The 72,089-nt window shown below is 40.3% G+C and overlaps 3 protein-coding genes across 3 annotated transcripts; 1 reads left to right on the top strand and 2 right to left on the bottom strand.

The window, feature by feature from the left end:
• Positions 1–33,313: 33,313 nt before the first annotated feature.
• Ezhip (EZH inhibitory protein) lies at positions 33,314–42,689 on the top strand. Its single transcript, XM_050130794.1, has one exon. It carries the CDS (start codon positions 40,860–40,862, stop codon positions 42,120–42,122), a length of 1,263 nt encoding a protein of 420 aa, XP_049986751.1. The 5' UTR covers positions 33,314–40,859; the 3' UTR covers positions 42,123–42,689.
• Positions 42,690–58,230: 15,541 nt separating this feature from the next.
• LOC126493699 (uncharacterized) lies at positions 58,231–58,947 on the bottom strand (the record flags this gene model as incomplete). The annotated part of the gene is made up of 1 exon (XM_050130783.1): positions 58,231–58,947. A coding segment is annotated over one exon (717 nt), but the record flags the coding sequence as incomplete, so codon positions are not given.
• Positions 58,839–63,410, bottom strand: LOC126493701 (transcription factor BTF3-like). Its single transcript, XM_050130786.1, has one exon. It carries the CDS (start codon positions 61,984–61,986, stop codon positions 61,471–61,473), a length of 516 nt encoding a protein of 171 aa, XP_049986743.1. The 5' UTR covers positions 61,987–63,410; the 3' UTR covers positions 58,839–61,470.
• Positions 63,411–72,089: the final 8,679 nt, after the last annotated feature.

Genomic DNA, 72,089 nt, shown 5'->3' with positions numbered 1-72,089 from the left:
AATATCAATACACACACAAATTCAGGTAATGGATGGTAAACTTGTCTTTAACATGGTGATGATAATCTCCAAATACACACACACACACACACACACTTAGTTTTTCTAGACAGGGTTTTTCTGTAACAGTTCTAGCTGTCCTGGAACTCACTCTGTAGACCGGCACCTTGAACTCACAAAGATCTGACTGCCCCCTTTTTCCTGAGTGCTGGGATTAAAGGCATGTGCTACAACTACCCAGCCTGCCCTATATGATATCTTATTACTGAAGGATGAAAGATTCTGAGAAAAAAGATATAACACCTAGGTAGAAAGGAAATGTACTCATTTTTTAATGAAGGATTTCATACATGTTTTCTCAGTCCTCAGAGAAAACTTTAAAGAGTGTTGTCCTCATTTTATGAATGAAAACATTAAGACCTATACACAGCATGGTTTTGTCCCAATCAAATCCACAGCTTTTTTTGTTACCGAGTAACAATACATGTGCACCACCATTTGCTGTTTTCATTACCTTTTTAAGTTAATGTGGATTTCTAATGCTTTTATTCATTTCCTAACATTTTCTAGTCTATTCTTCCCTGACTCCTTAGATCTCTACATACACACTGATGAATCTCTAAAATATAATATACATATACACTAACTTAATCCTATATTGGGGCTTAGGATGCCTCTGCCTGCACTTTGAGTACCTATGTAATGAACTTCAACTTAGTAAGTAAACTATACAAAAAAAAAAAAACAATTTAGGAGTACACTTTTATGACAGACTTGAGTCTCAGCTAATCACAGCAGATGAGCCTCAGTCGGTGAGGAAGCCCACTGATCATACCATGTTCAAAAAGGCAAATGCAGAGTAATAACCATTTGATCTGTAGCTCATGCCCGGTTTTCATTCATGGTGGCTGCGAACATGGTAGAGCATCGTTCCCTGATCTTCGGACTCTGAGGGCTGTCTCCTTAGCAAACCACTATATTCACATTTTTAATTTGTCTCGACATTTTAGGGAAATATCACTCATAATGCTCGTATGCCTTGGAGTCATGAACAGAGAGAAGGAACATTGCTTAGAAAGCGGCAGCTGCAGCTAGAAAGACGAATGGTGAGCTGACAGACAGCTAGAGTATTTTGCCAGATATACGTTGTCGTCTAGTTGTGTAAATGGATTCTACTTTATTCCTTCCCAACAGCTCGCTACTGCACTGGAACCCTGATCCAGTTCAACTAACCCTTCCCATAGCCTTAAAAGCACAGGCTTTCACTCCTGTACGCCATACTTTATCAATTCACCTTTATCTTTGAGTTTTTCCTACTAGTTATTAACATATACATTATATATTCCGTGCTTTTGTTCATTTATTTTCTTCACAGAATGAAAGTCTGCTAATTTCAATAGAGAAGAGGGTGTGCGTTTCTGTTAATTATGATATTCTCATCATCTAGATCATAGAATTATTAATAAATGGTTGTTAAGAAATACCTGTGCTGCATGAAGACTTGTGAACATATAATCCAGACAACACATTTGTTCTGTCTAAACTCAAGAGAACATGGACAAGGGTCAAAACAAGCTTGGCTACAAAGCCCAAAACGTTATGCCAAAAAGATATGTTAAGAGAGGATTCCTTTCTAGGCACTAAGATAAAATGGTCTCTAAAATTCAGGAACAGAGGACTTAGGAAAGAAAAGGAAACAGAGGTAGAACAGCACTCAGATACTAAAATAGATATAGATATGTAACACTGAACATGCGAGATTATGAACATTTTCCAGAAACCCCCAGGCCCTCAGGCTCGAGTTCTGTGATCTGTAGCCTGCAATGGAGAAGGGCAGGGCTACAGTGACAGCTGGTGAGAGGTGCCATTCTGCTGTCTCCCCCGGCATAGTGGCAATGGAGCCCAGGGGAGAGCTGAAGTTCTAGCCACATTTGGTAAAGAGTAAGGCAGAATAAGATGATTTGAGACAGTGCTAGTTGACACTCCATTTCTACTACCTCCCAAATTGTGATGGCAGCAAGCCCCGATGTAAAGCAGAAATTCTTCCTCCTCCTGACAACTATTAGAAGGGGATAATCCTAGTGTACATGCATGCCACCCCCTTTACCCCCCCCCCGTCAGTATTGATCAGTAATAGTGTGTTTTCTCCCTGTACACAGTGGCAACGCAGAAGAGGAAGAAAATGTGAGACATATGTATGAATGTCTGCAGGGCTGAGCAGAAAACAACCTAAACCCAGCAACAAGGGTAAAGCATATGGTTATGCAAAACAATGCTAGTTCATGCTCTGTCCTCTTCCCATCTGTATTATAAGAAGTTTCAAGAGAGTATGAAGCTGAAAAAGCGTCTGAATAAATAATGAATTGAAAAGGTCCAAGTATATCAAAAGTCACAGACATGTGCGATGCAGATTGAGAGAATTAACAGGCTATAAACATCAGGACAAACCATTGACCCCTCCACATTGAAAGGTTTCAGAAAACTAAAGTGATGTGACGATGCTATGCCAGAAACATAGACTAGCATGTTTGTGTCTTTCCATGATGGCAGGATTTAATGATAACAAATTATAACAATGTGTCATATAATCTGCCTATCTCAGTAGTGTGACCAAGGTGAAATGCAGGTTCTTTATTCCAATTTTAATTACCAATGCCCTCATTTTCCCATTTAATTATCCTCATAATATATATCACACAGCAATATACATATATTTTATATATAAACATTATAAATATATGTGCGTCTATATATTCATCCATATGGGTTAAAGAACAGACACACGTTAAAGAGGCTGCAGCAGCATTCAAGAGGTTTCAGAAGTTGGCTGAAGAAGTATCTGTATTGATAAGATAATGAACCAGACTTGGAGGCGCTGGGAGGAGCCGCTGAAATCCAGCTCAAAGAAAACCTGCAGTCTTCAGCTTCTAGGTAAAAGGTCAAACCGGGTCTGAAGCAAGATACTGATCAAGAGAATGAAATGGTAGGGCAGGTTCTAACAGGTGAACTGGTAGGCAGGCAGATAGTCCAGTAGGCAGTGTCAACAGCAGGGGACAAAGCCAAGAAGAAGCTCCAGGAAAAGCCAGGAAGTCCTCAGTCTTTGGTATACACACCAGGTATCAGATGATAGGTTGGTACGTATTCATGTCATTGCAGCATGTATCCATCATGATGAAATTACATATCTGTGCCTTTTCAGCTCTTGGTCCTAAGTTCCCTGATCTAACAACCATGCACCCTATGGTCATAATTCTGCACAACATGCTTTTAGGATGGCTTTTTTTCTACTCCCAGGAACATGTCAGTTTTCAGTTTGTTTTGGATGGATGGTTGCCTGACCAGTGGTAGAGTTTCTGGGTTCACCCAATAGATATAGTCATCCTGTTATAACAAAATGGTGTCAAAAGTTACTTGTAAAATAGTGTCCCCTAGGGCAGGGCACAGCCTGACAAACCACTATGGCGTAACTTAGAGTAGGGCATAGCCTGCCACCAGCACCAAAGACACTGAAAGACCTTACTGTGCATGGCAGTAATGTCCATAACTCTACTATGTGGTAAAAATTTAGGGGCTCTGGCTATAGCTTAGTGGTGAGACCCTTGCTAAGCATGCACAAGGCCTTAGGTTCTATAACCCTACAGAAAATTACTTCAAATATATAGACACAGAAATGCTAACTATTCCAATCTTATAATTACATACATGCATGGATTAAATTATCATACCGAATTCTGCCCTACAAATATGCACAATCAAAACAACAAAACCCCCAAAATGATAAAGTGGAAGAACCAGTCTTACCAAATGATATTACTTTGCCTGCCATGCCATAAATCTATTACACATCGGATGCCTTAAGTAACAGATACTTATATTCTCACATTCTGGAAGATAAAAGTCAAAGTCGAAGCTTCCTTCAGTCAGGCTCTGGAGAGGCCTGTCTTCGTATCTGATAGACAGTCACTTTCATGCTGTGGCCTCTCATGCCACTGTATAGGAATAGAAGATAGACAGTGATCTCTTCTTGTCTTCTCATTAAGACGCTGATACAATCATATTAAGGCCCAACTTTAGATCTCAATTTAACATTCATTACTTTACTAATGATCCTCTCCAAATAATATTATACCGAGTCAACATTTCAACGTATCAGCTTCAGTACATAACACATCATTTCTTGAAATAGAATTGTTACAGATCAATAGAAGAGCCATCAGCACTGATTTTAAAGTGACCACATTATATGCTATTTATGAGAAACACACTTGATATATAATGAATAAGGTAGAGAGAAAATAATAGCTTAAAAACACACATCATGAATGTATTAACCAATAGAAACCAAGTGGCTGGGTTAACACATGGTAATAAATACTCACTGTAAAAATTACTAGAGTTAAAAAGTAACATTCCATTAGTGAGATATAACAGCACTATGCATATATGCACAAAGGACAAAACTTCAAAATAAAAGAAGAAAATAAATGGAAATAACTGAAAGGAGTAACAATTCATAAACATAGTTGGGAAACTTCACTATCATTGTCAACAATTAGAAAAAACAACAGTGTTAGAGAACAAGTTAACATTTTAGACGAATGGCATGTAATTGAAATTTGTGGGATACTTTATCCAGAACATAAGAATGCATATCCCTTTTTAAAAATTCTTCGAATATTCATCAAGATAAATTATATTCTGGGTCATAAAAATTTCTACACTTTAGAAGAATTATAATCCTATTGTGTTTCCCTCCAGAACACCTTACGACAGTATCAATAGAGCTTCAGCAGAAAAGCGATGCATAGGGAAAACAAGATGGCCTGCTGCCGAGTCTGATAGCCTGACTTTTATCCCTAGGACTCACAACCAATTCCCACAGGTTGTAAATTGTTCTCAGACCTCCACTCCCATGCTATGGCATGTGAACACATGTAAACACACATGTGTGTGCATTCGCACTTGCACACACATGTGAATGCACTCACATTGTGAATAAATCCCAATGTAATAAAATTTTGAAGCTTTGAATTACAACTGAGAGGACTGACTACAGGAAACATTTTTTTGGGGAGGTTTAGTGTTGATCATTTATTCTTTTTAAAAATTATATTTATTTAATTTACATCCTGCCCACAGTTTCTCCTCCTCTCCTTCCATTCCCTCCCTACCTCCCGCCATCCTTATCCACTCTTCCTCTGTTTCTGTCAGAAAGGGGCAGGCTTTCTAAGAGTATCAAAAAGTATGCCATATCAAGTTGAGATCGGACTAAGTTTCCCCCACCTAAGGCTGGGCAAGGCAAACCAGTATGAGGTATAGGTTTCCAAGAGCCAGACAAAGCATTAGGGACAGCCCCTGCTCCTACTGTTAGGAGTACGGAACAAATTTTTAAAACATTATCATGAGAAACTAAAGAGGAAGGAACAAGCAATTGTATCAGGGGAAGCCTTTCCACCACTGCCTAGAAAAAAATTACTGAATCTAATGAAGTCTTAGCTAACAACACATAAAATTCACACTAAAAGACTATCACAGCAATGACTATGCAATATACTATATCTGCCTTACAGACAGATGTCCGTACACATACATACAAATAAACACATGTGCACACACAAAACCCACTAAAAGGCAAGAAAAGCCACAATCTGAACAGATTGGGTATTTGAATCATTGGTCCCCAGTTGGTGGCGCTATTTGAGAAGGTTTAGGAGTTGAGCTTTTCCGGAGGAAACGGACCATTGGGGGCGGTATTTGAGATTACATAGCTTCATTCGACTTTTACTTCACTCTCTGCTTCATGCTTGCCATTAAGGTGGTGAATTCTTTGTCCGGTTTACCTTAGAGCACGAGCAAGGAACTCAGGACCGCGAGGGGTGCACCCACACACTGAGACAATGGGGATGTTCTATCCGGAACTCACCAAGGCCAGCTGGTCTGGGTCTGAAAAAGCCTGGGATAAAACCGGACTCTGAACATAGCTGACAGTGAGGACTACTGAGACATCAAGAACAATAGCAATGGGTTTTTGATCCTACTGCACGTACTGGCTTTGTGGGAGCCTAGGCAGTTTGGATGCTCACCTTACTAGACCTGGATGGAGGTGGGTGGTCCTTGGACTTCCCACAGGGCAGAGAACCCTCATTGCTCTTTGGGCTAACGAGGGAGGGGGACTTGATTGGGGGAGGGAGAGGGAAATGGGAGGTGGTGGCGGGGAAGAGTCAGAAATCTTTAATAAATAAATAAAAATTGAAAAAAAAAAGGTTGTGAATTCTCAACTTCCTGCTCTGGCTGCCACTTGCTGTCATGCTTCCCTGCCATGCTGGGCTCTTATCAACCTGGAAGTATAAACCGAAATAAACTCCATCTTATATAGGTTTCCTTAGTCATGGTATTTTTATCTTAGCAACAGAAGAGTATAGTAACTAATACAAGTGATTTGTTTCTCCTTTGTATTGAGGATTTGGCTCCTAAGAGTTGCTATTGAATATTGAACATATCCAAATAAAGCCAGAGGAACGGTTCAAGCTAAAGGATACATGATTCTTGTCAAAAAAGGCAAGAAACATGAAAACAAGGCAAATGTAACTCTCAAAAGACCATACATCAACTACTGACTTTAAAAATACTTAAAGTGGTAACGGCTAGATGATGATCTCATGTGTTCACTGGTAAAAATTTAAATTACCTAAAAATCAGACAAATAAGCAGATAATTTACTCAGAACATAAAGAAAAAAATAGAAACAAAGAGGAAAATGTCAGAAAAGGGTATGAGGAAAAACTGCACCATGGAAGAAAATTCAGGAAGCAAACAGATTTGGAGAAAAACATGGAAATGGTGGAAATGTCTATCTCATTACACTGAACAGTGAGATGCATCACCAAAGTCCATCATGCAAAGGAGAGACTACTGGGGACGAACAACAAGGTCAAGGAAATAGCACGTTCAAATATTAATACAGAACAACCAGACAGGTAAGGGAGCCATCTAATAAAAGATGAACAGCAGCAGTGGGTTCAGAAACTAATCTGAGGTAAGTTTCTGCAAAGAGATTTATAAGAATGAAAGGGCCTTAGTGTTACAAAGATCGTTACAAAGCTCTAAGGAATGATATTATTTTGTGTTTACCTAATAGTACATAGTATGCATATATGTATGTATAGATGTATATATAGCTTCAATGAACTGAGGTCACTTGGGATTATTCCGTTCCCTCCCAAGCTGTTGCCCTTAGCTGCTTCCCAGAAGTTGAGTCTCTATTGCTGAAGATATCACACATTTTGGACAGAAGACTTGGAGGACTAGAGCTGGATCTGATCCAAAAGTCTCCTCCCTGAGGATCAACTCTCATAGTATATACACTGCAAACAGAGCAAAAACATTAAATAGTACTCCTCAGCTATGAAGCCTATGAGCAACAACAATGATCAGCATGGCAAGAATTCCTAAAGGTGAAGCAGTGGCACTTATATCTTGGCATTAAGAAACAGTTGTATGGCCGGACGGTGATAGCGCATGCCTTTAATCTCAGTACTTGGGAGTCAGAAGCAGGCAGATCTCTGTGAGTTCAAGGTCAGCCTGGTCTATAAGAGCTAGTTCCAGGACAGGCTCCAAAGCTACAGAGAAACCCTGTCTTGAAAAACCAAAAAAATGAAAAAAGAAACAGTTGTATGATTGGACTGACAGCCTGCTCAACAAGAAAGAAATAATGCAGCAGGTGGTGGTGGCGGCACACCTTTAATCCCAGCACTCAGGAGGCAGAGGCAGGATCTCTGTGAGTTCAAGACCAGCTTGGTTAACAAAGCGAGTTCCAGGACAGCCAGAGATCCGCAGAGAAATCTTGTCTCAATAAGAAGGGAGGGAGGGAGGGAGGGAGGGAGGGAGGGAGGAAGGAAGGAAGGAAGGAAGGAAGGAAGGAAGGAAGGAAGGAAGGAAGGAAACAAGCTTGGCACTATGCAGAAGGCAAAGCAGCCAATGCTAGTGAGGCCTCAGATCTTAGAGGAGAACCTACAACTGCAACTTTCTTAAACCCATGTAATTCCTACCTGCATTTTAAATACTTAACCTTATGCCCAAATATAAGTGTAGCTAGCTCTCACCTCTCATCAAAATAGCTAATTTTTTGAAGCAGATAGAGATAGCTACGAAAACATTAACTAGTCAAAATGCATGGAACATCAGAACATGGGGTGCCCAGCCTCAATGAATACATCTCCAACTAATGTCTTCCATCTAAGGTTTAGGAAACACCACAGAAGAGGAAGTACATTACTGTATGAGCCAGAGGGCCAGAGAGATTGTGAGATTGTGCCTTCTAACAGAGAAGCTGCACCAATGAAATCTCAGCAAGCTCCTATAAGAAGACCTGAGTAATGACACCCGTTCATGTATCAAAAAGTCTCTAAGAGGGTTTCCAGGCCATAACTGGACATTCATGAGAGAGAGGCTTTCCTTTGAAGCTTGGAGAGGGGTTTCAGTAAGAGTGAGAATGGGAGAAAAAGGAATGCAGGGAGGGAGGGATGTGGCAAAGACAGACAGGCAGGCAGACAGACAGAATGGGAAGGAAGATAGTGCCATGATGGAGGAAATGCCATAGATTAAGATCTTCCAAGTCGCAGCACAGACTCCTGCTTAACTCTTATCTCAAGAGAGATAGAGAGGCATGGCCCAATGAGGGTTTGGCCTAAATGTGTAGGTTAATGTTCTAACAAAATGAGCAGGACCATAATAGCTAACGTCAATACAAAAATCACGGCTCTCATCTTTAGTTTTTAATTAATTTATTTTTGTTTTACATGCACTGGTGTTCTGCCGGCATATATGTCTGTGTGATCTGTCATGCAGGTATTGGGAATCGAACCCGTGTCTTCTGGAAGAGCAGTCAGTGCTGTTATCTGATGAGCCTTCCTTCCAGCTCCCACAGCTCTCATCTTTAAAGGGAATGAGTGCTAGTTTATTTTGGATCCATTTTGAGTGGACCTAACCACGGCCCTGAACAGCGATTTAAATTACCCTAATTTTCATATTATAATGTGGAAGCAGTTTCAGGAAGTTTTATAGTATTGCCAAGCAAAGAAAGTAATTAATCAAGGTAAATTTAAAACACATTGATGGGTACATCAGAGAGGCAATTACAGAGGGATGCAGGAAGCTTGCCTATAGGCCTGAGATGCTATTTGATTAAACTCACAGCTTATGGGCTTGTAGAAATTAGTAGTCTGCTAAGTTAATAGATCCTAAAGTGCTTTTCACTATTAGTCACAAGATGCTCATTCAGGCACAGAGGTGGGCAAAGAATGGCTGCTGTGGAGGGCTAGAATTAGCCCAAGGCAAGGTAATTAGAGTGTGGGCCTGCAACATTCCGATGTCTTCAGAGCACTGAAGTCCTAACCAGTTAGGCAGCCTCTGCAGACACAGCTGCTTTGCAGGAGGTTTTACTCCCAGTTCTCTCAGGTTTCCAACCATCCTATGTTGTGCTTGCAGGGGGCTATGTATTATTTATATAATATTACCTGTCCCTTATATCTAGGAAGCTCATTCTGCAGTCTGGTGTAAATGAGGCTGAGAAATGGACAGAATAACAGTCTTCAGGAGAGAGAAACTGCTGGGAAATGACATGAAGAAAGAACTTCCTGGATAATAGCAAAACTGTTGGCCACCAACTGGATCTCAATTTTTCCTTATATCCTCTGTTTCTGTGTGCTATGCATTCTTATAACTTAAAATTAAGTAATGAAGAGCACATTTTAGCCTACTGGAGTGAAGGGAACAGAAAAAGGAAACATGTATCTCAAAATAACCAGGATTTACACATTTTAAAAAGCTAGATTGACTATGTATTTCACACTGTTTTTACAGGTACTTGTACTGTTAACTATCTTACATGTATTTAAATGCATAGTAATGGAACTTTGGAAGTGATCACTGTAGTATTATTCCCCCTTCTAATTAGTAAAAATATAAATATTGTTTAATAACTTGTAAGTCTAACTAATCATACTATAGGATATTTTAGCTGCTAATCAAGAAACACCCATATTTAAGGCAATAAAACACCATGAATGTTGTTGTTATTAGAGACTGATGTATTTTGTATAATTTGGAGAAAAAGTGTTAGTCTAAACCTTTGGATATTTCTAATTAGAATGAATAGAGTTAAAGTGAAATTTAAAAACTAGATATTTTTGTGTGTTATCCAAAATACACTGAATTGTACACACACACACACACACACACACACACACACACACACACATTCACCCAATGGAAAAAAATGGAATCTTTAAACCCTAGTTTTGAGTACAATAGGGATTTGCCATAAGCAAAAAGTTATGATCAAATGAAAGGGGATGTTATTTTCATTTGTAAGTTCATTCAAACCAAGATAAGTATTATTTTGTCAAGTAGAAATATACAGGTGACATATTAAGTGTCATAAACTATTTTTAAACTCTAATTACAAAACTATTTAAGAACCATGAAAAAGTGAGAGAAATGTTTAGTTACTCTGGGTAACATTGCCAAGGGCACTGAAAATGAGTATCAGCCAACATGTTCAAACGCCATATGAATGTGCTCTCAGATGATGTCATTGAAGATGAATTCATGATGTCATTGAAGATGATGTCATTAAAGATGCATATCAGCCAACACGTTCAAACTCCATATGAATGTGTTCTCAAATGATGTCAGAAAGTTTATCCTCTTGAATTTTGCAGTCTTAGGAGTGAGTTTGAACTACTAAGATACAGTCCTGATGTCTTAATCAAAATAGAGTCTTTGATGTGATGTCATGTTTTGTATTGGTTTTTTAGTTGATAAAATTATCTGATTTTCTTTATCCTCTGAGGAACACACTCTGACTAAATTTGAATTTTAATTATCATAGTTAAGTCTTTTACAATACTATGTATTATATAGTTATATAATAGACTTACCTTTATAAACAGACTTAAGTGTATTTGTCCATGAAAAGTATTCACAATCACTATGTATTTGGACTATTATAAATAGACATAGCTCTCTCAACAGAAATTTTTAAATAGTTTTTTCCCTTGTTTTTTTTTTTTCCCCCAAGGTTTCTCTGAGTAACAACCCTGGCTATCCTGGAACTTACTCTGTAGACCAGGCTGGTCTCAAACTCAGAGATCCACCTCCCTCTGCCTCCTGAGTGCTGGGATTAATGGCCAATTAAATAAAGGCTGTGTGAGTGAAAAAAGGTATTAAATAGAATGTTTTAAATTTCCATTTAATAAAATAATAAACAAAGTTTTGTTTTAAGTTCTTTTTGTGAAACATTCATTACCAAGAAGACAACAATACTTTAGAAAATATTGTTGTGCAGAATCAAGCATTAATTTTTATTTCCAGGTTTAATAAAGTTACTTTTATAACCTTTATATTATTTTTAACCTAGTTACAACCATGTTTAGTTAACAAGTAAAGTTAAGCTATACTTTTACAACATACTACAATCAATATTACTATTATTAGTACAGAATTTAGAAAACCTTTTCAATGCGGTAATTATAAGTGAAAACTCAGAAGGCTGTGCCTAAAACACAGAAAAGACAGTGTCTTAGATATTTCTCAGTTATAGACACAGGTAAAGTATATCAATAGTTTTTGCTTTGTGAGGCAAATTTAAGTCAAACATTTGTTAAATCCCCAAGCCTTTATAACAGATGCCTTGATTTTTGTTAGAATAAAAGCCTTTACTTTTATTAGTGTTTATGAGGTATCAAAAGTAAAATATGGTGTCCAGACCAGAATAAAGTTTGGCATTTATGAATTATGATATAACAAAATAAGATGTCTGTATAAATCTCAAAAGCAGGTTTTAAAGTGATAATTTAAAAAAATATTAGGGTTCTCCCTCCCTCGATGGACAGGACCTTACATGGTAATCCTCACCACCCCCTCAGCTGCCAAGCTCTTGGGACACCCATGCTGGTACCATCTCTCCAGGCTCAAGCGGGAAACTACTCAAGACACTTGGTCTGTCCAGCAAACAGGACCTTCCACCCACTGGTTCTCCAGGATGCCACAATGAAGGGCCTACCTACTCCTCATTCTGGCACACTCATCTTTATTGATAACAATTTTTTTCCCAGACACCTGCCTTCTCATCTCCCCCAAGGAACAGCTGCCTTCCTTTCCCGGGATGACAGTTCATGGGATGCCTTTCCAGCCACACCTCTCACTAAGCGTGGACACCTGGCTCTCCCCTTCCCCACACTGCCCCGTGCCCGCAGGAAGTAGCCATATTTGAGTCTACACCCTTTTTTCCCAAAGAGAGCCTAAATGTTTGTCATAATTACCACTCCAATTTTCTGTCACCCCTATATCCAAAGAGTCTGGAATATCAAGTTGGGAGCATAGGCCCCTGCCCCTCGCATCTATCCCAGCCCCCAGGCCTGGTCTGGACTCCAAATCCCAGCAGGCCAGGTCCTGACCCCTCCCTGGGGGTGAGGCCAGAACCACTCCCCAGGGTATTTAAGTGATCCCCCAAAAGAGGAACCAGTAGTCTCCCTTTCTTCCTCCCGGGGGTCACATTTCCTTGGCTTCCCAGTTCCTCCTTGGGGCCACCCGAGAGCGCAGAACTCCCATTAAACCTGGAAATTTCTTAATTTGGCTTGTTTTGATTTGGCTTGATTGGGAATTTTGCATTGGCAGGGAGCTCGCGTTAGGAAATATTCCTAACACCTAGTAATTATAAATGTATTTCACCGTCACCTTCTAGATATTGTTAGAGAAGTTAGAAAAGTTTTGAGATGCCTGAAATGATGATACATGCTGGTCTCTTATGTTTTTCTCTAGAACCTATTACTTTCTTTGTTTTGTTATTAGTGCATACAACATCCCATTAATATCTCTTTGAGCATACTTAGTGCCTCCTATTATGTTGAACACTTTGTGGATACTTTCTGTTTTAAAACTCGCTATCAATTCTGCCAAATTCTTATTGAATTAAGTTTTTTCTCTGATTTTTCTATTGTTTTCTAGACTGTGTAATTCTTATGTGGACCGTCTCTCACTGATACTGTGTAAGATTAAGCTTCTTAGTGCTCTTTCTCTCTCTCCAAACTGCATATTCTGCATTTCTTCTGCTTTACTTGTTCTTTCTCATTAGAGACCTGGGTAAGTATCAATAATAACCATGCCACAGATTCACCATTTTGCAATCTTCTATCTATCAGAGATATTAATTAAATGATTTAGCCTCATGAAAATCCTTAGGATATGAGCAGAAGGTAGCTAGTTGCCAATATGTCACATGAATGGCCTCTAGCAGAGTTGCTAGTATTATATATATGACATGGTATTAGTTACTTTCCTATTGCTATGATAAAACACTATGACCAAACAACTTAAAGAAGGGTTTATTTCCCTTACAGTTGCAGTGAGATCAGAGTCCATCGTACCAGGGAAACACCGCAACAAGCAGCAAACATGATGGCTGGAGCAGAAACTGAGGGCTCATGTATCAAACTGTATTCAGAGCGCAAACAGCCAACTGGGAATGGCATGTAGGTTTTGAAATTTTAAAGCTCACCCTGAGTAATGTACATCCTCCAGCAAGGCCAAACCTCCTAAGCCTCCCCAAACAGCATCATCAACTGGAGGCCAAGTACTCAAATGCCTGAGCATATGAGACTATGGAAGGGATCTCAAACCACCACAGCCTCAGAAATGTCTTGACCTTGGCCTCCATGGTCCATGCTGCTCTCAGAACTACTGTAGTCCAGGCTCCCACTAGAGGAGCCATTAAGCTGGACTTGCAACATTCAATTGCTTTTCATGTTCAAAGTTTCAAAGTCTCCCATACATATATTTTACCCTGCTGCAGAAGAATGGCCACGTATGTATACGTATGTATAGACATATACATACATTATATATAGGACATGTGTGTGTTCTCAAAACCTAAACCCAATGTCACACTTCTTCCAGCAAGGCTATACCTCCTAGAACTTCCATAAGTTCTCCATACAGTGCCACCAACAGGGACCAAGTATTCAAATATGTGAGTCAATGGAGGTCATTTGTCATTCAAACCACCACAGAGATAAAAGTCTTATAGATGTAAGGAATAACTTAGCAGGAGTGTGTATTTGATCCTTTTGAACATGTCTGAAAAAAACTAATGAATATAACGAGGCTGATTTGATATTTGTAATGATAATTGACAAAGTGGTAGAAAAAATGAGATAAATTCCCAACTGAGATATTGTATGAATGTTCTAAGAATTTTTACATGTGCTCAGAAGGAGACCCTTAGCTTAGTACTTTTGTCAAAAGGCTGAGATTGCTATCAAACACAAAGGCTTCGTCCTGAAACTGAAATGCAATGGAAATTGATGTTCTAGACTTCTGCTAAAGTGGGGGATGTGCTGGTTTCACCTGAATTGAGTGGAGCAGAGAGGTAACATCTTTCACTGGAGCAGAACTATAATACTTTTGCTTGGGAAGCCCTTTTCCTAGTGGAACTGAGCAGAACTGTAACATCTCTGGAAACCCTCCCCTGCCAGGGCAGTGTTGTTACATGGGGGGAATCCCCCCTCCCCCAGCAGGGCTGTAAGCTGTTGTGCTTACTGTGACTTTCTGGTCCTCTCTGGCTCCTGGATGCCAGGATCTCTTTCCATCCAAGCTGCAATGCTTACAGTTGGTTACTTCCACAATGTTTGCACCCCTATTTTACCAGTATATCCAGCAGGCATCTCACCTTTGTAGATTGCAGAATTTGGAGCCGTGACGGTGATTACCCTTCTCCTCTGGTAGTATGCAGAGTACATTTTTGTACCACGGATACTAGTCAGTAGGGGTGAAGTCTCAGTCCTAAGTGACATGTCTTCATCAAACCCCTCCCCTCAGGACTGAGGGAACTATGCAGAAGAGGAGGCAGAAAAGACTGTAAGAGTCAGAGGGGATGGATTGCACCAAAGAAGCAGTGTCTGGCAAACACAAGAAGACGTATGTACATATAACTCAGAAATTGTGGTTTCATGCACAGGTCTAAGCCAGTTGGGTTCCCAGTGCTGAGGGACGAGGTAGACAAAGGTGCCATCCCTAACCCAAAAGGTATCTCCTATTGACAACTGCTCTCAAGGAAAAATTACATGCACCTTTCCCTTGGAACTCACTGCCAGGCTCAGAGTGGTGAGATCCAGTCCAAAGCAAAACCCCAAAGTCCCATTATATAGCAGAGTATGCAGAAGGAGCCTCTAGACCTGCGTGGTATTAGAGCAAACTCATGTTTTGGCTGCTTCGTTTCTGGAGCTGGAGTAAGTGAGTGAGAAACACAGCCACTCTCTCCCTGCTGTCTAGGTTCCTATGATCATGAGCTTAAGATATAGCCCAGTGTATTATCAGTCTTGTTATCTACGGAACTGCTCTTATTATTCATCCCCAAACCTCTGGTAGTATAGCTCTCCTTAGGTTAATGCCTGGATGGAACTCTAGCCTGTCTCAGCACCAGACAGAGTCCTGTACCACAGTGGCACAGTCATGCTTCAACCTGCCACACAACTAGTTGGTATATGAGTCTCACTGTACTCCTGAGACACTTCAGGTCCTTCCACCTATGAGATTCTGAAGTGACTCAGCTTCCCATGAGCCTTATTGGCCAAGGGAGTATCTTAACTAACACTTTCCCAAACTCAGGATGAAAACTGGACGAATAGTTCAGGACGAAAACTGGATAAAGAGTACATTCATAGAGCAGGTCAGCAGATTAAGCAAAGGATTTTGTCTAGTAATCTAGTAATATTCTGGTATAACAACTCTCACTGGCAAGATGATCCCTCAGGAGCAGTGTTCCAGGAAGACATGCCCTCTCTCTTGTCTATCAGACATTTATTTCAATCAACATCACCTGTGGCTGATTGGCTCAGTCTTGGGCCAAGAGGCTACTTCACGCATGCACACCTCAGTTCAGTGTAGGGCCTGATTCCACATAGTGCAGATCTGGTTTCAGCAGGCTAAAGGCGTGATATAAGAGCAGCATTTGAGTCAGAGTCAGGGCAAATCCTTTAGTCCCTGTTCACAGGCCAGTAGCTACAAATGAGGGATGTGGGACTCACCTGGGGATGATATTGCAAACCAACAAAACGCTGGGCTATTTAGGCAACAGACTGGGGTACAGCTGGGTGGTGGAGTTCATGCCTATCATGCAGAAGTCCTGGGTTGAGTTCCTCGTGGAAAAAGAGAGGGAAGAAGAAAGAAATAGAAAACACACTAAAATAACTTTGAGGAACCCACAGCCCTCACTTAATGGTAAAAACAGGATACTGTTATACACCAAGAAGAGAATAACCAGTGTGGATGAACTCTTAGATGGAGTTCTCTGGGGCTCACTGGCTGCCGTGTATAGACCATTCAGTGAATTTTGGGCCAGTGAAAATTGTGTCAGAAAAAACACCGAAAGTTGACTGCTGGTTTCTACGTGCACATGCACTTGTGCACACCAAATAAAAGTAAGAAAAGTATGGAATCTTGTGCATTTATAGTAAGAAAATCAAACAGTGAAGCTACTATGGAAAATAGCAAGGCAGTGAACTAATCGAGGATTTGTTACTATAGCTCTGTGATAGAGTACTTTCCTAGCATATATGTGGTCCTTTGAGCCACAGTACCACAAAAAATTAAAATAGTATTATCATATGAAACTCTATTCTGAAGAAAAATATAAAGTTTTTAAAGCAGTATGAATATCTCCCTTTATGTGGAAACATACATATTATGGTTTCATATACATTAAACACACACACACAGAGTTGAATGCATAGAAACAAGCAGTAGCATTAATACTGTTTAAGAGACAGCGAAGAAAGATGCAAAAGACCCAGTTTAAAAAGTACAATGCTGCAGTTACACAGAATGAGTATGTCTAGAAATTTAGTGTTCAACCTAACCTGGTGACTATGGTTAATAATGTTGCATTGTAAAATGAAAATTTGCTGAGAGTAGATATTTGGTGCTCTTCACACAGGAATAAAAGACAAGAGAGATAACATTAACTGATTAACTGACCCAACCATAGCAAACACACACACACACACACACACACACACACACACACACCATTATTCTAAGCCAGATGCGGTTGTATACACCTATAGTCCTAGCATTTGAGATGCTGAAGACAGAGAGTTGAGAGTTGGAGGAAAGAATGGGTTACATAGTGACAGTTGTCTCAGAAAGAAAAACTAAGAAAAGGAAAGGAAAGAAGGAAGAAAGAGAGGGAGGGAAACCAATCATATTGCATACTTATTAAAAATAAAATCAGGTCTTAGAGAAGTATTTTCATGTTCATAGCAGCATTACAATAGCCACAAAATGGAAGCAATCCAGGTCCTCTTTGATGTAGGAACAGATAAATAAAATGAGTGTATAGATACAATGGAATATTGTTCGGCCTTTACAGGGATAGAAACTTTGATACATTTCACAGCTTGAATGAATCCTGGTGATTAGTCTTCCCAATGAAATGAGCCAATCACAGGGAAACAGATACTATACAATTCCACTTCTATGAGCTTTTGATATTAGTCCAGTTCACAGAAACAGAGAATAGCATAATATTTAGCAGAGGCCGGGAATCAGACGGTATGGGGTGTTAATAGGTATACAAAATTTTCAATTGCAAGACAAAAAACAAACAAAAGCAACAAAAATCCCAACTAACCAACCAAAACAAAAAACAAAAAAACAAAACCTCCTAATGACTGTCTGTACAACTATGGAAATAATTAACTCCCCTAAACACTTAAAAATGTTTAAAATGGAAAGCACATGGATAGAATACTTGTTAAACATATAGCAGGCCCAAAGTCTTTCACTAGGGGAGATGTGTAAGAGGGTCTTTTTTGTTTTTCTTTGTTGTTGTTGTTGTTTTTCGAGACAAGGTTTCTCTGTAGGTTTGGAGCCTATCCTGGAACTCACAGAGATCCACCTGCCTCTGCCTCCCAAGTGCTGGGATCAATGGCACGTGCCACCACTGCCCAACCCTAGTAGCTAGACTTTTAACACATATGATACCAGACTCTGAATGTTTAAGGCTAGATGACCAGGTTATCAGATAGAAATCCAGTTACTATGAAGAAAACTATAATTCTGTATACCATCTAGAGCAATAGAGTTTATTATTTTATGCCTTCTAACAAATAGCAAATGGTAAAAATTATAAATCCGTTCGTTGACAAAATGTGTATCTGGACTATCATAATACCCACTGTTCAAAATATGTATGACTGAAATAGTAGCTATTGAAAGCAGAGAGTCAAACAAGTTGACAAATGTGCCTAGAAACACATGCTCTTTTAGATCCAGTTTATGCTGTAACATAGATGCCAAAGGCTGTGGTGACAGGTGTTGGGGCTGCAGAGATGGCTCTGTGGTTAAAAAACACTGGCTACTTTCCCAGAGCACTCAGGTCTAATTCCCAGCACCAACAGGTTGGCTCACAATCATCTTTAACTCCTGTTCTAAGTGATCAGAACCCTCTTCCAGCCTCCATGTGTACCAGGTATACAAGTAGCAGACGATATACAGACAGACAAAACCACCCATACACATAAAATAAAAATAAAATATGGAATCAGTTCCCATGTCTCAGAGGATGGCATGAGAATGGGCCAGATGATATGCATCATGAATGTTGAGAAACCTTGTGACTGAGGAGTTATTTCAATGCTACCAAAGAGAAGTAGACTTTCTCGATCTGGCACTTATGTTCTGCCGGAAGGATGGAACAAAGTGGCAAGTCTGCCTCCTGGAGTCAGGGAGCTGACTGCCTCAGGCAGGCTCTCTCAAAATGGCCTAGTAGCAGCATCTCAAATAGCAAACTATCTTGCCATTTTCTTGGGGGGAACACATGGCATTCCTACATAGTCTTGGGACAAATTGGTGTAACCTTGCCTATATGGTGCATAGGCAAGTTTGTCAGTGTGCCAGGGCAGAGCAGTTCCTCCATGCATACTACATAGGTTTTCAATCCTTTTAAATTACACATGAACAAGCGCCATCTGTGAAGCAGATGGTTATGCTTCAAGTCCCAAATTAGTATAAGGTAGTTAAAAATACAGCTGAGTCCTCAAGGGTCCACTCCGTTTACCCTACGTCACACTGTCTGTGTACAGGGGGAAAATATACTGGCATTCCAACTGGGCAATATTATTTCAATAGAGCGATCAAAATTTAGCTTTGCCTTACACTGGTAGCTCCTATTTCGGTGTAAATAAAGCAGGAGCTCATTTTAAAAAATGAACTCATTCATAGGAAATTTCATTTTACACTTTACACATTGCCTACTTAATAGGAGTTTAATCAACTTTAATGACAAATTTTCACAAAAACCTCTTTAACACAGAGAGATTTTTTCTCATAATAGCACATATGGGAGAATTACTATACAAATTGGTAATGTTAATGAGATTTCTTGTTTCTAAGAAAAAGAGACAAAGACAAAGAGAGATGAGACTGTTAAAGAGAATAAGATTTTCCACTGTAAACACAGTAACCAAAGTGCAAAAGAAGCAGCTGGAGATTGAATTGCTAGACAGCTAGAATTTGAAAGTCTGTTTTGATAAATGCAAAGGCAGTTGTTTTGAACTAGTCTGCAAAGGGTGGAAAAGGACTTGTGCCCTCCAAACTCAAGTATTCACTTAATCCTAGTAGGGCCTTTCAGAGGTGGTCAGCATTATAAAGTCATCACAATAGAGCTCCCATGATTGAATCCTCTGGCTCTGTACAGAAAGGTGAGATGACATTCCTATTCTCTCTCTCAACCTACCCCCCACCCCCGGCTCCACAATATCATACCCTATGTTTCCTCAAGACTCTAACAGCCAAAGAAAGGTCAACACGAGACCCAGTTCAATTTCCATGTCCGAAGTTCAGTCAAAAGCAACCTTTTTCCTTAATAATTTACTCAGTCTGCAGAGTCCTGTTATTAGTATCAGAAACCAAACAAACATACTCTCAAAATCTGTAATTTCTTGTAAGCGGAGACTGCTCATTCATTTCCTGGCTGTCCAGACACAGAAACTATATTAATAACAACACCATTTGGTCAATAGCTTAGGCATATTCCTAGCTAGCCCTGACATCTTAAATTAACCCATTTTTATTAATCTGTGTATGACCATGAGGCTGTGGCCACCAATAATGTTCCAGCATCTTTCTCCTTTGGCAGCTACCATGGCGTCTGCATGACTCCACCTTCTTTCCTCCTCTATAGCTGCTTGGAATTCCCACCTGGCTTTACTTTTCTAAGCCATTGGCCAAAGCAGCTTCTTTATTAACCAATGGTAATAAAACATATTCATAGCATATGGGGGGCATCCCACATCAATTTTTCATTTCTACAAAATGTGAAAAATAATGGTATTTAATTTGGGCATTCAATCTTAGATGTCTGTGTGTATGTGTGGGAAAACTTAGTGATTGGTATATAAAAAATGCTCAGAAAAGTGAATTACTCCCAGACCGCATGTTACTATGTCTTAAAAACTGTTGTGGAATATTAAGATGAGTTATACTTGTTTATGCTGTGGAATATTTGTTCAATGATGCAAAGGTGTGCTACATTTGTTCGATTAAATAAAATTAACTTTGGGTCAGGAGGTTGAGTCAGCAATCAGCTGATGGGGAGTGGTAGAGAGGAACCTACCATTGATGGGAATGTGGGACTGAGAGGAAGGACTCCCCTGTTTTCAGGGAGATGTGAGCTAGGGGAGAAGGTTAGCTATTTGCTATTCTGCCACTTTGAGAAAGCAGAATTTTATCTCAACCTTTGAATCCTGAGTTCAATTGAAGGAAATAGATCTAGATAAAGTTCCCTTTGCTGCAGTGGTAGAGCCAGTGCCTGAGGGAACAGAATGCTGCTTGGCTACGGCCAGTGCAGCTGAACCACTACTGAGAGCTGCGGAGTTGCAGTTGCCAATGAGGACAACAGTTGCTTAAGAGGCAGTTAATTGAATTGAGTGGAAAACGAGTACTGTCTTTATAGAAATCACCCAAAGTTGTATTAGCAGCAGCAGAACTGTTGATACATGCCTCCCCGATGCCCAGACCCTCATCTCGTCTTATCTGAGAGTTAATGTTATCCTTACTTGGGGGAAACAGAACATTTAAAAAAAACTGTTTACATTGGTTAATGGTTGAATTAATCTAATCTGAGTAATGATCTCAGAAGAAGAGGAGAGTCTGAAACGTCAAGCGCTACCAACGGTGTACATTGCTTAGGAAAGTTGAGAATACAGAAGACTACCTGAACAGTCCACAGGAGAATTCAATCCAGCTAACTCCTCAATCATGGAATTTCAGATTCAAAAAAATCTATGAGCAAATAAATCTCTGTTGTAATTGTCATCTGTTTGGAATATTTTATTATGATAGACTAGCCTACATACTATATTTTCATCTTTCTAAGATGACATCAGAATTCTAGAATATTCATCAAACTTCAGTATATACCATCTAGTACATAGTAGATATGTAATTAATATGTATTCACTATATGATATCAGTGAAATAGAGTTGTGGAAGGGACTACCCTTTATGATGTCTGCATATGGCAGAAGACTAGAGGATGGGGAAGAGGCTAAGAGAAGTGGGATGTGGATTCATGTGACATGAATTTGATTTCTACACCAGATTCATCCCTAAGGGTCCTAGCCTCTTCCTGGGAGGTAGCTGACTCACTGAGAAGTCTGGAATCAGGCTGCCTGATTCATATCAGTTCATTACTAACTTCCCGTGTGACCATGGAAACGTCCTTTCATCCATTTCTGTGACTCATCCTCTTTACCTGCAGGCAACATAATGACGATTGTCACACCACAGAGCACGCAACAATTAAGTGAAACAACATGAGCAAAGCTAATATGAACTCTAGAGACAGAAGCAGCATGCCTGGGGCCTGCAGGAGTTTGCCCACAGTTTTTTTTTTTTTTCACTTTCATCATGGCTTCTTCAATAGAGTGAAAATGAGTCTAACACCCACTCCAGGGCAGGCCCCATGACCAACATACAAGGGACTCCACACTGACCCTTACACAATACTTTTCCATAAGCCACTTATGATTATATTATGCTTATCTTCCAAAATACACTTATTGGTCTCAGGCAGACTAAGATCAGGCTTCCCTCTATTTCATCTATCTACAAACAAAATATAACCCATGGGGACTGATGCAAAATGTAGAAAGGGGAAGATTACTCCGTGTGTTAAGAGAGCTGGCCCATCTGGGTTGCCTCTGAGGCCAGAGGGCCATTCCTAACCTGGCATTCAAAATCCTGCCCATAGGCAGACTACAAGGGAACAAAATCTCAGAAAGACTCACCCTTATGATTGGGAAGTTGTACCACCCCCTTTCTAGGTATTCCCTTTACTTTTGTATGCTCTTACTCATTAAGTCTAAGCTTGGATCTACTATCTTCTAGGAAACCTTTCCCTTGTCATACTCCTAATCTGTACTTCTTAAATTTTAAAAGCATTTCAGAATTATGATATCTCAGCAGATTTACATAATCTTATATTATCTATTTATATCTTACAAGGTTTATTTAACTGACACCAAATGGTCAGTTTAATTTCCTCTGTGGTGCCATAATAGCCCAAATATCAATTCAGCTTGTAAATCTTAGTTGAGATACTCAGAGTCTATTTCTTTTGTGGGTTTCTCTGTGCAGCCCTGGCTGTCCTGGAACTCACTCTGTGGAACAGGCTGGCCCAGAGCTCGCAGAGATCTTCCTGCCTCTGCCTTCTTAGTGTTGGGATTGAAGCCTTGCACCACCACTGCCTGGCTTCTCAGAGTCTATTTTAGTTTATGATTTAGACACACACACACACACACACACACACACACACACACACACGGCCTTGTAAATGAACTAAAACCTCTGTGTTAAAAGATTGGTCCTCAGTCAGTGGCAAGAAATGGCTATTGGATCATAAGGGTGCTAACTCTATCAATGGATTAATGCATTAATGAGTTCAAAGCCAAAGAGATTACTAGGAGTTAGTCCTGGTTGAAGGAAGTAGCTTACTGGAGGTATATGCCTTTGAAATGCTGTCCACCAGATACTCAGCCTGTCTGCTCCTACTTCCTGGACCCCAATTTGGTAAGCATCTCTGCCCCACTATGCCCTCTCCACCCTGATGCTGTATATGCCTCACCACAGGCATGAACCTAAGTGACTATAGTCAAAAAGCAAACACCCTGAAAATTTGAGCCAAAATAAATCTTATCTTCTTTTTGAAACCACTTTCTTCAGACCACTTATCAGTTATTGAAAACTGACTAATAGACCCACATACACATTTGGAAATCAGAGGGCAGTCAATGATGTGACAAATATTTTACGAAGAATTTAGCCACATCCTCTTTGGATGTCACTTTACACTTATTTGAGACAGCCAACATACTCCCACTCTTCAAGCCATCAAGGGCACTGACATTTCACTAGAGCTTTTAAGCACTGTCTTATAACTAAAGACTCAAACTAACTAAAAACCATTATAAATTTCAAGTTCATTCTTTTTTTTTTTTTTTTGGTTTTTCAAGACAGGGTTTCTCTGTAGCTTTGGAGGCTGTCCTGGAACTAACTCTTGTAGACTAGGCTAGCCTCAAACTCACAGAGATCCACCTGGCTCTGCCTCCTGAGTGCTAGAATTAATGGCATGCACCACCACCATCTGGATCAAGTTTATTATTCTTAAAAATATCATTCTTCACCTCAGAAAACCAGTGAAAAACCAAAGCAAGGCTACTTTTGAATTTTAGCTTGCTGAACCAAAGAGTTTTATTAGACTTACTTATGGGGGTAGAAATGACTCAAAGATAGCTGCATCCCAACATGGGTGACAGATCACAAAAGCTAGATAACTTGCAGTAAGCGCAACAGACTGGAGAATATCATGTCTAGGCAGTTCTGCAGCTCTGAATGTACTTCTCAGCAGTACTTACTGCTCATCAGTGCTTGAGAAGGGAGAGGCATAATGACTCTGGTCAGTTTTAAGGACCTTCCTGAAGCCCTTGAATTGTTTACCTCCAGGGTCTAATGAGTTTCCCTGCAAGATGGAATGTTTTGCAGCCCTGTGGAATATACTAAATCTTAGGAGATTGCATTGCAGGATAGGTTGTTTCACTTCCCTTTGAAACATCCTATGTCTAATGACCTGCCATCCGAGGTGTAAGGTTTTATATTGGAGAAAACTGCTATACAATGGCTTTCTTTGCAGTGACTGTACTGTCGGCTGTCACACAGGTATGTGCTTGCATGTGTGTGTGTGTGTCCCACTGATCATTTTTTTTTTTTAGAAATCAGGGGCTTGGAGAGGTGGTTCAGCAATTAAGAACATTGGCTGCTGTTCCAGAGGACCCAGGTTTGATTCTGAGCACCCAAATGGTGGCATCCATTTGTAACTCCAGTCCTAGGGGACCCAAGACCCTCTTTTGGTCTCCTCAGGCACCGTTCACACATGTAGTATACAAATATACACCCAGGGGAAATGAATTTTAAAAATAATTTCAAAAATCGTCCATACCAGAGCTGAAATTATTTCATCTGCTTTTTAATTTCCCAGACCTAACAATAAAACAATATAATACTAAAATATGCATGATAATTTATAGAAACAATTATAGAGTTTCTACTACAATACCAAAGAAAATTTAAATAGCTATTTCAAAGCAAACTTCGGAACAGGAAAATAAGAGACCAAGGATGCCAGCTCAGACTACTATACCCAGCAAAGCTTTCAAATCACCATAGACAGAGAAAACATGATATTTCATGACAAAAGCAGATTTTAAAAATACCTATCCACAAATAAAGCCCTACAGAAAGTACTAGAAAAATTCCAATCCAAGGAAGTTAACTGCACACATGAAAACATAGGCAATAGATAACCTCACACCAGCAAATCCCAAACAAGGGAAACACACACACACACACACACACACACACACACAACCACCACCACCACCAAAAACAAAAATAACAGGAATTAACAATCACTGGTGATTAATAACTCTTAATATCAATAGGGACTGGCTAACAGACTGGGTACAAAAACAATACCCATCCTTCTGCTGCATACAAGAAACATAACTCAACCTCAAAGACACACATTATCTCAGAATAAGGGGTTAGAAAAAAGATTTCCTAATCAAGTGGACCTAAGAAACAAGCTCGTGTAGCAATCCTAATATCTAACACAATAGACTTCAAACTAAAATTAATCAAAAAAGGAGGACATTTAATATTCATCACAAGAAAAATCCACCAAAATAAAGTGTCAGTTCTAAACAACTATGCTCCAAATAGGAGCATTTACAAAAGAAACATTGCTAGAGCTTAAATCTCACATCAAACCCCACATACTAATAGTGGGAGATAAAACACTTCACTCTCACCACTAGATAAGTCTGTCAGATAGAAACAAAGACAAAGGGAATTAACCGATGTTATGACTCACGCTGACTTAACAGACATCTATAGGACATTTCACCCAAATACAAAAGCATATATCTTCCTCTCAGCACCTCTTGGAACCTTTTCTAAAACTGATCACATAGTCGGTAACAAAACAAAACTCAACAGACACACACACACACACACACACACACACAAAATGGAATAACCCCCTGGATTTCATCAGATCACCATGGCTTAAAGTTAGAATTCAACAGCAACACAAATTGCAGAAAGTCTACAAACTCCTGGAAACTGAACAATGCTTAACTGAGTCATCACTGGGTCAAAGAAGAAGTAAAGGAAGAAATCAGACACTTCCTAGAGTTCAAGAAAAATGAAGGCACAATGTACCCAAAGTTATGGAACACTATAAAAGCAGTGCAAAGAGGGAATCTTATATCACTAAGTGCCCACGTAAAGAATGTGAAGAAATCTCAAACTAGTGACTTAACAGCACACATGAAAGCTCTAGAACAACAAGAAGCAGACTCACCCAGGAGGAGTAGACGACAGGAAATAGGAGTAGATGGCAGGAAATAACCAAACTGGTGGCTGAAATCAACAAAATAGAAACAAATAGAACAACACAAAGAATCAATGAAACCAAGACTTTTTTTTTTTTGAGAAAAATCAAGAAGATAGACAAACCTTTATCCAAACTATTCAAAAGACAGAGAGAATATCTAAATTAACAAAAATCAGAAATGAAAAGGGGGACAAAACAGCAGACACAGAGGAAATCCAGAGAATAACTAGGTCAAACTTCAGAAACCTGTACTCCAAAAAAATTGGAAATGTAAAAGAAATGGACAACTTTCTGGATAGGTACCACATACCAAAATTAAATCAAGACCAGATAAACACTCTAAATAGACCTATGATCCCTAAGGAAATAGAAGCAGTCATCAAAAATCTAATAACACAAAAAAGGGGAAAAAAGGAAAAGCCAGGGCCATATTATTTAAGCACAGAATTCTTCCAGAATTTCAAAGAAAAGCTAATACCAATACTTCTCAAAATTGTTCCACACAATAGAAACAGAAGGAACAATGAGAAACTCTTTTTATGAGGCTACAATTACCCTGATACTCAAATTACACAAAGACACAAATAAGAAAGAGAATTACAGACCAATCTCCCTCTTGAACATTGATGCAAAAATACTCAATAAAATATTAGTAAACCGAACCAAGAGTACATCAAAAAACCATTCACCATGTGATCATGGCTTCATCCCAGAGCTGCAGGGATGGTTCAACATACGAAAATCTGTCAATGTAACCCACCATATAAACAAACTGAAAGAAAAGAAAACACATCTCATTAGATGCTGAAAAAGCCTTTGACGGAATCATAAAGAGAAAGTGAGCCGAGCACAGCACTCCTCTGGCTCTGCTTCCTGACTGCTGGTACAATGACATCAGCTGCCTGAAACTCCTGTTGCCCTTGTGCTCCAGTCATTAAGGACCTGATCCTGGATCTACGAGCCCAAATAACCTTTCCTTGAAGTTGCTTTTGTAAAGGTATTTTCCAAAAGCAATGAGATAAGTAACAAATACAAGGTTTGCAAAGCAGACTAAAACCCAAATTGCATAATACATACTTTTGTATGTATACCACAGGACTCAAGGCCGCTCATAGCAACTTCTCTTAAACCATTCCCCCATTAATTTTGCAATTTGCAACAGTGTATGTTGTCACTTTCTTTTCTACCATATACTCTTATTTGGAAGCTCTGAGCCATTGTTCAAACATTCGGTTTTTGTCTGGACTACCACCACAATCCTTTCCCATACATACCTTCTACTTATCCAATAACAGAAAGTTGAGGAAGCAACTCAGAAAGCCGCCTTTCTGAGAACACTCATCACACTATAATGGACTTTTCTTAAGGTGTTTGTCTCTCTCACCATACTGTGTGGTTTTAGAGGGCAAGAGCTTTATTTCTGACTGTTTCCTCTAATCATTGTGTAGTAGGTGTTTAATAATGTCTGCCCTATGTACAGTGTCAGTAAGATATGACTGGAGGGTGACAGTGAGTACAAGTGGGGAAAGGGGATAGCAAATTAAACATAAAGAAATTCTTTCTTATTATAATACATACCGAAACGAAATATAGTATGATAAAATACAAACTATCACATTGAAGTTGGATAGGACAAACAAATAGAAGGAAAAGTGCCCACAAGAAGGCACAGGAATCAGAGAACCACTCATTTACACAGTCAGGATTCCCATAAAAAAATAAACTGCAAGCAATGATATATACACAAAGGGTCTGGTGTAGAACCGTGTTGGCCCTATGCATGCTGCTTTTGTCTCTGTGAGTTTATATGAGCATTGATCATGTTGATTCAGAGGGCCTTGTTTTCTTGGTGTCTTCCATCCCCTCTGGCTCCTACACTTTTAAATTAAGGCGACTTTCAATCCACACATTCTTTGAGTCTGTACTGCCAACTTCATTGCTTTGTGACCTGGACAAAAACGTTCATGAGCCACACCATGTAGCAAATCGTCTCACAGTACACACTTAGTGTCAACAGCCTGGTTCATATGAACTTCCTAATATTCAGGGTACCCATAGGAAATATCTAACCCCTTTGTGTGCTTCAGCATCCTCATCTAGAAGATAAGTTTAGTAGTAAGTCTTCCCTCACAGAAATTTTGACAGGATTTAATGGGATGAAATTTGATAACAGCCTTAAAAAAGAACTAGAAATAGAAAGATCTAAACCTTAACATAATAAAGGCTATATACGATAACCCTAAAGCAATATTCTATAATCAGGGGAAATCTGAAAGTAATTCTTCTAAAGTAAGGAATAAGTTAATGGGTGCTCTCTTTCCAATCCCATCCAAGTAATTACTCAGAAAATAGAACAGATTGAAAGGCTGCAATTAGAAAGAAAGTCCAATTATCCTTATGTTCCGGGGGTACTGGGAAGTAGAAACATAACAACAACAACACAATACAAGGAAATGATGACGCAAGGGATTTGTTTTCTGTATTTAAAAGCCTCGAAAAATCATCCCTGCAGTGAGTTGGCTCTGATAAAGACTTTAGCAAAGCAGAAAGATACAAACGGAACACAGAATACTTGGTAACTTTGCTAAACACTAATAATGAACTTGCTGACAAAGAGATTAAAAAAAGAATCCCATTCACAACTGTAGTGATAATTCATTTGAATTTTAATAAAGAAAGCTTGCCTGAAGATCAGAACGCAAAATAGTCACACTTGTCAGCCATACAGGCCACACCTTTAATCTCAGCAGCCACACTAGTTAGTCATAGAGGCGGGGCGGTCGTGCTGCGTGCCTTTAATTTCAGTGGGATGAGACAGGAACTCGCTCTCTTTCAGTTTGAAGATTTCATAGAGATAAGAGCTCTCTAGTGACTTGGCTGCTTTGCTTTTCTGATCTTCAGGGTAAACCCCAGTATCTTTCTCTGGGTTTTTATTATTTGTGCTACATAGAATAGCTTCAAAAGTATCCATTCTAGGTGTGCAGGCCTCAGAATTTGCTTAGTTCTTAACTATGGAACTGGCTTTAGACATACGTGTCGTGCTCTGCCCCAATCCCCTATCCTCAAACACTAAAAACAATCCTGCGATCCCTGCATTGATCATGACTGTCAGTGATATAGAGCATTGGGAATAGAGGAAGACAACTGTCCCATTGTCCCCTGCATCTTGATTGTATGATGGTCTGAACCCTGGGACCATGAATAAGGAAGATCTTTAAAGACCTTTTAGCACCTGAATCTGGGGGCTGGTTTAGAGATTATTTTGTTGTTGTTTAAAAAGATGAATTAGAGCCAAGATTTCGGGCAAACAGTATACAAGAAAATTCTCTTACTTTTGAAAGTTTACTACAAATCCATTAAACAGTATGGAAAGAGAAAAAGATCAAGAGAAAAATGGTTGAATAGCAAAACTAAGGTTCAGCTTTCTGTCTCAAATTTTTGAAATCTTCAAGTGAAGAAAAAAGATGAGTCTATCCCACTGTGGACTTTAGAACTTCCTACTAGGTGTAACTACAACTTCAGGCCTGTGTGGCCTGTGATTTCCCACCCACCATGCAAGCCTACTGTTTGTCGCTCTCCTACAAGATGAGTATTGTGCAGTTTAAAGAATATGGAAGAAAAGGACTATACCCTGTAAAGATTTTCTTAGTACATTTGCTTATGGAAGGAAGGATAGAAATCAATAACTATTAATATCAGAAATAATTAAAAGGTCTTCAAGTATATAAGAGGGACTTTTAGCCAACTTATGTTTTAAGAAATGGGTTGTCTTTCAAAGAAAATAAAAACTTTTGTAGTCTGTCCTCGATGTGTGGTGTTTAAATGCTTTTTAAGTCTACATATAGTCTGTAGGAGGAGAAGAAAAGAAGCCATTCTATCTAGGTTGTAGGGTACCTTTAAAAAAATGTAGAATCTTGCTGTGTGACAGTCAGGCTTTCTGACACTTAGGAAGATTTACAGACAAATACCATTAAAAAATCAAACCAAAACCCTCCTATTACAAATTCAAGTTAACCTGGTAGTACATACTTGCAATCTAAATACTTGGGAGGTAGAGGATCAATTGTTCAAGGTCAGTCTGAACTATATAGCAAGTTTAAGGAAGCCCAGGGAATACAGGATCCTGTTATAAAAACAACATAAACAAGCAAAAACTCAGGTTACTCAAATTATTTTTGTTTGCCATGGTGTTCAGGCCAATATTATCCCACATTTTCTTTTTTCCTATTTCTTTTTTTTCTTACTTTATTAATATTAGGAATCTAAATTTCCACTTCCTCCATGCCTCCTAATCCCCTCCAACTCCCTTCCCCCTCCCCCTCCAGTCCTAAGAGAGGGCAGGGTACCCTGGCCTGTGGGAAGTCCAAGGCCCTCCCCCCTCCATCCAGGCTTAGGAAGGTATGCATCCAAAGAGACTAGGATCCTAAAAAGCCAGTAGTCCATGCAGTAGAGACAAATCCCAGTGTCATTATCATTGGCTTCTCAGTCTGCCCCAATTGTCAGCCATATTCAGGATTCAGTTTGATCCCATGTTCGTTCAGTCCCAGGCCAGCTGGCTTTGGTGAGCTCCCATTAGATCAGGCACACTGTCTCAGTGGGTGGACCAACCCCTCGTGGTCCTGACTTCCTTGGTCATATTCTCTCTCCTTCTGCTCTTCAACTGGACCTTGGGAGCTCAGTTCAGTACTCCCATGTGGGTCTCTGTCTCTATCTCCATCTGTCGCCAGAAGAATGTTCTATGGTGATATTCAAGATAGTCATCAGTTTGACTAAGGGACAAGGCCAGTTCAGGCACCCTCTCCTCCACTGCCCAGGATCCTAGCTGGGGACATCCCTGTGGACATCTGGGACCCCCTCTAGAGTCCAGCCTCTTTCCAACCCCACAATGCCTCCCTTAATTAAGGTATCTTCTTCCCTGCTCCCATATCTGTCCTTCCTCCATCTCAACCATCCCACTCCCCAAGCTCTCCCCAACCTTCTTCCTTCTTTTTCCCCCTTTTCTCTTCCCCCCACTCCACCCAACCCCCATACTCCCAACCTTTGTCTGGCGATCTTGTCTGCTTCCAATTTCCAGGAAGATCTATATATGTTTTTGTTTGGGTTCACCTTATTACTTAGGTTCCCTAGGATCACAAACTATAGGCTCAGTGTCCTTTGTTCATGGCTAGAATCCACTAATGAGTGAGTACATACCATATTTATATTTTTGGGTCTGTGTTATCTCGCTCAGGATAGTGCTTTGTACTTCCATCCATTTGCATGCAAAATTCAAGATGTCATTGTTTTTATCCCACATTTTTATCCAATAGATGATCAAACTTAAAAGAAAAAAAAAACAAAGAAGGGTGGAAAAAGTTATTAGAAAACTTGAAAAGTCTACCCATGTATGCTATAGCATTATTTATAAGTCAAGTTATGGAACTAGTCTAGGTTGTCATCAATTGATGAATGGACAAAATATGACATATAATACATTATTATTCCGCCATATAGGTAAATAAAATCATGGCTCTGCAGAAAAATGGATGGAAGCAGAGGTAATCATATTCAGGGGCATAAGCCAAATTCATAAATGTTTTCTCTCAAGTACAGAACCTACATTATAAAGAAAAGACATGCCAGTAGAATGAGGGTTATTTGGAAAGAAGGCAACCAATGTGAGAAGGGATGAATATGTTTAAAATCTGAGATGTCACAATGAAACTCATATGTTGTATAATTAATACATTTTAAGAAAAATATCTGGAAGTAAAAAATACAGATGTCATTAAACGTTGAAATGACAGAATTAAGAATGTAAATTAAGGTGGTGGACGCCTTTAATCCCAGCCCTCTGGGAGGCAGAAGCAGGCAGATGTCCATGAGTTCGAGGCCAGTCTGGTCTATAAGAGCTAGTTTCAGGACAGGCACCAAAGCTACAGAGAAACCCTGTATTGAAAAACCACCCCCCCCCCAAAGAATGTAAACGCCAAAATCAGAACTCTTGGCTACAAATGAGCCTCCACACTAACAAAGTTCCCTCCGATTTTCTATTTTTGGTTTTTAGTGTTTTGAGTTTTTTGTTTCCTTTTTGTTTTTTCATTCATCCATACTGTCCCAGCCTGCAGCTTCTTTGGAGTGAGTGGGGTGCATCTACTTTGCATTGACATTAGACTAATTAAATTCAAGTTCTTCACCTTAACTGTGAGGAAAGACTTGAGGAAAAGGCTCCAGTTACGTTATCTGTTCTCCATTTGGCATGCAGAACATTTCCTAAATTTTAGCATATAAGAAAAATAAAAATAAGCCCAATAAAAACTTTTCACATCAAACCTTTGTGAAATTTGTTCAGAAATAACACATGAAATAACTCCAGTTCCTTTTTGTATTAAATATTTCAAATATGTTCCTGTACTTATTCCTTGCTATACTGAGATATAATGTATTTTTCCTTATACATTTATATACTTATACAATTACTGAGAACTAGAAGAGTTCGTACACCATTTCCACGGGCACTGGGAAGGATTTACCTGATAGAAAATGGAAAATCTAGGTATTTGATGCCAACACAAAAGCTTATCCGGACCTCTGAGCTACAGGTCTATGAAAATTTAGAAAAAGGGGGCTGGCTGCAGATACACTGCACCAACACGTTGCACCAGCCCGTGTCATTTTAAGAGCAAGGAAAGCACCTTGGCCTCCCTTTCAACAAGTGACTCATCTTTGCAGTTCAAAGGAGCCAAGAAGTGCTCTAGTAAGTTTTTAAAAATTGAACTTCCCCTTCCCTCTCCCCTCAAATCCCTTCAGGGTCAAGACTGTAAGTTTTGCTTTAATGACTGAGGAAGCCAGGGGTGGCTATGAAGGTAGGGTGGGGCAGAATAAGGAAGACAACCACTGCCAAACTGCACAGCCAAGGGAGAATCCCTGCTCTCTCCCCGCCCCCATCTCCAGCTACCTGGTCTCTGACCCCTAGAGAATGAAGCAGCCTGGGTTCCCGGCTGAGGTCAGGAGCCTTTTGGAAGCTGAGGGGTCTTTTGTAAAGCCCCCCGCCCCCACCCTCACCACCCACCATACTCCCACCCTCTATCCCCCACCCCCAGGGAATGGGAAGCTGCACTAAAGAGGTCAGGCGCGCGGATGCACAGCTACTTGCGCCGCCCGTGCCCAAGCAGCTACTTGCGCAGCCTGCAGCCAGCCTGCAGCAGGAGGTGTTCTCGCCAATGAGCTAGCCCCTGGCACGCAGCGCAAGCGCTGGGAGGCGGTCTGGCAGCGCCAGGCCTCATCCCCTAGGGCTCTTCCGCCAAGTTCCGCGGAACGTCTCATTGGGGACCGTAGTGCAGCGCTGCGGCCAAGGCGCGGTTCAAGGTGGGGGGCTGTGTCCCTGCAGCCTCGCCAGCGCAAGATTACAGCTGCGGAGGACCACAGCTGCGGATTCTGCAGGAAGAGGCAGCGCCTGTGCCCCCACTTCGCAACCTCCACCCTCCTGCGGAGCATCACCTCACACCAACCGGCTTGGGCAGCAGGTGTGATGGCTCTGCTTCCCTTTACTGCTCCGCGCTGCCTGGATCACAGGACCTTTTCCTAAAGGTAAAGTCCACGGATAAGTGGACTCACTCTCCTGCTCATCCACGTTCAGCCTCCAGCGATTTCGCACATTTAACGTTTAAATGTTGAGTGTTATATCTTTTGAAGTGGTTTTCCCTGCAATCTCAGTTCTTTGATGCGTTTTTTTTAAAAAATCGTTCGTCACGTTTGCCCAGAGTTGTCTTCTAGGAAGGCAGCGCTTTTGTGCTTGCGCGCGCGTGCGTGGATTTTCAACTTCTTTACTTGAGGGAGCTGAAACCAGAAGTAGCCATTTTTACAGTAGGATACAGTCAGTGATAAGTCTGTGGTTTGAAAATGCCTGATAAACAACAGCTGAGAAATGGGGGGGGGGGATTAAAGGAGTTGCAGAGATTGTGGGAAGGCTGTAGATTTAGAATCAAATGATTTTATTTATTTAAAGGTTATTGTTACTGTTTAGTTTTTAAAATCATGCAAACAATTTTGAGAAAATGAAGGATACGTGCTTCAATTTCTCTAGAAATAATCTGCCAAAGTTTTACCTAGAAAAATATGTACAAATACTAGCATCATGGGCATGCTATGTCAGAAACAGATAGGAAAGCTGGCCTTTCAACAATGTCAAAATTCGATGGATAACAATTAAACAGAAAACTGTGTCAAGTTAATTGACTTTAGTTTACTAAGTACTAGTGATTGGCATCTATAGTTGTGGGCATATTCTCAGATCACACATTGTAATTCACACAATGAAATTGTGCGCATATATATAAGTATATATATATATATACATACATACATGGATATGTATTGTTACAGACTCACTAAAAAAGGTTAAAGAGCTTGCAGGGTTCAAAGAGGCAGTATTGAAGACAGGCAGAGAGCTTTATTAATAAAGGGTAAGGAAAAGTGTCTTGAGGTGCCAGGTAAAAAGTTTAGGAACGAATTGCATGACAGTGTGTTGTTCTGGGCACAGAACTTTCAGATTCCAGTGGCAGGCCAGTTTGAATGTGAAATAGAAATGGGCTGTATGTCAAAGGCAGGAGAAACTGCATTTGAGCTGGAGACTGGGAAGGAAGTTCTTTGTTGTGGCAGCTTTCCTGGTTAGACCCATGGCTAGTGACCAACTGATAGGTCTGTGTAAGTGCCATGACCTCGCTGCACTTGGATGCTCCTTCCTTTAGAGTCAAGGCAAATGGACTCTATTATCTGTTGGCCTTGTGTGTTCAATAAGCTCTGGGGGCTGATTTTGCTGATATTATTTTGCTATGTTTGTCTGTCCATATGTTCTTGACTTGATTTAATGGGTTCACAGGTGGTTATAGCTTATTTGTACAATTAAGTTATGTATCGGACTGTACCTTATAATTTGTGCTCAATAGATGAATATTGGTCACTTGCATACAGGAGAAGAAGAGTCATTCTGCTTTGACATTTGAACTTAAAGTTGAGCAAACTATTGTTTTATAAAATAAAATTCCCCAGGGCAAGGCACAGTCTGAAAGTTACCTTTCAATATAATCTGGGAGTGATTTAGCTCAGGGCACCACCTTACTTATGATCTCCACAAGTAAGGGTGTTTGTAGAATAGATTTAAATAAACATTCCAACATATATACAGTTAACATCTCTTATTTGTGGATTTTGACCAATATTTATAAAACAGAATCTATGTTTTACTCTAATCCCATCAGAGTGCATATTAATTGACTTCATGTGGAAATTGCATTTTGTTAAATTTGGAGAACACAGTGCAAAGGATTGAACTGTATTTTTACTCTGCACAAGAAGAAACTAGGACCGAAAAGATACAGTTAACTTGCTGAAAGTCATAAATTAAGTAAATTCTAGAATTAAGAGAGTCTATGAAGTCCATCTGATTGAGCTCTATATTATGCACACTCACCTGACTCCCTCTGCACAGTTTTAGGTAGCCACACCTTAATAGAAAATGGTGTTACTATTTCACTAGGATTAGTTATCTAAGTTACTGATGAAAATTCAGGGAGAGTTGTGTAACATGTGGGCCAGGCTTGTTGGAGTTTCTATCCTGCCTGGTTCCTGCACCCATTTAGTCCCAAAGAAAATCACACAGAGGACTCCATAAGATTATAATCTGATTGGCCCAATAGCTCAGGCTTCTTATTAGCTCTTGTAATTTATATTAACCCATTATTCTTATCTATGTTAGCCACATGGCTCGGTACCTTTCTTAGCAGGGCAGGTCACATATTGCTTCTTTGGTGGTCTGGGCAGGAGTCAGGAGGAATGGACTTCCTCCTTCCTAGAATTCTCCTGTTCTCATTGCCCTACCTCTACTTCCTGTCTGGTTTCCTGCCTATACTTCCTGCCTGGCCAATCAGCATTTATTTAAAACATGATTGACAGAATACAGACAATTCTCCCACACCAGAGTTGAGTATAATTATCTATGTCTTTTAATAGAATCATTTATACATTCCTAAACCAGTAAAAGAATAATTTAGAAACTAGAAGTGTATTTAAATTTCCAAATTTATATAGTAATGAGAGTCTAAACCATCATTTTAGATAGTACACACACACACACACATATATATATATACAGAGAGAGACAGACACACACAGAGAAAGAGGTACATGGATTAATCTGATTTATTAACATTATTTTTCTCTTTTGTCAAACTTTGAGTAAAATTCAACAGTCGATATAACTCTTTCATATTCTAGTCTCTTTCTAGCCATGTAAATAGAGAACAATATTAGGAGATGATTTATTCATTGTAGCAATAATTTGAAGGGGAGTCAAGATCAGTCTTTGATGGAATTAACCAACTAGATAAACTTTCTGTAGTCATGGTTCTCACCTTCTTGGTCTGTCTTCTATAACTGTAATTCACAATTTTGCATCTGAAACTCTCAGGAGCAAATGTTTCAAAATTTTCATACCATATATTAATTATGTAAGATTCATAGGAAAGCCTGAAGTGATATCCCTAATCTAACAAAACAGCAACCCTGCAATTTAGCATAAATATCCTTTTCAGTATAAAGAGATTACAAATTCATTAAATATCATATTTTGTGAAGTATCTGTTGGAATTATTGTGCTAATATTTAGTACAATGTTCGATATTTTTGTTTGTGTATGCTTGGTCAATGCTTTCCTTAATCATTAATTATTTTGTGTCTTGAGGAATGTATGTTGTGTATGGATCGGGTTAGAGGCCTCAGTTATGTTTTCTCTATGGCTCGATAACCAATTCGTCCTGCTTAATTACATTCTTGTCTCCTGCCCCTCCTGGGCATGATACTGCTAGGTTTTCTGTGGGCTGATGGTTTAGATGTGTCCCATTATTGAAACTCTTTTTCCCCCTTTGTTGTTTGGTTTATTTCTGTGTTTTTATCTGAATAAAGATAAACCTATATTCCTGTAAAACTCAACTATTTGTATACAGAAATTACAGTAGAAGTCCTTCATATTTCTTATCCTGGATGACTTTGGTTGATTTGGAGTTTTTGATAAACTTGTCTTCTTTAGAATCAGTTTCCCAATTTCTGCTGACAAACAATCTCTTGAGGTTTTTATTGTGTGTGATTCCATTGAACTTGTTTATAATTCTGATGAGAATTTTTCTTTAAAATTTGTAATATCACCTTTCTCAGTGTGAGTGACAGCCCTATATTGTTTTATTACTGAATTTGGGGGGTTTGGAAAAATTTAACCGCATAGAGCAGTACACATAAAGCAAAGTTAATTCAATATCAAACACGGAATGAGCCTGAGGTTTATGGCAGGGGTCACCTGTGTATCATTATACAACTTCATTTTAGACTTGGTTCCTGAATGTAGCAGGCATGCACTTTGCATCACACAGTGCTGTCCTTGGTACTTTGGAAGACCTCAAGTCAAAGACAGTTCTTTGTTACGAATTACAGTGCTTTTGCAATACCTACACAGATTTCTACTCTTATAGAAACATTATTCTTTAATACTTTTAAAAGTTAAACATTTACTATTTGTAATTTGTTATTCTCTGTTATCTCATGCTATCTTATCTTTGGATTGCTTAGAGTTACAATGTTTGATTTTATAAATTTCCTTTTGAGTTGCTTTTCATAAAGTGTACAAAGAGTATTTGCTTGGAGTTGTGACAGAATTTCTAATAACTTCTGAAATGGCTCTAAACATGCTTCTAATATTTTGTAATATTACATATTTATGCTGCATTTTATATAAAGCAACAGTCTAAGCATTGGCAATTATAAAATATTGATAAACCCTGAACATTTACGAAGATGCTCTATATCCTAAAATATCCAATATTCAGTCAATATTTAATTCTTTGTGCAAGAATAAATAGGGCCATCTGTCCCATTAGTATGAAAGTTTACAATCATCTTTAGTAACTGACCAAATTATATGTACACCAGAGAACTATTTAAAACATATTTCTTTATGATTTATTCTTAGCACTTATTTTATTAGTCTGCCTATTTTATATACCGTCATATCTGGGACTCATGGGGGGGGGAGGCTGAGCAAGGACCATAAACAGAAACAGTTTGAATACTGTTTCAACCCACAGTGAAGCATGCTGTGTCTCGGATTAATGGAGGCTTTCTTAAACTTCTTTCACAATTAATATGGTGATTTCTGAGCAAGCATCTGTGAGTTGTTATTGTTTGGTCACAAGCACTTGATACTTGCTCATGTTACATGAAATGGCATTTCAAATTTTTCTTTTCATAATTCTTGATCTTAGTATAAATATAATTTGATTTTGTAATACTGATTATATAGCTAGTGACTATATTAAAATAATTTATTAATTCTAATATCTGATGTGTGCATTCTTTACATATTTGACAAATACTTTATTGTATTTCTTTTAAAGTTGGGAAATATTGTGCCAAATACCTGAAAAAATGTATCTCTTAGTCAGTGTTCTATTGCTGTGAAGGGATACCATGACCATAACAATTCTTTTAAAGGAAGCATTTAAGTAGGGTTTACTTACAGTTTTAGAGATCCATTATCAGAATGGTGGGAAGCATGGAGGCATGCAGACAGGCATGATGCTGGAGGAACTGAGAGTTCTACATCCAGATCCCAGGCAGCAGGAAGAGAGAACAACTGGACCTGCCTTGGGCTTCTGAAACTCCGAGCCCACACCCAGCGACACACTTTCTCCGACAAGGCCACCTCCTATTCCCTGTCTAGTAGTGCCACTTCCTAATGACCAAACACACACACACACAATTACACGTATACGGAATATCTTTGTCTTCTATTTTAAAATCTGTACTAAATGATTCCAAGACTTTGCACATTTGGTCCTATTCTATATTCATTCCTAGTTTGATTTTTCACTATTTTAATATTTTACTTGTCACTACATTTTTTTCATGTGCTATATTTTTCTTTCACATATTAGGTACTTTCTGTCTCATTCTGGTTTTGTCCATTCTATTCTACTCAATCTGTGACCTATTTAGTTGTCCATATCATACTATTCAAGCGTGTATCTCATTCCCTAGTTCATTCTAATTTGCACTTAGTCTCCATTTCATTGCATGCTACTTTCTATTTCAGACGCATTTGCCATTCCACCTTATTTAACACACCAAATACCATTCTGTTCTATTTCTGTGGTCCAGTCCAGTTGCTCATCCATTCTGTTTAGTGTCCCATTTGCTTCTGCTAAAATTATAAATGCGCATAGGCTTATATCAAGAATTTCTTCCTCTGAGAAGTGATCCACAATAAAGGCGCATTTGAGTATGTGGGCAATCTTTAATAAGCACACTAATGTGTATCTCACACTGATGTGAAAAAAAACAGAAAGAGTATAAATATTGATTAGTACAAGAATGCTTGAAAGCATCTTTCCTCCCCAATAGAACTATGTTTTAGTTCCAAGACGGTATTGTGGGAACTTTGTTGTTGTTTTGAGACCGGTCTCAGCTGTAGCCCGGGGGACCTTCAGGCTGAAATCCTGCTGACACCTTCCCAGTGCTACAATCACAGGTGTGAAATAGCACACGTGGCTCCTTGTCAGCATTCATTGACACGGGAAATGTTCTTTCTGGATACCATCAGAAAACTCACAAGATAATACTTCTGTATGAATAATTATTCTGTTTTCCTAAAACTAGGAAACATGTATGGATGCCCTTCTCTGAAGATATAATTTAGCTTGCCTAGTATTTGATTGTAGGCATGAGAAAATTTAGTTGCTGTTTTTGTTGTTGTTGTTGTTGTTGTTTGGTTTTTATTTGTTGTTGTGTTTCAAAACAGGGTTTCTTTGTGTAGCCCTGGCCGCTCTGGCTGTAGCTCTGTAGATCAGGCTGGCCTCAACCTCACAGAGATCACCTGCCTCTGCCTCCCAGTGCCTCCTAGTTGCCGGTTTTGATACATTTGCTTTTCTGTTTGGGAATACCCAAACCAAAGCCCTTTTGTAATAATTTAAAATGTGTGTAAATATTAAACTTAAAAGGTCTGTGCAGATGGTAAGTAGGAAAAAAAACCGAGAAGAGGAGCCCAAGTCCACTTATCAGCTGAATCTTAGGCAGCGTGGTCTGTGCCTCAAGGCAAGCCAGGGAGAAATGCCGTACTGCAGAACTGTAAAGCCCGATCTGGTGTTTGGGACCTGACATTCCTTGCTCAACATTTCAAAGGTAAGGCAATGTGGGCCTTATCATGCCCTTTGAAATCCTTAGACCCCCTTCAGCAAACTTAAAACCCTAGCAGGGTCACCTGGCTGCTTAAAGGACAGCGGTAGGGTCTTACATGGCTTGGGCGATAGAGCTTATAGGTCAGCGTATAGGAAATGGTTAACTAAGACAGATACACGAAGTGATGAGCAAACTCTTTTGGGGGGTTGCATATGATTCCTGGGAATGTTCCCACCCCAAACATTCTCAGGACAGGATGGAGGGCTTGTGAAATTTAGACCTTTGTCCCCAGAAAGCATGGTTGGGGTAGGGGGTGGAAGAGCATACCAGAAAACACTAGAAGCTTCCCTGGCCTTTAGCACAGCAGGAGATGACGACAGGTGAAGGGAGGTTCAGCAGAAAATCTCCCGGAAGTTGAATTTGGTAGCACTGTATTACTTACAGCTGTCGAATCAGGGGCTAGAATTGGGCCAGCTCCACCTACTCTCCTACTTCCTCAGTTTTATCTCTACCGCATCTTCGCTGGCTCGCCAGAAGTCCTCTCTCATTGAGTGAGGAAGCCTGCCTCCCCAGGAGCTGTCGCACTGAGCAAGGAAGAAGGCAAGAAGCCGCTCTCTTACCTGCAAAAAACTGGTAAGCCGATATGGCCAGCCATTCAACCTTAAAGAAGGGGCAGAAGCACCCCCAGGGCAACGTTTCGGGGTATATGGACACACCTAGAAAGACCTCTAGGCCCCACAGAATGAAACCTGCCGCCTCAGTGCCGACCCGCCTTGGTGCCTCTGCGACAGACAAAGTTCTCCAGGGCATCACAGCCAAACCTGCAACATCTGACTCCATCTCTGTGGCTGGTGAAAATCAGGAGAGTCAGCATGCCGACTTCCAGGGTAGCGGTGGCCGGGACAGCCCAAACACAAAACTTGGACGTGTTGGGCCCCGGACAAAGAGCCACGGAGAGAGGGACCAACCCTCGAAAGGAGCCACCTCGGCCAGCGGGAACCCGGCTGAGACAGAAAGAAGGAGGAAGCAGCCCAGCCGAGACCTAGCTACAAGATGTCCAGGTGAGCTTCAGCTTCCGGAAGCTACAGAAGAGGCTTCTACGTCTCAGCCATCATATTCTCTGAGATCTCACCGCTCTGAACCTTCCATGCAGAGCCAGACATTCTCAGAATCTGCCTTTGGAAGCCTTGCCACCATGTCACACCAGGTGTCTACTCCGGCTTCTAAGACCCGCCGCAAAGCTGTTCTGCCTGGCTCTGGTGGTCACAAGAATGCACCTGAGTTCAGCTTTGACGAAGGGCACGCCACTGCTGCTGGCCAGAATCTCCGTCAACAGGCCACTCTGCAGGTTCCTGATCTTGGTCTTGGTCACGGTGAATCTGAGGTCAGCCCTGGTTCCAAAGGCGGCGTGATTGTTGGAAGCAGGGTACTCCGCTCACGTACCACTGCATCTGGTCATCATGGCAGTGCCTCGGAGGTCAGCCCTGACGTCCACCTCACAGGCCAGCGTGATCCTGTTGTTGGCAGCACTACTGTGGAGCGTCGTCCTGATACTACGGGCAGTATCACAACACCACGTAAAGGCCCCCGTGTGTCCAGGCCTAGCTCTGACCGCCGAGACCGTGGAGAAACCGTGGAGCCCGCCCCTGGCCCTAGCAGCCAGACCCAAGGAAGCCCGTCCACCTCGCCGACTGCAGTCCCGGAGAGCACCGAAATGGAAGACGGCAGCTCTCCTCCAAGGCGCCCAGTCCGTATGCGGGCCTCTTCCCCTTCACCTGGTAGGCGCTATTTTTTGATTAGGCAGTTAATAAGTGGGGACTTATCCTCTTTCGCCGAATTTGCTGAAACTCTGGGTCTTGAAAGTTCCGGCTCTTCCTCAAGCAGCTCACCTGACCAAAGTCCCTGATCTGCTCCTTGAGCTCTATCTGTGCTCTTAGATCAGATAGCCTTCGGCGTGCCTTGACGGGTGACACGAATAACCTGGATTCTTACATTTCTGAAGAGTCAGAGGAAGAAGAAGAGGATTTTACCCCCCACACTCCTCTACTCCACCGGTACTGTGACTTTTTATGAGTGTCCCCCGAGACTGATAAAAGGAATCATCAGCACCTATCCCCTGTTTTCTGTGTATGAGGTTTCGAGGACTTCTCCCTGTTCACCATTATCCAGAGCACGTTTGAAACTCCCTGTCCCGAGCTATCCAGCACTTATAAGACCTGTGATTCCATTCTGTGCTTTTTAAAAACAACTTGGGTTTTGTTGCTATTGGGCTTTTCTTTTGACTCTAGAGTTTTGCTTTCCAAGTTGCTTTTAATGTAGTTAAGCATTTTAATAAAAGTGTTAAGCTTTATTCAAAGAATTGAGTCTCTTTACTGGGGTACAGTTACTTTTAGGAGTTCATATCTGGAGGATTAAGGAGAGTCGTTATCATGCGGCTGACTCTTTGGAAGAAATGAGCCACAAAATACTGACCTAGAACAGTCTGAGTTAGAACAGGTGATTTGAAACTTGGAAAAGGGGAAAAAGCCCATGAAGAGCCAGGAAAAGGCAGGGTGGCATGATCTCAAGTGGGGAGGGAAAAACGGAAAGAGGGAGTGGGAAGAAGACTGATAAGGAGGAAAAAATTGCTGGGGTCCAGTGCCTGAAGATGGGGGCTCCGTTTTTATAGCAGAATAGTGTTTATGGGTTGGAAGTGGGGGGGGGAAGAAGAGGGGGTGGACTTTCTGAGGTCTGGGGTGAGGCTTGGTCAGAGGAGGGCAAAGTAAGGTTAATGACTAAAGGCACAGGTGGCGTGGTTTTCATCAAATATTTGAATGCGTGTTGATGAATAAGTCCATTGTGAAAAATGTTTGTACGTATGAAAGGAAGATATTTGGAGAGAATTGCATGAATAGTTTGTTTCCTACATATTCCGGATGAATGGTCTTCAGCGTTTTAATTTTTTTACTTTAACTGCATAATTAATTACTATGAAATTAGCAGTTCAGAAACTTGAGTTGGAAGCATGGTAAGAGAGGAGTTAAAAATGCAAATGAGGCCAGGAAAGCGCCCCTCTCATTCTCCTCATTTCTGGTATACAGCTAATGGAAGCATAGACCCTGACTTAGTCCTGACTCTTCATATTTTAAAAAATAACTTTTTTTTTTGTTTCTCTGTGTAACTTTGACTGCCCTAGAACTTGTTCTGTAGACCAGTCTGGCCTGCCTTTACCTCCAGAGAGCTGGGATTAAAGGCATGAGCCACTGCCACCTGACTGAAAGTAATGCTTAAGAAACCCTGGCAAAGCTTCTTAAGATCTAACATTTTGACGGGGTAACCCACAGAGACAGCTGACCTGAGTCTTAGGAGCTCACTGACTAGGGAGCTTGCCTGAGACCAACCTAGGCCCTTTGTATGTGTGTGAAGGTTGTGTGGCTTGGTCTGTTTGTGGGGCCGCCTAGCAGTGGGATCAGGACCTGTCCCTGGCACTTGAGTTGGCTTTGGGGAACCTGTTCCCCATGCTGGGTTGCTTGCCCAGCCTGGATGCAAGGGGAGGAGCTTGGCCCTGCTTCAACTCCATGTTGCTCATGGGAGGCCTGCCCTTTTCTGTTCATGGAAACAGAGAAGTGGATGGGGGCGGGTAGATGGGGGGGTGGATCGGGAGGAGAGAAGGGAGAGGGAAACTGTGGTCAGTATGTAAAATAAATGAAAAAGAAATTTAAAAAGATCTGACATTTCACAGAAACAAGTGTTCTTGTTCTAATGTCCTAATACTCTGTCACTTTTGAAGAAAAAGTTTCAGATCCCCTCATTCCCTAAGGCTGCTTCCAGGGCTTGCAAAGTTCTAGTCTCAAGGTCCTTCCTAAGGTACTCTAAACATACAGAGACACGCGCACACACTGTAAGGCCTCCGGTAGTCATAAAGACAGCTGTGGCAGCAGAGGGTAGAAAAGCCTTTAATATACAAGCTGAGGCTTTCTCAGGGTTGGCAGTATTGAGACATCTCATGGAAAGTGCAAACACTGATTAGAAGACTTGCTTGTACTTTTGTTCTATAGACTAAACGGATTAGTGAATTACCTGTGTGTATAAAACTTTTGTAGCTTCAAACCAAGAGATTCAGAGACAATCATATGTGTGTGCATATGTATGTATGTATATCATTGGTCTTAACCACCAGCAATACCACACACACACACACACACACACACACACACACACAACATATCAGTGGCCTTGCCCATGTAATATCTCCCCATGCCTTGGATTTAGTAAAAAACAATACTTGTGTTATAGATGAGGTTTCTTCCCCCAGTAATCTATCATTATGGGGTCAGACATGTCAGCCACCTCACTAGATACTTGTACTTCAGCTCCTGAGTTTTCGATCTGCATGGCCTTAGGCAGTGTCTCTAGCTCAAACATCATAACCAAATCTGTTTAAACTCTTGACTGCAAACTCTTCTCCTAAGCTTTGGCCCTTAGCACATTCCCTCTTTGTTAAAGTACCAAATGCTCACACAAAGCAGATCTCCCCAAAAGAGAGAGCAAGTGAGCATACGAGATTTATATTAAAACTGTATATCCTACATACTTTAAATATTCTCTAAGTTATTTAAAATACTAAATTCAATGATAAGTAAGAAGGTGTTACTATTTTTTGTGAATAATGATAAGAAAAATGCACACTTTTTGGGTAGATACATTTTTTACATTTTTTATTAAATTTTTTTAAATTAAAAATTTCTGCCTCCTCCCCACCTCCCTTTTCCCTCCCCCCGCCCCTCCCCCCCAGTCTTCCTCCCCCCCCCCCCCCTCTCCAGTCCAAAGAGCAGTCAGGGTTTCCTGCCCTGTGGGAAGTCCAAGGTCCTCCCCCCTCCATCCAGGTCTAGGAAGGTGAGCATCCAAACTGGCTAGGCTCCCACAAAGCCGGTACAAGCAGTAGGGTCAAAACTCAGTGCCATTGTCCTTGGCTTCTCTACATTTTTACTCCTGAGTGTGATATGCACTTGGTTGGATCTGTGAATGCAGAACCCCCAGGCAGGGGATACTGACAATTTATCCTTCCCTCCAACACAGATACTGATACCATATGCATAATGTGATAGGTGTTGTTTTTTAATATCTACCTGAATTTTTAGGTATTGGATGGTACCTTATAACCTACATTCATGGAAAATATCTGTGTCCTTATTAGTTTTTTTTGGTCAGTTTGACACATGCTAGAGTCATCTGAGAAGAGGTGAAACAATTGAGAAAATGCCTCCATAAGATTGGTCTTTGGCAAAACTGTAGGGCATCTTCATGATTAATGACTCATGGGAGAGGGCCCACCTCCCAAGTGAGCAGTGGGGATGGGGTGCAGGTGTACCCCCCTCAGAAGGTGGTCCTGGGTTGGATAAGAAAGGCGGCTGAGTGAGGAATAAGGAGCAAGCCAGTAAATAGTTTTGCTTCATGGGCTCTGCTCAGCTCCTGCCCTCATTTCCTTTCATGCTGGCTTTGTGATATGGAGATATGAACTAAATAAATGCCCTCCCCGAGAGATGCTTTTGGTCATGGCATTTTATCACAGAAATAGAAACCCTAACTAAGATAACATACATGATATTTTTGTCCTGGATAGTTGTTTCGTTTTCATGTGAGTTTGGGACGAGAGGAAAAAAGACATAGAACCACCACTGTCACCAATCTCTCATAATCTCTACTGCCCAGTGTCCTGAACCCTTGAACAACGTACCTGATGAAAACAACGGTGCGTATTGTCGGGCTGTTTATATTTATAGAAAGAATACAATGGAATTCATTATCTCCACTAATGGAATAAAGTAGAAGAAAAATTTAAATTTATTGAAGAGAAAGAAGGAGGAGTGGATGAAGGGAAGAAGGTTGAGAGAGGGACTAGAAAGAGAGGAGGGGGGAATGTGTTTGGGCTGGAAAAAAATTAATAAAAATATTTCAATTTCAACATGAGACTAAAATTCCACTAGATGTATGTGCCACACAATTTTTGAAAATTGGAACAAATACTGAGGGCAAAATTTTTTTCAGATAAAATGTTTTATAGCCCAGGTTGGCTTCCAGCTTGGTGTGTAGCCCAAACCACCTTCCAGCTGAGCCTCCTGCCTAGATCTAGCAAGACAAGAGGCAAGCAACAGCACACCCTGGTTTATGCGGTGCTTAGGATTGAACACAGGGCTTCTTGCAAACGAGGCAAGCACTCTACCAACTGAGCTGCTTCATTAACCTCCAAACAGATATTCATTGTTTTGCTTCGCTTTCTTGAGTGGCTGTCCAGTTGTCAGTGGTTCAGACTAGAAGCAGACTATCTGCTCATTTCTTTATTCACTTATTTGTATGATTGGCAGAGACCAAACCTAGAGCTTCAGAAAATGCTAAGCAAGCACTGTCACTGGGCCACACTCCAAGCCCTAGAAATAGACACTTTTTAAAGTGGTAAATCGTCAGCTTATAATTAACGGAGAACCAACATTTATTTACATTTTCCAGGTGTGTCTTCTGTTCTGCCATGTGTGTGCCACTTTGCTCCTCTGTCTTCCCCACCTCTCCATCACACTGGACTGGCATTGGGAGCTGCTGTGTATCATGCAGGATACGCTTTAGCCAAAGAACTTTCTTAATTTGCAAATGTTCATCGCAATGAGTTTTTGTTCTGGTTCAAGGCCTCTGACTTCTGCTACACTATCCATACTGGACCCTCACTGAAACTTCACTCAGTTGTCCTGCTGTTGCCCAGGGTCAGCTATGGTTCTACAGGCCTAGTCCCTTCACCTGGTTTAGGAGATCATAGATAGTATAGACTTTGGAGTGAGCCAACTCAAAGCCCCAAATATGGGCTTGGTCGTAGCTAAATGGCTCAGTCTGGGCCTCCACCATGAGCAATCCCTCAGGCAAGCCTCAGGGCCAGCTCCTGCATGCACGTAATTGGTGAGAGATGAGGTCAGCACTACTGCCTGTGGGCTTAGCTCTCCTGTTTCTGCTGCCAGTGAAAGGGGACATAGTTCTTCCAGGACGGTTAAAGATCCAGGCCTGCTCTCTTGCACCTTTGGTACTGGGGCCAGTACGGGGGAGGGGGCAGTTTTCCTGATGAGGCAGCAGGCAAGGGGTGGGACCAGCTCTCTGGTGCCCAGACCACCAGGGCCAGCGCTCTCATGGCTCATGATGGTAACATGGGCCATGGACATCAACACAAACCCAACCATGGTCCTCAGCCACAGCCTGAGCCCGGATGTCCCCATGATCCTGAGTGGCTGCACAGGCAACATCATGGCCCTCAGATACCAATATGGCCTCAGATGGCAGCCCAGACCTGGGGCATCTGCATGGGCCACAGACATCATCATATACTCCAGTTATGGTAGGGCCATAGAATCTATGGCCTTCTGCTGCAGCTGGGGCCTGGATGTCACCATGGCCTTGGGTGACAGCACAGGCCACTTGGTTCAGTACGGCCGTGACAGCAGTGTGGCCCTCGAAGTCCATCCACCTTAATTCAAAATCACATGTGAAAATAATTGTAGCAGATTATAATTTATGGTAGAGGGAATATTGAAATATCTACGCATGAGCAGGCTTAGAAAATGGGAACAATTGGACCTGCAAGACTACTTAGCAGGTAAGGTGCTTGTTCCCAGTCATGAAGACCTGAACTTGATCCAGGGCATACACATTGTAAGTGAAGAGAACGAACTTCAACTGATTGCCCCATTCACAGCTAGGCCCAGCTTTCATCTCAGGGTTCTTCTGTGGGGAAGAACCAGGAATATCTGAAAGACCTTTGTAGTCTTTCTCTGGAAGTTGCTCACCAGCCAATCATCTATAATGTATAGGGCTGGACCCTCACCAAGACTCCTCAGATATCCTGCTGTTGCCCCTAGTCATGGAGATCCCGCTGTTAGGGTTCCTTCAGTGGTCTTATGGCATGCCACCGCCCAAACCACCCTGCTGTTTTCATCTCTCCTGAGCCAGCACCCTTCCAGTGTACCAAATCCTTTTTAAGAATCAGTGTGTTGGAACTGGGGATGTAGCTCAGTTGGTAGAGTCCTTGCTCAGCAAATGTGAACTTCAGGGTTCTAGCTCCAGAACTGCATAAACCTTGTATGGGGGCACATTCCTGAAAGTGGAGACAGGAGGATCAGAAGCTGAGTTATCCTTGACTATGTGGTGAATTCAAATGTAGAAGGAGACTGCTCATTCGTTCCTGAATAATCACACAAAACCTATATTAATTGCAACACTGTTGAGCCAATGACTCTAGCATATTCCTAGCTAGCTCTTACATCTTAAATTAACACATTTCTATCAATTTGTGTATAGACATGAGGCTGTGGCCTACTGGTAAGGTTCCTAAGGTTCCAGCATGTCCTTTTCCTTTGGCAGCTACATGACATTTCCCTAACTCTGTCTCTTCTGTCTCTGTCTCTGTCTCTCTCTCTCTGTGTCTCTCTGTCTCTCTCTCTCTGTTCTAATTTCATGCCTTGCTTTACTCTATTAATCCATTGGTCAAATCAGCTTCTTTATTAACCAATGGTAATAAAACATATTCACATCATACAGAGGGGAATCCCACATCATTCATGACCGGCCTTGCCATTACAATCAGGCCGTGTACTCTGCTCAAGCATCCACATTATAAAACAGTGGTTCTTTTCAGGATGTACATTGTCTCAGGAGACTCCATTTTAGAAGCAGCTGTTTACTTTATTTTGAGGGAGAAGGATGACTGCAGGCCCTGGGTAAACCCAGATCCTGCACCATCTGTCAGGTAGCACCCATTCAGGATAGACTGATCACTGACTTTTGAGAGGAGAAAGGAAGCCACCCTCAAAGTCTCTTGGGCTGAACTGAGGCCGTAGAGGCACATGGAAATATGAAAATCCTATCAGGAAAGCTAGGCCCAGGAATCCATTGGACATGGAAGACCAAGCAAAGTATGTAATTCTCTTATACGAACCTCATAAAGACACCTAACACTGCCTTGCTAAGGCTCCACAGCAACTTACCTACCATCTGATACCGTGTGTGTGCCTCAAAGACACAGGACTTCCTGAATGTTCCTGCTTCTCTTTGGCCTGGTTTGCTGCTAGTGACACTGCTTACCTGATTGCCTGTGTGTCCACTTATTTGCCCTTCTAGACCTGGGCCTGGCCTCCCATTTCCTTATCCAGACCACTTCCAACTATTACCTAGCAGCTGAACTCTGCAGCTTCTCAAACTGACTTTCGGCCGCTCCCTCCGGGCACTGGTCTGGTTCCTTATCTTATCAACGGGGACTTTTTGCTCAGTTCACTGCTGAAGCTTCTTGAACTACTCTGAGACTTGTGGTATAAAAGATAATGTTAGTAATTGAGAGTTGAATAAAAGAAACTGAGTGGCCAGGATTCCAAGGTAGTCATATTAAATTGCAAATTTCTGTCATTGAAACTGCTAAGTTTCCTGAATGTGTTGTGGTTCAGTATATTCCGACATTGTGGAAAGACAAAAATGTTCATGTTCCTCTGTGTTTCTACCAGAGTATGCTCATAGCACTGGGCTACATGAAACCCTGTTTTTTCAAAACAGCAGCAGCAGCAACAACAACAACACAAAACAACAGTGTGCTCATTATATCTTCATTTCATAATACATTTGGTACTTTTGGGACTTTGGTACCCCTTACTCTTTTAGCCTCAGATATGGCCTTAAACATGATGTAGATATCTAAACACACTATCATTGATACTTTGTTGGGTGAATAAAAGCCAGCTAATTATATCACTTTATTACTGTTGTTTTTTTTTTTTCATGATACAGTTTCTTTGTGTAGCCTTGGCTTACCTGAAACTCACTCTGTAGACCAGGCTGGCCTCGAACTCACAGAGATCTGCCTGCCTCTGCCTTCCAAGTGCTGGGATTAAAGATATGCACTATTATGCTCAGCATATATCATTTTATTTAATAGGAAAGAGGTTTAAAATAATTGTCTGGCTTTTAATAATACTGAAAGGAGTGTGTGTGTGTGTGTGTGTGTGTGTGTAGATCAGAGATCAATTTGGGGTATCATTCCAGAACTTTCTACCTTATTTTCTGATACAGGGACAAACACGGGGACCTACAGCTCTCTAATTATACTAGGTTAACATCCTAGAGCAAGCATTTAACAGACTGAGTTATATCATCCCAGACACAAAACATCCATTCTTTAAAAAAATAATTAATTTTTAAATTCAATATATTTTGATCATATTATTTTCGCTTCCCACTCCCTGCTCACCCAACATCATGTTTGTACTGGTTGTTTCTCAAAAAAAAAAAAAAAAAAAAAACCAAACAAACAAAATAAGAGAATGAAAGAAAAAGATAAGACAAAAAAATACCAAAACACAGCACGTGTGCACACACACACACACACAATGGAATTCATGCTGTGTTGGCCAACTACACCTGGGCATGAGACCTGCCCTGGAGTGTAGCTGACATATCCAATGACACTCTGTTGAAGAAAACTCAGTTTCTCTTTGCCAGTGGGTAACAATTGCAAATAGTTTCCTGGTTAGTGATGGCATTCCAAGTTCGCTTCTTCCTGTTAGTGCTGAGACTCCCTGACTCCTCTGCAAGTCTTGGGCATGCTGTCACAATCTCTGATTTCAGATGTGTATCAGTCCTGCTGTGCCTGGAAGACACTGTTTCCTCTGGCTCTTAAATCTTTCACCCCCTCTTCTCAATAGATCCCCGAATCTTGAGGCTCCAGAGAGATTTGCTTAAGATACTGAGTTTTCCAAAGTCTCTCACTGTCTGTGGGTCTTTGTGTTAATTCATAATTTGATGCTTATCTAAATAGATGTTGATGATCATTTTATTAATTATCATATTTTGTCTCTAAAAAATGTTTTTAAGGAGCTAGAGATATGAATAAAATAATACCTAGTAATGAAACAAATGGTTCCTATGGTTAATATTGATTTGATGTTTTGCTTTTATAAGGATAGAATCCACGGCCTTCCCTGTGTTAGGAAGTGTTCTAACACTGTGCATAGCCCCGACTCAATGTTTACTTAGTTCGAAAAGAAGTTATTTTCTAAACTGCATGTAGTTCACTCTCAGACCCAGACATGGTTCTTGGCACAAGCCCGGTTTCTGGATGTCACCACAACTCCAGGTGGTAAGCAGGCCTCCCACACCAACCTACTCCTCACTTCCTGCATTTCTTTCATCCTGCTTCTTTTCACAGCACATCAACCATTCCGCTTCGCTTTCTCTCCCTTGTCTCCACTGCACATTTGCTCATCATGATGGGACCCATCTGCCCAACACCACAAAGTGCCTGGAGGGCCTGTACACTTCTCACCAGCCCGGGCCTTGAAGTCCTAGGCTGGCCTGTGGGTGGCTAGAACCTGTTAGTGTCTTTGGAGAGCAGAAAGTATTAATTTTTCTGTATTCTAATTTACCTATTTCTTCTTTTATGGATCATGCTTTTGGTATCATATTTAAGAAGCTTTTCTCTTACTCAGTGTCACAGTGTTATATGACAAAACTTTTCCTAGGAACCTACCATACACACATCTACTCACCCCGCATATGGAGGCCACACAGACAAAGACAGTATGGATAGCACCAGAGTTCATGGAGGTGAACCCACGAGTTTTATTGGTATTACTTACAGGAATATAGGTGAGGAGTTACTCACAGGAGTTGGAATAACTCAAAGACAGCTGCATCACCGTAGTCAACTCCAGCACAGGTAACAGCGTTTAAAAGCTTGGAGCCTGCAGCCAGCTCAACAGGTTGAGGTCTGTCTTTTCCAGGCGTCTCAGTTGGTTCGAACCTCTACCAGGCAGCGTGGTTGGTTTCTGTTTCTTTCAGGCAGCTAGTTTGGTCTCAGAGTCTTTTTTGCAGCTCGGCTTCATTCATCTGAGGGGTCTCTCAGCTTCTATTGCTTACACTGGGCAGGAAGGAGCCTAGTTAACCTAGTCAGTGTCTGGGGCTTCCTGAACCTATTTTCAGCTGTTTACCTCCCTGTTTAAAGAGCTTCCCTGAAGGGTAGAACATTTCGATTTTGGAGGAAACTGGTGTGCATAGGTGTGTGTGTGTGTGTGTGTGTGTGTGTGTGTGTATGTGAGTATGTTTGTGTCCTTCATGTGTGTATGGGAGTATGTGCGGGGTGCCTGTAGAGGCCAGAAGAGAGTGGCAGATGCCCCAAGGATGGAGTTAACAGGCAGTTATAAGCTCCCTAACATGGCTGCTTCCAACTAAATTGGGTCCTCTGGAAGATAAGCAAGTACTGTTAAGCGCGAAGTATCTCTAGCTCTCCTTGGTATCATTTTAAAATCTATGGAATGTTTCCTCTGTCATCCGGCTAGATGTTTATTATTTTTTCTTTGACAGTTTTAGTTTCACTGATTGTTTTCGTGTTTAACTACAAAATAATTTTCACTGTAAGCTTGCTTATTTATACAAATTTATTGCATTTTATTTCATTGATTTTTTTTTCTAATCTGCATTTTAATCTGCTTGGTTTGGAGTGCATTTTCTCTTTTGTAATTGTATATCATAAGGGAGAAACCAAGACTGTCAGTTCTTTCCTAATGTTAGCTTTCATTGCTATAAATTTTTTTCTAAGTATGGATTTAGTGGCTCCCACAAATTTTAACATGTTTTGTGTTCATTGGGCTCAAAATGTTCCAAATTTTTTTTGGAAGTTTTTAAAAACAAGGTATTACTATATAGCCCCTTTGGGCCTGAAGCTCACAATGTAGGCCAGGGTGTCCTTGAACACCTACCTGATCCTCTTGGTGTAGCTTCCAAAGTACCAGGATCTGTATCACTATATTTGTTCTCATTTGATTACAGTCTAAACTCAACGATTGCTTAGAATTGCTATGTTCAAGGCAAATACATGAATCATATATGATATACATATTATCTAAACTCAATATTTTAATAATTTTCATTTAATCTTTGAAAATTTCATGCAAGAATACAGTATATCTTTTTGAAGAGGAAAGTCTTACAAGTGTCAGGTCATACTCTATCACAGAGGGAAGTCAGAAAAGGAAAGGAGAGGCAGAAACTGGAGCAGAAGCTGTGGAGGAGTGCTGCTTACTGGTTTGCCCTTCCTGGCTTGCTCAATTTGTTCTCTTATAGAACCCAGGATCACCTATCCATACATGTCAATGCCCACAGTGGTCTGGGCCCTCACACATCAATCATCAATCAAGAAAATGCTCTACAGACTAGCCTACAGGCCAATCCTGTGGAGGCATTTTCTTGATCAAAATTTCCTCTTCCCAGGTGACTCCACCTTGTGGCAAGTTGACATAAAACTAGCTGGCACACTTTCCCAAGCATAGGTCAGAGGCTATTTACCAGGGCGAGGATAACTAATTATTGGCTATGCCACCGAAGAAAATAATATTTCCCATCCTTTCTAGCATTATTTGCCAAGTGTTCCCCAAGGAGAGTGTGTCTTTATGGGCTTCTTCCTGTTCAAATAAAAGGCCTCATCACGTGTAGGTTATGTGCAGACAATAACAGCTGCACCGAGTTCACGAGTGCAACAGCTATGTCAAGGGTCATGGAACTCCTTAAATGAAGTAAAGTCTCTATGTGTTCCTATGCTGCTGTGCAGTCATTTGTAACCGCTTTCATCAGCAACACGCCATCAGTGGGGCTCATTCCCAATTTAAATAATTAGCTATTTTTTTAAAAAAAAAGTCCCCTAATCATTCACATCATATCTTGTTGCTTCTTTATGTACACTGACGCAATATAACCGAATTTGCCAAGGAGAGCATCAGAGGAAGGTCAAGCTCAAAAGATGTTCCAAAGAGAGCTCCAAACAGTCCTGTCATATAGTTGTAACTTGACCCATTTTCTGTGCTAAACACTTGGTTAACATCTCTCTTTGTTCCTTAGAAATTCCAGGACAGATAAGTTTGGCACTCTTCCATTACATAAAGAACTTGAATCAAATGATTCCAAGCAGAAGGAAGAATTGGCCTTGAGTCTAGGGAGGACCCCCAGACTATCTTAATCTTCATTATGTTCATTAATTTCAGAAGAAATTGACTGTTGTAAACTGAGGCCTGGAAAGTGGTCGCGATTGTGAAACTAGCAGACTAGCAGACACTATCCTTCTAGGTAATTCGAAACCTAGCTTTGAAGTGTGCCACCTGGCTTTATTTTAACTGACTGTAAGATTGTTCTGAAGATCCACAACCCCCTCTTTTATTGAAAGTAGAATCTTTTCCCATACAGAATATTCTGATTAGAGTTTCCCCTTTCTGTACTCCTTCCGGTTCCCCCCCCCCGTGAGAACACAGTCCAAGAAATACCATAATTTGAATGAATTAATATTTATTAATATATGCATATTTAAATTTATTGAGATCTTTCATGGTTCATGGTATGATCTATTTTGGTATATTGCCTATATATACTTGAACAGAAGATACATTCTTCTATTTTTGGAATGACTATGCGAGAAATGGTCTGTTTTTGTACATTTTGTTTTCTTACTGTTTTGTGTTTTCTTAACATCTGAGTTAGGGTTCCTATTGTAATAAATTTTCATGACTAAAAGCAACTTGGGGAGGAAAGGATTATTTCGGTTTGCAATTATCAGGTCACATTCAATCACCAAGAGAAGTCAGTGCAGGAACCCAAGACAGGATCTTGGAGACAGAAACAGAAACAGAGGCCAATGGGGGCAGGGTTTACTGCTTTGCTGGCTTGCTAATAATCATGGCATGCCCAGCCTGTTTGTTTATACAAACCCAGAACCATCAGCTCAGGGATGGCACCACTCACAATAGGCTGGGACTTTCCGCATTAATCACTGTCTTATATTTGAAGTGGATTCATTGTGAGTCATACATAATTGTCTTTTTCCGTCATGTGACACTCTCTACCTATTAGCCAGTCTGTGTCTCTCTGTCTCTGCCTCTGTCTTTGGTGTCTCAATCTGCTTCTCTGTCTCTCTCTCTCTCTCTGTATGCCTGTGTATCTGTCTGTTTCTCTCTCTCTCTCTCTCTCTCTCTCTCTCTCTCTCTCTCTCTCTCTCTCTCTGTGTGTGTGTGTGTATGCTAGCAACTGAACCTACGGCCATGTGTTCTACTACTAAGCTCCATACCCAGAAATTTGTTTTAAAAGAAAAAGAAAAGCTTTTTTTTTTGAATTGAAAGAGTGGTTCATTGTTGTTAATTTCATGTAGTTCTGCCTTGTTTTTCTTTGTCTTGTATAATGGGAGACCACAGCACAAAGAGAAGTGTACAAAACATTTATTTAATAAGAAGCAAGTGCAAATCTTTCTGTTCTGGAAGCTATCCTGTGTGCAGAACAGTTAGTAGCATCTAATGAGAGCAGCCTGATTACCTTTAAGATTGGGACTGTTGGCATTTGGTCATAGACAGGGTGGGGTGAGTCAGTAGGTCTTTGAAGTTCAAAGCACTCTTTCCTCACCGAGTAACAGCTCTCTATGGAATCCACACCAGGCTGCAGGTGGTCTAGGGAGAGGCTAGAGTATATAGTGTGGAAAGTTAATCAGAGGGGAGACTCCATATGCAGTTATGGAGAAGTCATTTTTTCATGCTGGTTTGGGAAATTTTGGCAATGTGGCTGTTAAGGTACATCGACACTCTTGTAAGAAGGCCGCCACTAGGGCTCACATAAAGAAGCCCTCACTTGTAAGGAAGCCCACTAAGTTCATTAATTTACCATGATGATTTTGGATGAATTTTTACCTTCCTTTATATGTATGCCTGAGGTAAACTCCTTTTGCATATACATGAAATATACAATATTTGGCATTTTGTATATAGATTCTTGGAATTAGCATATTAGTATGGCCTATACATGTTAAAGCACATAACAGTAGTTTTTAGTACTTTCCATTAGGGTTTCTTCTTTTCACAGGTAAATACCGTTTTACTGGATATGAATAGATGGCATTTTTTTTTCACATAATCATCCATAGCCCTATTTTTGTTTTTCTCTTTGCACCTTCTCTTACTTGTGATCAATTGCATCCAAAACTATTATGTTGAAAATTGTAGAAATAAATAATTCAGAAGTTTTATGTTACTTTTATTACAATGCAGTATTTTAATATATTAGTAGTTATTGACATTACTCTTTTACTGTGACTTACTTATAAATTATATTTATTGCAGATAAGCAGGTGTAGGAAAACAATATAGAATACATATGTTTAGTACTATCTACAGTTTCAATCACTATGGGCTTTGGAAAATCTTCCCTGTGATTAAACAGAGTATCACATGTATGTGTGTATATACACACACACACATATAATGTTGTTATTTGATTATTGCTTTAATTATTAAACCTGAACTATTATGCAAAAAAGGATTAAAAAGAAGAGTAAGATATGGTCAAAAGCAACAGGGAAATCCAATGTATAATATACTCATGCACAGTCAGGACTTGAGGATTGCAGATTATTCTGGTAGGCCTGGCTTTAATGGGATTAGGCAGGGAATCCATATAGTAGCAGAGATGCAGGAAATAGGTCTTTGTGCTTAGACATTGCCCTGGTGAAGAAAGTTATGTAAATCTAACAAGGAAAATCAGAAGCCCTACGCCTTCTGTGTACGTATATGTGTGTGTGTGTGTGTGTGTGTGTGTGTGTGTGTGTGTGTGTGTTACAGCCATGTAGATTGGTCTTCTTGTGGGACTCCTAACAATGGCAATAGGGGCTATCTCTGATGCTGTTGCCTACTTTGGGGACCCTTTCTGCCTACCAGATTACCTCATCCAGCCTAAATAAAACAGGAGATGCCTAGTCACTGCAACTTGATATTCCGTGATTGACTGAAATCCATGGGAGGCCCACCCTTTTCTGAAGAGAAACGGAGGAGGAAGAGTGGATGGAGTACAAGGCATGATGGAGAGGGATGGGTTACCTCCTAGATTGCTGGGAGTTTCCATTTTCCTAGGTTTATAGCTCATCCCAGAGATGTCCCAGAAGCCAGTTGTCTCTCTCATTACTCTCTCTCCATTTTCCCCTCACCTGATCCTTCTTGTTCCCATTCCTTGCCCCCATCTAGACCCCTCTCCCACCCATCAGTGATGTCTATTCTATTACCCTTTCACAGTGAGATGCTCAAGCCCCATTGTGACCCCTTGTTAATTAGCTTCTCCCTGTGCCTGTGATTGTAGCATGGTTATCTTACAGCTAATATTCACTTATACGTGAGTACATACAATAATTGTCTTTCTGGGTCTGGGTTACCTCACTCAGGATGACCTTTTCTAGTTCTACCCATTTCCAAGCAAATTCTTTTTTACTTTATAAAATGGCCTACATTCTATGGATGCCAAGCATGCTATATCCTTATGTGAAGTGGGGTATATTTGAAGTTAGTGAGATTGCACAGTGGCTATGTAAGCTTGCCGCCAAGCTTAATGTGGGTTTGAACCCAGTGTTTCTGAAGGTAAAAACAAGAAAAACAACTCGGACAAGCAGCCCTCTGATCTTTACACCATATTTTCTGTGAGAGCACACTGGGAATGCTCGGCAATTTGTGAAACTCAAAAACAGAAAGATATGCATGACTGTCCAGTCTACAGCATAGTCTTCCTACTACATGACAAGGGAACACACTATCTGCAGAGCTAACACTAGGAAGTCCAGCTCTGCCTTCAGGAGACCTGAGTTTCAGAGTGTCTCCAGACAGAATTGTGTTTACTTTTCTGTTTATGTGTCAGCTTCCTTACAAACCTTCTTTCACTTGATATGTATCCTGTGATAAATATCTTTGCAACATGCATTTCACCATTACTTTTCCCTGCTACTGCCTGTCGGAAATATCTGAATGCATGATCGTGACCTTCAGAGATTAGGATACGAAAATACCCAAAGAAAGAAACAGGTTAGACAGAGGAGGAAGTCATTTAGACAGACCAAGAAAATAAAGTTGATGCTTTATTGAATGAGTTGAGAACTACAAGAGTTTTTATATGAATAAGAACTTTCTTCTAGGAACCTTCTGACAGATGTTGCAAATGTAGTTCTCACTTCATATCTCTTCAATGGCCACTATGGAAGCACACTTGGTCTTCACCTGATTCTTTAGTTTCAAAGAGTTTATCTCAAAGAGAAAGAAGGTAACACCAAAGAGTGACATGGTGGCAATCAGTACCCCTACTGGGAACACAACAGTATAGTGTTTGCTTATTAAGGCTTCTTTTTTAACTGGAAAGTCAGGTGGAAAGTCAAGAGTGGTTTGGCCATAATGTTCTACAAAGTGGTTCCAGCTCACAGAAACAAGTGTGAAGATGCTGCTAACACACAAAACTAAGGCAGCACCCTTGTAGCAATATAACTGCATCTCAATAAATGGGTCTTTCATGCAGTCAATATAAATGGCGATTGCACTGATAATCAGAACTACAGGCATCATCGAAACAGCCCACATTATAAGGGTCTGTGCGCACTGAAATTCAGGTGAAATGGTCCACGTGGAATTGATAGGGGTGTGCACCAGAATCTTGGTTACAGTGCCTGAAACATTAAATTCTTGAGGGTAGTAAGCTTCCCAAAGTCCAAAAGACACGAATTGCACACGCTTGTCATTGAATTCCCAGAGGCGCCAGAATTGGCTGCTTACTATGACTGTCTCAAACAGCAAGGCTGATAGGCAGCAAAGAAGGCCACCAAACTTGAAGAAGCACTCCTTCGCATTGGCAAGTCTGAAAATGAAATTGAACAAGTATATAGTCAAGTCAGGAACACAAGGGACAGTGGAAAACAAAATGAGTCATGGTTTACAGAGCAATAAGTTCTCATACCTTGTCCTTGCTGTCACATAAAGTTGTATTTAATTAATATACTTATGGCCAAAGTTCCCTCTATAAGAGGTTTTGATTAGCGATTTCACTATTTATCTATCAAATGCTGAAATGTGCAGATTTGTTAACTAAACATGTTAATGCTTGGAATTAATACTCAATAATTTACAACACATGTTAAATGGCGTTTAATTAAGCAGTGTTTACAATACACAAATAAGATAAATAGTTTAAATGGGAGGTATAAGCAGAAGAATGCACAAATATCTATAAATTATGGTAGTGAACTTACACAAATTTAATTCACCTATATTGTCTTCTATATTTCTACATGCGTATGCTAGTGTATGTGTTATCGGAAAACATATTGGAAAACCCGAATTATTATTATGTGACCAAAATTAAAATCTGTATGTGAAACATGAGCCCTCATGGATATTTCAATCATTTCCCATGACTTACTCAAACATACACATTAGAAAATTACCTTCATTTCATTGCTGAATATGAAGTGTCCCAACTGTCTTGTGTGAGAAACTATCTTCTCCAGCACCAAATTAATACTATATGTTTACTGTATGCACCAATTTATTTAGACCACTTATTGGTTCATAAGTAGGGTTAATGGATGTAGGGTTAATGTTCATGAATACCTATGCCCTGAAGGATGTCACTGTGTTCTTGAGCATAAATAAAGTTCAGGCATGTACATGATAACATTGCCACCTCCAATGCAGAAGGTTTGAGTGCACTACAAACTGTACCTCCTTGCCACAAAAATTTCCCTACCAGCTTCCCACTATTCCACATTCTCTGTGGAATGTACTTCCTAACAGGGTGAATGCAGTAGCTCTACTAAACTGGGAAGTCATAGCAGCAAGGTGTCTTTAAAATCTAGTATGAATTGAGTAACACCCTACCCATGCCCTCTTCCTTGTTAAGGCAGATCTGAGCCTTTTGATGTCAGAATCAGTGAGTTTTGAAGCACAACCAGAATCAGGGTGGGAAATTCTGTTGTGCAAGACAAATGAGCTAGCATGGCAAGATTTAGTTTTGCCCATGTCTGAAACCTATGGAGGAGGTGCTTATGCTTCATAAAGATCCGATTTGAAACCCCCCATGAAGCTCATCTTAAGCTTTTACCTTTGTTTGTCAAGGAGGAAGAGATCCATTTGAGAAATGTCGAGATCATAAATATCTTCCAAATAGCAGGAAATGATGAACAGACAGGGAGTCACACAAGAGTTGAATCACCTTCAGTAAAAGAAGTTCTGTTAGGCAGATATTTCAGCTCAGAATGGTGTCTCACCATCAACCCCTGGTTCACACAAACCAACCCCTTCCTCTGCTTTGCTTAGTTGAAGCCTCATTTATATTCTTCAGGGATATTAGCCCATCTGATAGTCCTGACCCTCCAATGAGATTCACACAATCATTACCCCATTATATAAACAGAAAAAAACACAGAAAGTCTAATTCACATCCTCAGTTTCAGGAAACTACAAATGTATAAAGGTCAACACAGGCTACAGCGCCTTCACAGCTCCACAGGGATTCCCAGTACTTATATTCGGTAGGATTTACTGACACAGACACGACATCAACAAAGAGTTGAATCTTAGGTCATTGACTTCTTTGACCTTCTATGTCTCCTGAAATTGAAAGCTTTTAACAGAAACCATGTAGAAAACATAAAATACTTGCCTCTCTCCCCTTCTATGAAGGCCAATGCTAGTGACTGCCCAGTATGAGAGTGACTTTAAAAATTCTTGTTTCCGTAGCTACCGGAGATGAATGTCACATTATGAGCAAAGAACCAGAGTCAAGACATATAGTCTTAAAGGGCCAGGGTGGCTAATGTCCCTCTCATATGTACAAACCTTTAGAGATATAATTAATCTATTAAAGGTATAAATTAATCTAGGATTAATTTGAAAAAATTCTCATAAAATAAATTTATCATGATTTCTCCCTTCAACAACGTTTTCTACTCCCTTTGTTTCCCACATCTCTACCTGCCCACTTGTTCAATCTTTGCTTTCTCTATCTCTCTGAAAAAAATCTTAATACTAGAAAGACGAAAATACAAAATGAACACATGGCATAAGGTTTGCATTGGCCAGCTACTGCTTGTTATGAAGCCTACACTGGAATGTATTGAGTATTCCCAGTTATATTCCATTGAAGAAAACTGATTTTCTTTTTATTTTTTTCTAGGCAAAGAATTTTATTAACCCTTTTCCAAACTTTATTCCCAGGCTTCTTCAGCTTAATTCGCTGCAAAGAATGAATTGTGTTTAAGTAAAAACTGAAAAGAGCTGCAGTGTCCAAGGGGCTTGGGCTTAAAAATATTAGCGATCTAGGTTTGATCAAATCCATAAACAAAAGACCTTTAAAAAGCAGCCATGATATAAAATAGCAGCTCCTGTAACTTCTGCAAGTGTCAGTTCTTCAGAAGTCGCCTCCGTTCAGTTTGCCTCATTCTTAGAAGCCTCATCAAAATTCTCCACCAGATCTGGGACTTCATCATCATCGTCCTCTCCAGTAGCAAGGGCTGCTTTTCCATCCACAGATTGTTTGGGCAGAGCTTCAGCCAGTCTCCTTAAACTAGTCAGACTGTCTGCCCCAAGCTGGTTTAGAATGCTGGGAAGCATTTCTGTCAGTTGCTTTGTCTCGGCGTGGCCTGTAACGGTGAAGGTGTTTGCTGCCAGAGACGCCTGAACTTTAGGGTTGTTAAAATGGAACACTGTTCCTTGGTTTGTGAACATGTTCACCTCTTCAATACTAGAGATACTGTTCACTCCTAACTTCTTTAAGGGGAACTGCAGTTGTTTTTTTTTTTTTTTTTCTTTTTTTTTTTTTTTTTCATCTGCTGTGGCTGTTCTATGAACCACCTTCTTTCTGCGAGCAGTTCCTTTCTCACCAATGCGCACTTGTACCTGCAGCTTGGCCAGTTTTTCCTGGTTCACGATCGTTTCTTTCATCTTGTCAGAGTGGAAATGGGGCCGCGAGGGGGACTAGGGTTTGCACTCAGGGGGTCTCGGGCGGACCGGCTGAGATAAGGTGATAAGGTGCACACACGCGGGGACACAAGATGGCGGCTAGAGGCTTATTCATTTATTATGTATACCACATTCCTTCCATGTGAGCTTGCAGGCCAGACAAGAGCAACAGATCTCATTATAGATGGCTGTGCGCCACCATGTGGTTGCTGGGAATTGAACTCAGGAACTCTGGAAGAGCAGTCAGTGCTCTTAACCTCTGAGCCATCTCTCCAGCCCTGCTTTTGTTTTCTTGAAACAGGGTTTTTCTGTGTATCTCTGACTGTCCTGGAACTCACTCTGTAGACCAGGCTGGCCTTAAACTTACAGAGATCCACCTACCTCTGCCTCCAGAGTGCTGGAATTAAAGGCACATACTACCACCGCCCAGAGCAGCATCTTATAGAGTCCTGGATGGCCTTGTACTGATGACTTGATTACTTTGAAAATTTAGACTATTTTTTATTTTCTACATATTTATTATATATTTCCCACATTTTATGATGTTAATTTAATTCTATTAGGAAATAATATTTTCAGCAACTTTAGGTTTATTAATACATGCTTATAAACTAGCATATTTTCTATTTTGGAATAGTCTTAATAGGCTTGAGGAATGTCTGCTTGTTGTTACTGATTATAGTGCCCATTAGATGCTTGTTACTCTAGTTGTTGTATAGTTCTCCATTGTTCTTAATAATGACTTTAGGTATGAACTTATCAAAGTCCTTCCCAAATAATTGTAATCTTTTCAGAAAGAATATCTATGGTTTGAAGAGTGTACCTAAGCCAGAGTGGATAAGTGTAACAAGCCACTTCGTGCATAGTAACACCTTATCTACCAGTGATGCTAAGAGAACATGGCTTCCTACGCCATTTCAACTTTTCCAACATTTATGTAGAAGTTTTGCCCTATCGATTCTCTGAAGCAGAGCTCCCACCCTATGTTTGGTAGGTAGTCCTCTAGTCTACACTTGATTGGAATAGCACTTATATGAGATTGGAATATGGGAGATGAGAGGTACTGGTGGACTTTGCAGGGTATGAAACCACAGACTAGATGTGGGATTTTGAGCCTCCCTGTTGCAAAGGTCTAGAGTATAGCTTACTATATAAAACTGGTTAGATAGAATAAATTAAGAGTTATGGTATTTGACATTTGGTAGATTTTATGTTTGTGTTGGCCTGCAACTCACCATCCTGCTACTTCACCTTCTTAAGCACTGGTATCTTAGGGTTTCTATTGCTGTGAAGAGACACCATGCCCACGGCAATTCTTATAAAGGAAAACATTTAACTTGGGCTGACTTACAGTTCAGAGGTTTAATCTAGTATTGTCATGGTAGGAAGCATGGCAGCATGCAGGCAGACATGGTGCTAGAGAAGGAGCTGAGAGTTCTACATCTTGATTCACAAGCAACAGGAATAAAGAGATACTAGGCCTGGCTTGGGCTTTTGAAACCTCAGAGGCCACCCTCAGTAAAACACTTCCTCAAACAAGGTCACACCTATGCCAACAGAGTTACCTCCTATTCCTTCTCAAATAGTGCCACTCCCCAATAACTAAGAATTCAAATATATGAGCCTGTGTGGGCCATTTGTATTCAAACCACCACAACAAGGATAACAGATAGGCATCACCACACATAGATGTAATTTAGTATATTTTCTTAAACAAATGACATACTTTTCCTTTTGTTTTTATGACAACTTCTATGTGTTTATGTAATTGTCACTGAACTGTAGTATTTCTCTGGGAAGTGTGTTCATTAAGAGCCTCTGGGATCCCTTCTAAGTGTTCATTCTTGACTCTCTCTCCATGAGTAATGACCACATGCATATCCATATATTTTCCTACAGACCATCACATAATTTTAAAATGTACATCTTCAGATCATTCTTCTTTCCTAATCTTCATATCAGTGTACTCTGTACTTTTGCATATCTCTTATTTAATTCCAACTCAGTACTAGAAACACCTAAAACGAATCTCATATTCCTGTATAACTAATATTCTTCTAATAGATTTCACCGAAGGGAGTAGCATCATCAATTTCATTACTCTAGTAAGTTAGCTTCAATTATATTTGTTATATTAATTTCTTTCTTTCTTCCATATTTAATTAGTCTGCTCAAAGTCCTCCTAAATTCTTGTTTAGGACACTATAATTTATGACCTGGAAAATTAATGTTAGCATCTTCTTATCCCTTTAAAATAATATTCACTCTTCAAATTGAGGTATTAGCTCTCTGCAAGTCCTTGAATAATTCAGATATGAATTTATGTTATCTATCCTTTCCCCCATCCAAATATTCACTTTTTAAAATTTTAAAAGAATTTTATACTTGAGTATACAGTATTTGCATCACTTCTGCCCTCGCCCTCTTTTTTTTTTTTTTTTAAGGTTTACTTATTTATTACGTATACAGTGTTCTGCCTCCATGTATGCCTGCAGGCCAGAAGAGGGCACCAGATCTCATTATAGATGGTTGTGAGCCACCATGTAGTTGCTGGGATTGAACTGAGGACCTCTGGAATGGCAGACAGTGGTCTTACCTCTGAGCCATATCTCCAACCCCCTCTCTCTTCCTCTCAATTCCTCCCATATCCCCTCAAAGCCCCTCTCAATTTAATGACCTCTTCTTCTATATTATTACCACATATACATATATCTTTTTCTCTCTTACCCTGTCTAACACACACACACACACACACACACACACACACACACACACACACACCTTGAGTCAATTTAGTTTGGACTAAATGTTGTTGTTTATATTTATTTAGGACTGACCATTTGGTATTGCAGAACCTATCATGAGGCTTGCCCTTGCACAAAGCAGATTCTCTCTCCTCAGCAACCATTGACTTCCTCTAGCTTTTCATTTCACAGAAGGGACTCGTGAAAATTTCCCCATTTATGCTGGCGTGTTGTGGTGATTTGAATGAAAATGGCTCCCATAGGCTCATAGGGAGTGGCACTCTTTGGATGTGTGGCCTTGTTGGAGGAAGTGCATCACTGGGTGTGGACTTTGAAGTTTCAGAAGCTCAATCAAGGTCCAGCATCACCTTCTCCCTGCTGCTTGTGGATAAAAACAAAGAACTCTCAGCTCCTTCTCTAGTACCATGTCTGTCTGCATGCCATCATGACTATGATGGACTCTACCTCTGTAAGAAAACCCCAATTAAGTTCTTTCCTTTATAAGAGTTGCCATGTTCATGGTGCCTCTTCACAGCAATAGAAATCCTAAGACACTTGTCAACTGTTATATGCAGGTCTATGCAAGCAATCACATTCTTGAACGTTCTTGGATATTGCTATATCCTTGGATGTTTAGAAGACACTATTTTGCAGAAGTAGTCCTGCTCCTCTGGCTCTTACAATTGTTCTGCTCCCTCTTCTGTGATGTCCCCTGAGTCTTAGGTGTAGGGGTTGTTCTGTAGATAACCTATAGGGTATGGGTACCCCAAACCACATATTCTTTGCCTTTTTAGCAGTTGTAGATCTCTGTGGTCATTTCTACCTGCTAAAGAAAGAAACTTATTTGATGAGGGATAAGAACTTCACCTAACTCTGGGTATAAATATTTAGAATACAGTTGGAGGCTATATTAATTTAGGAAAATGCCAGTAGTTGGTCCTCTTCTAGCAACTATGGCCTCTCCTCCCATGGATTTTTGCCAAGTTTTACAATATGAAGAATGAGCTCCCACCTATTGAGCAGGTCTTAAGTCCAATCAGACAACTGTTACTTGCTCTTATAATATTAGTACCACTATTATATCTCTCTTGCTATCCAGCCATTTTTCTTCCTTTGAGGCCCCTTATTCAGCTCCTAGGCTCAATTTTCAAATGGGCCATTTTTATTGTTTGTTTTAAGTTCTTTGTCTATTTTGGATTTTAATATTCTGTCAGATGTATAGATGGCAAAGATTCTCTCCCATTTTGTGGGTGTCATCCTCAGCCAGTTGACTATTTCTTTAGCTGTACAAAAGCTTTTCAGTTTCATGAAGTCCAACTTGTCAACTTTTGTCCCTAATTCTTGGGCAAATGGAGTCCTATTCAGGAAGTCCTTTCCCACACACCTATATCATGTAGGACATACCCATGTTTTCTTCACACAGTTTCAAAGTTTCAGCTTTCATATTTAGGTCTTTGATACCTTTGGAGATTGTGTTTGTGCAAAGTGATAGACATGGATCTAATTTCATTCCTCTACATGTGGACATCCAGTTTTCCCAGGACCATTCTCACTGAATATGTTATTTTTTCCCCCAGTGTGCATTTTTGACACTGTTGTCAAATACCAGATGGCTTTAGTTATGTGCACTCCTGTCCGAGTCTTCTATTTTGTTAGATTGATCTACATGTCTTGTTCTAGGTCAGTACCATGCTGTTTTTGGAATATATGGCATTCTGATATACCTGAAGAGCTGGTGGTGTAATCTCTCCAGCTCTGTTTTTGTTCCCTCAGGATTTCGTGGGATATCCAGGATCTTTTGCACTCCTATGAAAAATTAAGATATTTATGTCTATTTCTGTGAATAATGTGATGGGAATTTTTATTGGGATTGCATTGAATCTATAAAAAGGTTTTAGTAGGAAGGTCCTTTATACAATATTAACTCTGCCAATCCATAAGCATGTGAGGTCTTTCTGCCTTTTAGTGTCTTCTTCAATTTCTTCAGAGCTTTATAGTTTTCACTATAGATATCTTTCACCTTCTTGGTTAGCTTTATTTCTGGATATGTTGTTTTATTTGAGGCTATTGTGGATAGGAGTGTTTCTATAGTCTCCATTTCACTTATGTTGGTTTTGGTACATAAAGGGACTACTGGTTTTTTTCTAAGTTGATTTTGTATCTTGTAACTTTGTAAAGAGTTAGTCATTTCTAGAAGTTTTCTTGTGGAATTGGGCTATCCTGTTGTGCTGGCTAGTTTGATGTCAAGTTGACACAAGTCATGGTCATAGTGTTTCATCATAGCAACAATAACCCTAACTAAGACACCTATACATAATATATAATCTACTTATAGGTATAGGTTAACTTCTTTTTCTGTTTGTATCACTTTCATTTCTTTCTCTTGTCTTATTACTCTGTATAGGGCTTCCAGCATTATACTGAAAAGGATTGGAAGTATTGGCAGCCCTGTCTCATTCATGAATTCAATGGGATTAAGTTTTCTTCATTTAAAATGTTGGCTATGTGCTTTGGAAATCAATATGGCAGTTTCTCAGAAAAACGGGACTTGATCTACCTGAAGACCCAACTGTACCACTCCTGGGCATATACTCAAAGGATGCTCCACTATACCACAAGGACACTTGCTTGGCTACCCTCATTGCAGCTTTATTCATAATAGGCAGAAACACAAACAACCTAGATGTCCCTCAACCAAAGAACAGATAAAGAAAATCTGGCACATTTACACAATACAGTATTACTCAGCTGTAAAAAAAAAAAATAACATCAGGAAATTTGCAGCCAAACGGATAGAACTCAAAAAATTCATCTTGAGTGAGGAAACCCAGACCCAGAAAGACAAACATGGTATATACTCACCTGTTAGTGGATACTAGCTGTAAAGTAAAGGATAACCATGCTACAATCCACAGACCCAGAGAGGCGAGGTAAGAAGGAAGGCTCAAAGGGAACACAGGGATCTCCCTGGGAAGGTGAAACAGAAGAGGTCTTAAGGGTGGCCTAGGGGCATGTGCGGATGGGAACAGGAAGGATTAGGTGGGAGTAGAGGGAGGGAGTACTAGGAGAGATAATTAGATTTGGAGAGCATTTGGGGGGTGAGGTAGAAACCTAGTGCAATGGAAATTTCTAGGAATCCACCAGGGTGACCCTATTGAAGACTCCTAGTAATGGGGGATATGGAACCTGAACCTTTTGTAATGGTTACAAAAAATGGAATCTTTTGTAACCAGACTGGAGCAAAGCATAATTGTCATCAGAGAGGCTTCATTCAGTAACTGATGGGAGCAGGTGCAGAGATCCACAGCCAAACATTAGGCAGCGCTCAGGGAATTCTGCAGAAGGCTTTTATCATGAAATCATGTTAGATTTTGTCAATGTCCTTTTCTACAGCTATTGAGATGATCATATGATTTTTTTCTTAAGTCCATTTATGTGATTCATTACTTTTATTGAATTACATATGTCGAATCATCTCTGCATGTATCATTCGGGATAAATCCAACTTGAGTATAGTTCTCTCTTTTTGTTTTGTATTTGCTTGGCTTTAGTATTTGAGTAATGCTGGCTTCCTAGAAGGAGTTAGGAAGTGCTCCTTCTGTTTCTAGTTTTTTAAATAATTGAAGAAGTAATTCCTGTAAATCTTACTTAATGATTACTTAATTGAATTCTGCTGTGTAGCCACTTGGTCCTGGGTTTCTTTAAGTTCTTTTCTTTTAGCTTTTTACTGTTTCAATGTTCATATTTGTTATAAGTCTGTTTCAGTTGTTGATCTCTTCTTCATTTAACCTTTATGGTATGGATTGTAGCCCAAATACTAAAAACCCAGAGAAAGATATAGGGGTTAAATCTGAAGATCAGAGAAGCAGAGCAGTAAGCCACTAGAGAGACGTTTTTATCTCTATTAATACTCAGACCAAAGGGGCGATTCCTCAGACTGCCTAGACTGCACTGTGTCTCCACCAAACCTCAGACTCCACACTCCACTGAGTTCCTGTCTCTTCCCCTTTATATTCCTCTCTCCACCCAGCCTCATCGCTCCTGTCTCCACCTCCCTAGTGCTGGGATTCAAGGTGTGTGACTCCCAAACACTGGGATTAAAGGTGTGAGCCACCACCATCTGGGTCTGTTTCTGGGTCCATCCTGTATAGCCCAGGGTAGCCTTGAACTCACAGAAATCAGTCTGCCTCGCTTAAAGTCCTGGGATTAAAGGTGTGTGCCACCACTCTCTGGCCACTAGAGGCTTCATTTTGCACTCTAATCTTCAGGCAAGCTTTATTTATTAAAACACAAATAAAATACCACCACAGTAGATAAATGTGGAAATTCATTCATTTTCTTAAAAGGCTTTCCAGCTTTACTGAATATGTATTTTTAAAGTGTTCCCTTATCATTTTTCTAATTTCTTTGGTGTGTTTCATAGTGTTTCCCAATGTCACTTCCCTTTTTCCTTTTAGTGAATTAAGTTCAGGGTCTGCCAATGTTGTTTGTATTTCCAAAGAGGGAGATCTTAGATTCATTGATACTTTATATTGTGTTGTGGTTGTTGTTTCTATGTTGTTAATTTGTACCCTCGATTTTATTACTTTTTGCAGTCAATTGGATGTGGTTTTGACTTGTTCTTTTTTGCCAGTCTTTTTGAGGTGACTCATTCACTTGTTCATCTGTGATCTTTCTTGCTTTCTTTTTTTAATATAGGCATGCAGAGCTATAATTTCCTCCTTTGGACTGCTTTTAATGTGTCCTAAAAGTTTTGGTGTGTTGCGTTTACACTTTTTCTTCATGTACAGGAATTTTGTATTTCTTCATTTCTCTCTTGACCCACTCGTCATCTAGTGGTGTGTTGTTTAACCTCCATGAATTTCTGTAGTTTGTAGAGTTTATTTTGGCAACCGACTTCAAGCTCTTTTGCTTGAATATCAGATAGGATACTTGGAATTATTTCAATTTTCTGAATTTGTTTTGTGCACTAAGAAACAGTCTATTTTAGAGAAGCTTCCATAAACAGCTGAGTAAAATGTATATTTTTTGGTGTTCTGGTGGAATATTCTGTAGCTACCAGTTGGGTCTATTTGATGTATGACACCATTTAATTCTGATATTTTTCTGTTTATTTTTTTGTCCCTATGATCTGTGCATTTGAGATAGCGGGGTGTTGAAATCACCTGTTATTGCTGAGTTGGGATTATTCTCTACCCTGAAGCCTAGTAGTATCTTTTTATATAATGTGGTTGTATCAGTGTTTGGGGCATGTGTTTGGGATTGTAATGTCTTCTTGGTTAATTGTTCCCTTGGCCAGAGAGAAATATTCTTCTTTTGCTCTTCTTATTAAGTTTGACTTGAAGTTTATTTTGTCAGAAATTAGGATAGTGACACCATCTTGCTTCCTGGTTCTATTTGGTCAGAATATATTTCTCATGGTTCTGCTCTAATATAGTGCCCATCTTTAAAGACGAGTTTTATGTAAACAACACAAAGACAGGCATCGTTCCTTAATCCAGTCATCTAACCTGCATTTTTTGGTTGGTAGTTTTGGCCATTATTATTTATAGTTATTGTTAAAATGTTGGTATTGTTTGGGTTCATAGTCCCATTTTGTTTTCAGTAATTATAGCTTCATTTTTTTTCTTTGAAGAGCCTCTTCACTATGCTTATTTCTCCCTTAAATTTGGAGTTTTGTTTTCAATGTTCTCTGAAGGACTGGTTTAGTGGACAAGAATCCTTTTTATCTTGTTTATATAATGGAAAGTTTTTTCTTTTCTTCTTTTATTATGGTAACTATTACTGGGTAAAATAGTTTGCACTAGCATTTTTTTTTTTTTTTAGAATTTGCAGTTTACTACTCTAGTTTTCTGACTTTTCCAGATTTCACTGAAAAGTCAGCTGTTATTCTGCTGGGTTTGCCTTCCGATGTTACTGTGGCTTTTCTCTTCCAGCTTGTAATGATCTTTTCTTATTCTGTATATTTAGTATTTTAACTATATTACTTGGGAGCTTTTAAGGTGTGTTACATTTGTTTATGCTCTGGAACATTTGTTTAATGATGTAAAGATGTGTTTCTTTTGTTTATGCTGCATTTGTTTTTTTTTTAAGATTTATTTATTTATTATGTACACAGTGTTCAGCCTCCATGTATGCCTGCAGGCCAGAAGAGGTCGCCAGATCTCATTACAGATGGTTGTGAGCCACCATGTGGGTTGCTGGGAATTGAACTCAGGACCTCCAGAAGAGCGGTCAGTGCTCTTAATCTCTGAGCCATCTCTCCAGCCCCCTATGCTGCATTTGTTTAACTCTGTAATAAAGCTGTGTTACTTTGCCTGTCTAAAACACCTGACTGGTCTAATAAAGATCTGAACGGCCAATAGCAAGGCAGGAAAAAAGATAGGCAGAGGGATGGCAGGCAGGGATATTAGGAGAAGGAAGAGAAGGAGGAGGAGCAAGAGAGAACAAGAAAAGGGGGACACTAGGGACCAGTCAGCCAGCCACGGAGTAAAAGTGAAAGTAAGATATACAGAAGTAGGAAAAGGAAAAAGTCCAGAGGCAAAAGGTAGATGGGATCATTTAGGTTAAGGAAAGATGGCTAGAAATAAGCCAAGCTAAGGCCAGGAATTCATAAGTAATAATAAGCTTCAGTGTGATTTATTTGGGAGCTGGGTGGAGGGCCCCCAAAAGAGTAGAGAGTAAAAAGAGAAAAAGAGAATTCAGCAACTTTTGGTTCAGGGGCAGTTCACAGTGCTCCGCACCAGACTGGAAGGTGATTAGAAGGAAGATCATAACAGCTGCTGTGTCCAGCAACAGCAGAAGGATTTTCTTTAGCACATTTAAAGGACTTAAGCCTTAAAGCTCACTGGGGAAAGGGTGCACAATGTTCACAGGTGAAACCAATCATAGTGATCATAAGTTTTTTTTTTTTTTCCTAGGATGTGCCAATGTAGTTGGGCACATCCAGGAGATTTTTATTGTGGCTCCAAACATTCAGAAGGTGGTTCCCAATTAATTCCCAGTTATCCTGTCTAAATTACCGGTCTGGAGCCCACCCCGAATAGTTGAACTGAGCTCATTGGCACTTCCCAAAACAGAGGGAATCATTAGTACAGACAGATATGGGAGAATGTAGACAAACCATTGGGTGAAAAAGCATTGTCCCAGCAGGCTTCTCCCCTGATTTGATCTTACCTGCATGAATATAACTAGGCACAAAGCTTTTAAAGCCACCACTTTTTTCCTTTGTCTATGCATGTACACACAAGCCCATCTGTGCACCACAGCCAAGTATGGCACCCAGGCCACAGTCATGGTACTTAGAGAGCATATGCCTTAACGGGTGGTCCTGCAGATACC

The sequence above is a fragment of the Alexandromys fortis genome, unplaced genomic scaffold (assembly GCF_014885135.2).
Source record: "Alexandromys fortis isolate MF-2015 unplaced genomic scaffold, M_Fortis_MF-2015_v1.1 scaffold_357, whole genome shotgun sequence".
In the NCBI taxonomy this organism is placed as follows: Eukaryota; Metazoa; Chordata; class Mammalia; order Rodentia; family Cricetidae; genus Alexandromys; species Alexandromys fortis.
Note: the sequence above shows the minus strand (reverse complement) of the source record. Positions and strands in the feature narration are given on the sequence as shown.

Coding starts and splice junctions, on each gene's coding strand:
- Ezhip (XM_050130794.1), top strand. CDS start 40,860: ATGGCCAGCCATTCAACCTTAAAGAAGGGGCAGAAGCACCCCCAGGGC.
- LOC126493701 (XM_050130786.1), bottom strand. CDS start 61,986: ATGAAAGAAACGATCGTGAACCAGGAAAAACTGGCCAAGCTGCAGGTA.